We start from the raw sequence: 72,089 nt of genomic DNA on the forward strand, positions 1-72,089 counted from the left end.
ACTTTATATGTATTATCTTAATAACTGATTAGTGATCCATTCTGCAGCTATGCCATGAATTAACAGCACTTTCTTCTGCTTTTGGCCTTTGAAGTTATTCCCAACATTTTGTTGTGTTCCTATACTATAGCCCTTTCCCTAGTAAATCTCTTGTTCAGAGGTTAATAATTTGTAGGTGCTGAGCCATATTGCCAAAATATTTTCCAAAAGGTTTACTGTCTACTTGCAGATCTACAACCAAGAATAAATACTTGTTGGCCTATAATGTAATGATTCATGACTATAGATATTTTTAATTCTTTCTTATGTGATGTTGAAAGTATGTGCATTTTTTTAACTATTGATTTTTTTAAATTAACCAAGCCGAAATAATCCCTATATTAAATCACTTGCTATATTGAGCCTATTAAAAAATCAAGACCAAATATAAAATACAAGTTTTAAAACTAGTATATAGATTTGGCTAAGGAAAAATACAAAATGAAATGAAACAAATTATATTATTTCTCTAGTTTTAGATACTGACATAAAATCTCTGTATTTTATCTAGTCCCATAATGTTAAAAAAAAAAAAATCTAGAGATTTCTGTTAAGGGTTTCATATAGAAAAACTTCTATGCTTCTTGGGAAATTTTCTATTTCTTAAATATGAAGGTCACGTTTAACATGGACTAAAAATTACTCATTTATTTTAAAATGTCAACCCTATTTGACATTTTTGGAAAATATTTCAAATAGTCCCTGATTCCACTGAAAGAAATGAAAGCCAGTAAGAATGAACAGAAGGAAATTGAAAAAAAAATTTAGTAGTAAAAGTTCCCTAACCCTAAAGGCTTTCTCTAGAAAAGGTAAGTAAAACAGACATTTCAGCTACAGACATATTTTACTGGGTTACAATGAGAATCTAGCAGTAGAGTCATTGTCAATGAGAAAGGGAAAAAATAGATAAGCATCTTTATTCTTCTATTTTGAGTAGACCTATCTGTAGCTCTGATGCCTTGTCTTTTATTCTTTGGCTTCAGCCATTATATGGATCCTATCAAGTCTTAGTTTTATCTCTTTCTGAAATTGCTTGATTTCATTTGGATCATATCTTAGGAGATGTATATGGGAGTCATTGGTTGATTAGAATAACAAAGAACATTCTGAGGCAAGGCTGAGTAGAATTAGCTACAGAGTTCTATGTATAAAGGCACAAAAATGTGTAAGAGCCCTGGCAGTAAGTTGATAAGAAAATCTGCTAGAGGGAAAGAAGATTTGATACAGTGGCAATCAGTATGTCCTCATTTTTATTGAGTGCCTTTTTTATAAGAAAGAAAAGAAATCTGTGGAATTTGTCAGGCTGATGTGGGAGAAAGTGAAGGTGGCTAAACATTTAAAGGGTTCATCCCTTTAAAGTCTTTTTGAAACAAAGAGCTTGCACAGACAATTTAGGGAAATCATAATTAATCACCACTTCTGTTTCCTTTTACCATTTTTTTTGGATGTTAATATTATTTTTGGTGTTCAATTGGATCCATTTTTGGTGACATTTTATTCATTTTTAATTGCATAGACATTTTAATGTTTATTCAGAAACATTTCATTTTATTCTTCATATTATTTTTGTAAAGCATAAAAAAAATAATGAATCAGAAACCCTTTCTAAACAGAATGAAAAGCATTTTTCATTTAAAGGCAGATGTACCTGATATTAAAAGGAAGGCTTAATAGACCTAAAAGGTATTTTCTTTGTTGATGCCCATCATCCAATCAGTAAGTTTTTATCTCTGAATCCCGTATTTAACTTCAAGAAAACAAAATTACTTTTGAATAGATTTTCATATATCAAAGACTTCAATAAAATAGAAGCTTCATAAAGATATACCAGTGGATGAAAAGGGAACAGATCATGATTAAAATATCATTTTAAGTTACCTGTAGGAGAGATTAAACCACATTAATGATTATCATCTTAGAAGTTTTCAAAGACAGCAAAAAGGAAAAAGAAAAAAAAAGAGAAAACTCCCAAAGAGAAAGTTAATATTAAATTTTTTTACTTAGATGAAATGGAATCCATAGGAAATAATTAAATGCTTTCATTGAATAGCATGCTTTTTTATAAACCATAGAAGAACACGATGAACAGAAGAGTTATCAGAATACAGTTATTTGCACTGATACCTGCAATAAAGCTGAAATAATTAATTCAAATAAAGTATACTTTAGAGCAAACTCATTACATCTGCTATTTTAACAACTAACATGCATTGCTTATGTTGTGATGTATTGATTATTTTAATTTGTTCTTTTCTTGGCAGGGATATGATATGAAATCCACAGGAAAGAAAGAAACAATAGTATGTCTCAAGGAGGTCCAAAGTGCCACGTGGCTTCAGGGGAGCCCGAAGATCTGCAAATCAGGCCCGAGCAATGAAAAGGACTGTGCTAAAACCCTCAGCCTTTTATCTACAGGAACTAGGTAACAAGAAATGTAGAATAAAAATAAATAGAATCAGGCAACCTAATTTTGTATCTCTAGCTTATCTACACCTAAATAATGTGCAACTGAGTTTTTTTTTGGTTTACTGTATGGCGAGCTCATGTTTCATTATTTTTCCATGTGACTATTCCCTTATTGCGACACCGTTTGTTGAATTTTTGTTTGTTTGCTTTTTGTTTGTTTGTTTTGCTTGTTTTGGGGGCAGTGCATGGACCTGAAATCGAACTCAGGTCTCCGTCATGGCAGGTAAGAATTCTATCACTCTTGCACCCCCAACTATCCTTGCACACCCCTGCCTCAATCACCTTTTAAAGAACAGACTTACTTCTGCTTTACACACGAGCGAGATAAGTTCTTAAGTAAAAGTTCTATAACATAGGTGATAGATATTAAACTGCAAGGTTACAATCTAAAGAGGAAAGCATATGAATACATGGGTAGCAGCTGCAGATCATTATATAAAGGTGTATTTGTTTTCTTTTGTTTGAGAAAGAGCTGGTGATATTTTCTTACAGATATAGTATTATTTCATTGAAATTATTCAATTAAAGAATATTCCATTTCTCAACAATGGATCTGTGTTTTTAAATTGATATATTCTAAGAATAAAGTTGTATGCATAATAGTTCCCATATTTATTGATGTGTCTTTATGTGAAATTAAAATATTTAAGCCTTGGTTTAATTTCTGATTAAATCCTTTGGCATAAATTCTGCCATAAATTTTGCTTTCAGTTTTTCAGGACCCAGATGTTAGCAAAAAAGAACAATAAGCTTTAATCTTTAACTTCTTGCATGTAACTCCTAGGCTCTCAGTTCACAAAATTCCTTTTCAATAAAATCTCTGACAGACCCCAAATTAGCATCTAGGTTCTGTCACAGGTATTTTAGTTCTCCAGTTATATTACAGATCCATATTCAAATTCTTGAGCTTAATTTCAGCTCTAAGTGTTATTCTATTAGTTATTGAGATCTTGGTCAGGATGGACTTTTATCTATTTTTTCTGAGTCCCTAGGATTACAACTACAAGATTTATCCTTATATTTTTTATATGCCTTTGTCTTACGGAACTCAAAATCTACTTTACAGTTCAGAATTTTCAGAAATGCATAAATTTCATCATGGAATATTGAAGCCTAGATTTTCTGTCTCCATCATGCTTTTTCTATGCTGATACTTACACAAATTGACTTTCTCCTATGAAGAATCAATTCGACACTCCTTAGAATATGCCACAGGATTGGCTGGTGTAAACCGTTTTGTAAAATCTTAATCTCTGTCAATTGAATCTCTGTAATTTTATCTCCTGGGCTGGGGCACTCTTGGGACTTACACAAATAGAATTGGATGAGAAGCTATTATATAATAAATAACTTATTCAAAAGGGACTACTAGTCCATCTTGATATTCTTTAATATTCCAGATATCCTTCTTTGGAAAAAGTGAAAGCCACACCAGAACACTTACAATATTCTGTACTCACTGTCTTATTTGGAACTATGAAATGGTCCCAAATTTAATTCAAACTCTGAAATACATTAAATGTCATTGAAAGTCAGTCACAAATGCCTCATTCAAAGCATTTGGTAAATTTGAAAATATGTTACAAATATTAGTCCTTATAATCCTATGCCCATGCCACAGTTTTTTACACATAAGATGGTGTGCTGGTTTAAGTGTTGTTTGCCCCAGAAGAGCCATGTTTCTTTTATTCCTGATTCAATATTATGGGGTAGAAATTTTGATAGGATTATGTGGAGATGTGACACACCCAATCGTGGGTGTGGTCTTTTGATTAGATGGCGGTTTGACTCTACCCATTTAAGGTGGGTTCTGATTAGTTTACTGGAACCCTTTAAAAAGAGAGAAATTTTGGAGAAAGCACAGTTGCATGAGAGCTGACAGAGACACAGGCATTTGGAGATCCTTAGAGCACTGACAAATATAGCTCAAATGTTGAGCAAGGACTCACTGAAATAGCCAGAACCTGAAGAGAAGAAATCTTCAGCCCTAGGAGAAACTAAGCTGAGAGATGAAACCCAGAATTTTGCCCTGGGGTAGCTAAGTTAGGACCACTGGAAAGAAGGACCCAGTAGACGTCAGCCAGGTGATTTCCCATGTGAAAGGGATCAGCTTTCTTTAGTCAAAGTATCATTCCCTGGATGCCTTAGTTTGGACATTTTTAAGGTCTTAGAGCTGTGGACTTATAACTTAACAAACTTCCGTTTTTAAAAGATTTTCCACTTCTGGTATATTGCATTCTGGCAGCATTTAATAAACTAATGCAGATAGTCAGAAAGTCTGATGATGGTTGGTAGGGTAAATATTAAATGGTGTTTGGAAAGGCTTCTGCCGTAACTTTCTGCTTTATATTCAAAGTTCTCAATTGTTTCACTTTTTGTAATACTTACAGCAAGTATTTAACTCCAGGAGGCTTTTTATTTTTGTTCCTAACTAGTAACAATAGTGTAACTACATGTATGAATTTATAATCTGCAAAGCGATTTTGAATATACTGTCTTATTTGGTGAACCCTCCAAATCTGTGAGCTCTAATAAATCATAAAAAGTGGCTGAGACCATGACAAACGCCAGGATCAGTCCTGTAACCACCTGTTGAGTGCTTTGAAGACTATTGGTTTTTATTTCTTTGCTTTGTATATATGTTATACTATATTATTAAAAAAAAAAGTGGCTGAGAGAAGTTAATTTTCATCCCAAACCGTATGACTGATGTATGACATAGGGATTTTTACCGAGCTTTCATAGTATAAGAACTGCTACTATGAGTAATCATGACCTCTCTGGAGTTTTCAGAGTCACAAAGACATAGAGATATTTTTACATTCAAACATTTAGGCTTTATTCCCTAACTGGCCTAGAATGATCCATTGAGCAAGGTACCAGGTCCTTCTTTTCTTATTCATCTCCTCACATGCAACACAAAAGTTCATATTGGCGTAACCAATATTTTGCTCAGTGATGTAACCAATTGGTTCCAGACCTATTTATGTTATCAAATCACCAACGAAAATAACAAGCCATTCTTTACTTCAAGTTCTAATGGCCCCAAACCTTCTATCAGTGGTTAAGAAACTGGTTTTTCCAGGGATCTGCCGTGCAGATTAACGCAGCTTCCCATCACCCGGGCAGACATCTTGACTTTGCTATAAATTCATGGGCCGTATCCGCAGTAATTTAAGGCTTTTCTCCTTTGAACTTTTATATGTTCACTTGCCTTTTTGTTCACTTGTTCTTAACAATTCAACCTGTTTTTCTTCCTTCAACATGGATGAACACTGAAGACATTATGTTGAATGAAACAAGTCAGACACAAAATGACACATATTGCATGCTTTCTCTCATTATGAAATACTTAGAATAAGCAATTCATACAGACAGAATACAAACAGAATGGAGGTTACTGGGGGCTGAGGGAGGGAAGGATAGGGAGTTACTGCTTGATGGTAGAATCTGTTTGGGATGATGAAAATGTTCTAGAAATAGATAATGGTGGGTGAGGTTATACATCATTGTCAATAAGCTTACAGTCACAGAATTGTAAACTTAAAAATGATTTTTATGTTATATATAATCTACCACAATAAAAGGTATATAATTCAAAAATTAGCATTACTTATTATCCCTAAACTTCTATCAGTTAGGCACTTTCCACTTATATGTACTTTATCTTTACGCTGGCTTATATCCTTGAGGTAAAATTCAATATCCTTCTGTATCTTGTTTTATTTCACCAAGCAATCCATAACATATTAAGCTAACTTAAATCTTTTACAAAAAACTATATAATATGAATCAATTAAGAAATGTGTATAGAGTCCCCTGTTTTTCAGACATTGATATATTTTAAAAAACTAAGTTAATCATGCTGATTCTATAACTTTTTCATCATAATTTTATAATTGTTTACCTAATTCTTACTCTATCTCATCTTAAGTAGAGCATTGTTAGCTAGTTATTGGGTAACATAGGGAAAAATGCATCAAAATAAAAAAATTCACAATATTGCTTGATAAGGTATTTGTCTTCTTAAATGACAACATCAATTTTAAAAGGCATAAGTAAAAGGTTTGGTATAATTATCGAAAAACAGTCATACATGCCGGAGACCCAGGTTCGATTCCTGGTGCCTGCCTATGCAAAACAACAACAACAATGACAAAGAAACCCAAAACAGTCATAAATAACCAGTGTCCTATGTGATTATTTGTGTTAAATTTACTACGATTTACATCATAAGGTAGTTTATGGATTTTCCTTTTGCATCCTGTAAAAACAGTTTGCCTGAGATCCTAGTCTACCTATTTTTCACTTCTGTTAAGGAATTTATTTTTAAATGATACAGCAAGATGGAGCAAATACTTTCATATAAGTATAATAAGTGACATTGGTTTCTCTCTACCCCCTGCCACTGGCTCAGATACCCATGAATCCAATTATTTAAGATGCCCTGAGGAAAAGGAAGCTTTTGAATAACTTCGAGTGATTTCTTTGCTTCAGAAAACACACCTTTACTTTTCTAAATACTTAAACCATGCTATTCCTTTAACCTTTAAAACCTTATAAAGCTGAATTATCTCAGGTTCTAAGCCTCTTTGATTTTATAAATTCAAAGGAAAAGATTTATTAGTGCCCAGTAGTAAAGAAAATTTTGTCGTTGATTTAGAAGGTTAGAAAAGTTTTTTACTTAGAGCTTAGAGGCTCTCTGTGTACTGCTTTAACATTTATGGGCATTAAGAAATAAGATATTCAAGTAACTGTTAATGTTTCCATGACATTCTATGTAAAAGGGAAATCAGGGCACAAATTCTAATTTGATTATATTTAATCTATTTTAATTCAAATATACTATCATTTTGTCAATTAAAAAAAATGATTTACTCGGAATCCAGAGATTGGCTTTGTAAACAGACTGAAATTTATTTTACTTGAGATAAAATAATTCTGATCTTTATACAGTTTTAGTAATTCAGTTTCCACCACATAAAATGAAGAGATTGATGGTACTTAACTCATGGTGGTATGAGATTTCAATGTACTATTATAAATGCATGCAGAAAAATGCTCTAAGTAGATTTAATTTCTCAGTTAGGCTATCGGCATCATATCTGCTTTATCACCTTTCCTATTTTTCATTGTCTAATAGGGTTAAAAGAAAGAGTAGGAAAAATAATTAAGAGATAAACTGAAACTCCTGCCTACATATGTGCTTATTCTATTTTTTTTTTCCTCTGAACTCCACTTGTTTCTTAGTTATGTCTGGAGAGGCATCTAATATGTTGGGATTTTAAGAGAAGCCAATTCATCACAGTCCCAGTGAAAGGTTCTCTGGACCCTGTCCTTCACAGATATATTAGGACAGTGACTCTGATGAGATCAATACCTCCTCCCTTTTGATAATCACGAATTCCAGAAAAGTCTCAAGATTCAAGGGACTAAGAATATATGAACTGTCACACATGCTAGCAAGTCCATCTAATTTATAGTGACATTTCCTTGTAGGATTTATCAGTGATAGATTTTTTTCTTATGCTTGATAAGCTTTGTCTCTTCATACCCCCAGTTAGTGTTCGAAACTATGATATATAGTCCTCATCATACATTGGATTGTTAATTTACTCATGTACTTATTTATTCACTTGCCCATTCATTAAATAAACATTATTTAGCACAGGCACTAAGGATGGAATTATATGCAAAATATATAGTACTTGCTCTCATGCTTTACCAAATGTGGAAAAGAAATATTAAAATAAGTATAGGAATAAATTAAAAACTAGGAAATAAGAAATTACTATGAAAAATTGTAAAAAATTTTGAAGTAATCTAATGGAAAGACCTAATTTGGAAATGAGGCCAGGGAGCACTGAAACCACGCTATTGGGACTAGCTAGCCAAACAGATATGGATGGGAGAGTAATCCTTGACTGACTAAGGAATAAAACACGTGGAGGGTTTCCATGTAGAGAAGTGAATTGCTTTTGGTAAATAGAAAACACTGTGGTAAAAAAGAACAAGGGGGAGAATGGTGGATTATAAAATTGGTGCGCTAAGCCCTGGTCCATCCCAAATCTGACAGCAAATGATCCTAATTCTTATTTCATGGATATAATAGTAATTGTCTAGTATGTAATCCTTCAACTCCCTTTCATGCATATGAATTCTTTCCTATTATTATTTTACCTCTGATTTAAAGCATAAAGCACCTCCTTTTCTGTTCAAGCTTTAATCATTCTCTTTGGATACGTCTTTTCTTTCCTTGGGATTGTCTTTAATCAGCCCCTTATCTCAGTTTTCTTTCTTCAACGTTTTCTATTTAATAGGCTTCTTTCCCTATCTTTAAAAAAAGAAGATTGTAAAAGGCACTGACTTATTTACATGTGTGACATCGTGAATGTCAGAATATCTGGCTAAAACTTTTCAGATATTAAGACTCAAAGCAGCACTAAAATTGTTAACCAGAACAACCAGTAGTAAAGTGGAGCTGGCTGTTAATGCCTTGCAAAAACCCACGTATGCTCACAACTTCCCAAAACTCCTTCAGTGATCTCATGCTGATAGCTTGAAATAGAAGGTCTCATGTTGGAAGTAGGTATAGCACAGAAATTAGCAGAAAATACAAATCAAGACTTTTTTCTCTCAGAGTGGTTGTGTTAAATACTCAGTAATATACCACTGAGTACAATATAACATTTTCCCAACATCAAAACAACTCAAAATGTCTAAGGAAACAACACGGGCCATTACCTCATTCAATTAGTTTTTTACTTTAATTATGTCCTTTTATATATATTAGTGACGTGAAGCCTTTTTATCTTCATTTTTTAATATCTCACTTACTTTTGAGGTGCATTGTTGATTCATTCCCCATTGTACAGTCTATGTCATAATCCTCTCATCGCAATATTCTGGAAGATCTTGCTATAACAGTATTCATTGAAATATGTATGTATATAATTATATATTCATGTATAACATATTGATAGAAATTTAGTGGCTCATATTTGAAGGCTTTGCAAAAAAATATGGGGTATAACAAATTAGTTGAGAACTATTGACCTTGGCATTTACCCCTTCTGCTTAACCATACTAATGTTCTTTCCTTTCCAAGTTAAACTTTCTGAACAACTCATCCATACTCATGTTACTATATAGTTACATATTCTTTCTTAATCAACAAGATTAAGCTTTTTCTCACTTCTAGACCTAGCACTGACTCTGAAATTTTTATTTCCAATGTATGTCTCTTACCGCTTACTCCTATTCTTTCAATTACTTATGCATGTGTTTTCACTGTCAACCATTGAGACTTCAAAACCATTTATCTACAATTTTGTAATAATCCATGAGTTTCCTTTGGTTTCACTTAATTCCACTTTTACCTCAGGATCTCCCATTTTTTGCAAAACACACCAGTAGACACTATTGCATATATATATACTATCAGTTCTATTACCAAAAAATCTCCTGGTGTCAGGCATAAAATTATGAGTGTCATTTTTCTCTGAATACACAGGAAAACTGTATTTCTTAGGCATTTACTTACTGGATTCATATAGGACCATAAGTCTGAATTCTGGTCAATAGAATATGGATGGAAGTGATTTTGCCTTTTCCAGGCCTGACTTCTAAGTATCTTAAACAAATTTTATCCTCTGGTAGAATAGAAATACTTCATGTGGCCAGAGCCCCACAATGAAGCATCCTAGAATTTTTAGTTATAGCTTGTCAAAGTCACCCAAGGTCCTCATCTGAACCATAATATTTATTGCAAAATAAGGTAAAAGTAAAGTGAAAAATGAACCTTCACTGTTACGAGACACTCAGGTTGGGGTTCTGTTCATTATGGCAGCTAGTGTTTATTTATGCTGATTAATACAGAAGTTGCTATTTAAAAAGGTACTGCTAAACAAAATTAAATTTTATGATATTGGCTTAGCCACAGGGTGACTGGCAGTGAGGATATTGCAGGTATTTCAGACTGAATATGGGGGTGGTTGGTGTAAAATATTTGATGAAACTACCTCCCTTGTACTGTAGGAGACAGTCCATATACCTACTAAGCCAGCATTTGTGTGGTAGAGATAAGACGATAGAACTTAAAAAGTGTGTTGATGGGTTGGTTCTTATTGGCTCTATCTGAAAAGAAAGAGATGAGCTGAGGGAAGATTGAGACACTTAAAAGCAAAAACATAAGAGGATAGTGAGTGAGTCCAGAAATTCAGAGACTTGCAGGATTGAAAAAGCTGACAGATGATAAGTTCCAAACAACAAGAGTCGTGATTTAAAGGAGATTTTAGTAGCTAGGGCTCAGGAAAACTTTTCAGTAAAATAAACAACTCAGGCTAAAGGGCAGGTTCAGAATGAAATCTTTTCCCCTGTACTTCCATGTGGGCTCAGAATAGTTATCATTAACTTTGAGAGAAAGGCATGGGGGTGAGGAAGCAAAATAAATGAGGCTTGAGAAAAGTGTCTGGGAAAGAACAGTGTGGGTGATTACTAGCACATAGAAATGAATGAAATGAAATAAATCAGATGCCTACTGTATTCCTGAAGAAATTACGTTGACAAGGAAACCACTGTTCTGAACTCAAAAAGCCTTTGGTGATTAAAGGCTAGAAACTACCCTTGCTTTCTACCCCTCTCCCTGGTTCAAGTAGAAATTGAGTTTTGAAAGCTGTGAACTCCTGAGGACAGCATATTTTTCAGTACCCGATTTCAGGTGTGACCCTGTGAAAACGCAGGGCAAATTCAAGGACTCCTCCTGCCTCCACTATGGGAAGGAACGCTTGGGAGAGACCTTGGGGCATGTTCAGAGGAAACCCAAGTAGAAGCAGAAGCCTGAAAATTCACTTGAGACTTTTTCTGAAGACATAGACTTTAGTTGTATGAGCCACGGATATTTGGAAGTCATTTATTAGAGTAGAGCAGTACAATTAGTTGATGATGTGCTGGACTATTGAGATCCCCTCTTCAAGACCAAGGGGAATAGTTCCCTCAATTTCCAGGACTACTGGCTGCTGAGAGCTCATATCTGTATCCCTCTCTATAAATTGATCTCTACCCGAGGGAGCCACATTACCCAAGGCTAAGCCATATCCATCAGACAGACTGTTTTCCCATGCATTGGTAAAATTTTCAATCCCCTTGCTTCAGTTTGGGGCAACTACAAAGTGCCATTCATCTCCTGAGTGCCCCATGAATTTGGCTGAGATATCTGAGCAACTGCGACACAGTTCAACTTCTACTTCTGCCCATTCCTGCTTCCTGACTTCCTTAGAGTTGTTGTTCACAAGTGCAATTCCAAAAACTATTTGAATGCAAAATTTATCCCAGAGTCTCCTTCCAAGCCAGACCTAAGACAATAGCTCATGATTTCTTACTCTAACCTACTTAGTTCCTTGTTTGTTTGATACATATCTCAAATTCACTGGCTCCTTGCCATGTCCATCATGGCCACATTAGTCCACACCACCATCATCTCTTAGAGAACTGCACAAGCCTTTTAACTGGTCTCCTTTTGTCCATTCTTTCCCATTTGGAGGTCACAAAAACAAAGTCTTTACTATTCCTGCTGGTTCAGCAGGAGAGTAGAAAGAGCTCCTTTTCCCAGGAGCAATAATGAATCACCTTATCAACCTTGGACTGCCAACCTCCAGACTTTATATATTCTGACAAAATAAATCTTTACTTCAAGTCACTTAGGTGAAGGTTTCCCATTACTCGTAGTCAAATGAAATCATCACAATCTCTCTTGAGATACAAACTAGTGTATTCAATATTGTACTTGACAACTCAGCTTGGGTAATCATAACATCTGATAACCAAGATATTCCTTATTTATCTCATTTTGTATTTCCTCTATCCCTAAATATCCTATTTCCCTTCTTGACCTGCATTTCTTCACAACTGATGTTGACTCTGGTGCCATACCAGACTGATAAAACTCCCTTGATTCCTATATTCAATTGGTAACTGTATCATCTTGGATAAATCTGTTATTTGTCACCTGCTTTCCGTATACATTCCATTGTCCTCCTTCAGGCTCTCAACATATCTCTCATATGCAATTGAATTTGTCTCTTATGTCCACTATGTATTCATATATGCTTCATTGAAAATCTACCACCCACCTATTAGAAAAAGGAACTTTTTATAAAAACACCAATTTTGAGTGTTACCTCCCAGCATAATATACTTGGTGGTTGCTAATTTCTTTTCAGAGCATGCAAACAGGGGCTTAATGACTTTCACGAACTGTTTTAACAAATTTTCTAAATTTTGCTTTTGTCACTGTGCCCTTTGACCATCCACATAAGCAGTTACTTGTTTCGCCTAAAATCCAACAAGTAATTCCATGCCTCCATGCATGTTCACCACTGCTTTGGGTTCCCTTTATCTTTTTTTTCTGAGTATACTGTTGTTCATTATTAATCTTTCAAGAACTATACAATTTATAACTTCTATGTAACATTTATTGAGCCTTCATACCTTCCCTTCGATAGACACAGTTGCTTCCTCCTGTGTATCAGTATTGTGTCTTTTATAAAAATATGTATCAGCTTCCTACTGTTTGAAGGACTCACCCAAGTTATCTGGGGTACTCTTTCATACATAAAGTCAACTGATTTAGGACTTTAATCACATCTACAGAATACTTTCACAGAGAAACTTAGTTTAGTCATTGATTGAATACCTGGTCACAACAGCGTAGCTGAGTTGACACATAAAAATGACCACACACCTCTTGGGGTAAAAAATCATGACTTTACATCTCAGTGTAATTCCAACTCCTGGCATAGTGCCTAGGATTTGTTTATAAGAGAACATATCTGCTGGGTAGCTACCAGAAATTTGATCAGAATTAATTCAACAATACCCTGCCCCCATGCAGCTCTTTTTTTCTCTTACTTATATAGGTACTGAGGTATGCCCTAGAAAAGATAAAAAGATCAAAGCCTGTCTACCATTGAAGCTCAAGAATATACAACACCACCTGATAGATTGCAGGTCAGGATGTTGGAAAATGCAATGTGTTTCCAAAGTATGACTCAATATAAGGAAAAGGGAATATAGACCACCAACCCAGACTCAAGTTCCAAGTCCTAAGGGTTCAAAAGATCTTGTGATTCAGCATTTATTTAGATGGTTGATAAGAAAACTCATCATGATATGGTCATGCTGCTTGCACAGACAAATCATAGGAAATAGTAGCCTTTGTTGAAGGGATGCCGATTGGCCCACCCATTCTCAGAACTTAAAATAGAAAGAAGTAATTAGGTCCTGCTTCCCTGAAAAGTCATTATTACAAAGGTGATTCAACCATATTGTGTAGTAAGCAGAGAGGCAGTCAAGTGATAAATCTTTTCAGAATGTAAATACAAGGTGCTAAGTGAATATATAGAAAGGGATTTGAAAATTTTCAGGGTAGATAAAATCTCCTAAGTGACATCTGTTGAGCATGGAAAGAAGGAAAGGTAGGCATGGGTGACAGTTAAGGGTGTTGCAAGAAGATGTTCTAGATGGTACCAAGCCCTAGAGTTGAGATCAGGTGTAGAAATTACTAAGAAATTAAACAATGGGTATGAATGGATTTTGAGACCAAACCAGAGAGTGGTGGAAAAGGAGCTAGAGAGATGGTCAACAAGAAAACATGCGTGGATGTGCAGACTGTTAGAATTGATGGACTTTCTTCTAAAGGCAATGGCAAACTGTTATAGGATTTCAGATGAAAGTCTAAGATAATCACATTGTCCTTTACCCAGAACATTCTGGTACATTGTGGACACTGAATTGTATAAAGAAAATGGTTATAATGATGGATAAGGCTAGAGTGAAAACAGAGGGAAAGTGTGAGAGAGATTTAAAAGGCAATATCAACAAGAATGTGGGAGCAAGGAGGAGAGAAGCATATTGAAAATTCCCCTGTTCTGGCTTGGATATTTGTGTGGATGGTGATTCAATTTAAAGATATTAGGTAAACAAGGAATGGAGTATGTTGCATGCCAGTTTTGAAGATGTCGCTCTCAAATATTTGAATCTAAATGCAGCTGTTAATAACTACTGGATATACTAGTCTATAGTCAAGCAGAGAGGTCTGAATTTGAAATACTGATTTAAGTAATCCATATATAGAACATTGTGAAAAAATGGGGAGGTCTCTGTGGGCAAAAAAGGTGAGAGAAAATAGAAGAGAGATAAAAATATGATGAAGAAATGGCATAAGATGGAGCCAAGGAACAATGATATCTAATAATCAAGTGGGTAAATAATGGCAAAGGAGACTAAGAGGAATGAACAGAAAGAGAAATTATTTCTTTTTAGTCAAAAAGTTAGGTAAATTAAGTCAACTATTGGAGTATATAATTGGTAAAATGCCTGCTGTATTTAGTAATATGAAAGACTATAGCTTTAGTGGGAGCAGTTTTCCCACAGATGTGGAATGTTAAATAATGAGCAGGAGATGAGTAAGCCAAACCATACAAGCTAGAATATATGTTCAATAAATTGGCAGCTTGCAAAGGATGTTGGGTGGATTGGAAGAGAAATGGTTGTATTTGTGTGTGTGTGTGTGCTGGTGTATAAATGAGGGAAGAATTTTTGCAGGAATGTTGAGTCCTCGTTATTTAACTGTGGTGAATTTCATAAGAATTTTATCACTCATTGATGTGTTCCTCAGTAACTGAAGTAGTCCACCATGTCCCACCCCAGCTGAGAAAATTCTAGGAAAAATGTTCTCCTTATGTTGCACTATGGAGGGTAGCTGCACAACCAAGGGACAGCAATAGGGAAATAACAAGATCATAATGTAAGCACATCTGGAACTTTATTAAGTATTTGGATAGCAGTAATGTGTAACAGAATGGACATTTTTCAGCTAAGAGCATGAAGATTATGATTTCATTAAAATATAATTTTAATTAAATATATAATTAAATCCCACAAGGAATAAAGACTAGCTTGAAAGACACAAAGTAGGTGTTCAATGAATAATTGTTGAATGGAAGGATTCTTTGATACATTAAGCGATCACTCACTCTACAGCATTTCCTTTCTTCACACAGATAGTATAGAAATCAAATTGAAAAAAAAAATGATCAGAATAAATTAGTTTGAGTTGCTGGAAAGGGCAAACATTTAAAATCCAGAATTACAGGCTTTTTTGGAGCAATGTCATAAGAACAGCTTTTCAATATCAGAAAAGCTGATTTAAAGTAGAACAATGTTGTTTCAGTTTAATTATAAAATTAGAAATGAAGCTGATACCAGAATACATTAGGTAGTCAATGTCATCTTCCAGGCCAATCATTTTTAGGCTTGGACAGTGCCGGTTTTTATTTATATAGTAGATACTTGATTTTATCTATTCAGGTAAATAAGAGTTAAAATAGCAAGAGTGTGGATTTGGCCCCACTAAGATAATTAGTGTAATCTGTTATGTATGAAATCTGGGTTGGCAGGGCTTAGATTTTAATAATGCCTGTGATACCAAATCAACAATTTGTCATTATGGCTGCAAAATGCACAGATGGACAAATACTCATTTTGAAATTTATTTGTTTTTCCAGAAGAATCCATTGGGATTATTTTACTTTTATTTGAATATTCAGAGTCACAATAAAAGCTAATGATGGAATTTTTGCATTTAAACATGGTACATCCTTTTCTTATATCTCATTATAATGAACTTTTTACAAAAATTGTGTCATTATCTATATTTCTGTGATTTTAGTCTTACATTGGGAGGGCATTATAAAAGCACAGATAAAAGGCTGGCACTATATGCAACCATAACATCCTCATAAATATAGACATATATTTAAAATTAATATATGTCTATATTAATACATATACTTCATATATATGAAACACATAACGTATCTGTAGTGCATAGTTTATTGTATATATTATATTTATATAATTTATACCAATAGTAGTATAAATATACAACTTTCCAGATAGATAATAATGCGTGACAGTTATAACTTTACAAATAAATATGAGCTGTTAGTGTTAAGAGGTCCATATTAAATATAGTTGCAAAATTATCTGCCTTTAGAAAAATAACTACATTGTACATGTTATTTTTTGGTATATACTATCTGTAATATATAACCAATCAAGTATATTATCAGGTATATAAATGAAACCAAAACCTTTGTTTCAGAAATCCTTGTGTGGACGTCTCTCACTAGAAGAAGCTAGGAAAGGAGGAGGAGTATATTTCCGGGAAACATAACTATCCACATAATAGGCTATAGCTCACATAACCCATGGCTTTGGCAGTATATACATGACATATTTTTTTACTGCCACACTATGGATAAGGTAAATTAAGGAGTCTTTCTTTCTCTTTCTCTACTCATATGCCTTCATTTATATATATGTAATCTGATGGATGTTTGTATATGAAAATATCGTCGTGAGTATTGTTAAATAAAAAATGCAGCATCCTACAAAGGAAGACAGAAAAAAAAAAGTCCAAAATATGTTGTTTAGGCCACTGTCCTCTCTCTAAGCATGAAGTCATGAATTATTTCAAATAGAAACATATACTTTTAAAACAACTACAAAAGGAAGTCCACACTTTCTCTATATAATAAAGTCCTCTCTACCAGAATGGTATTATAAAATAAGACAGTTTCTGCTTCAGTTGAAGGTAGTGCCCTTTTGATATTTAAATAAGGAAAGATGGAAGGAAGGAATGAAGAGAAAGAAGGACAGAGGAGAGGAGAGGGAGAGGGGACATGAAGAAAGAGAGGAAGGAGAGCAGTAGGAAAGTGGTGGTGGGGAAAGAATGAAATAGAGAAAGAATCTGCCCCCCCCCCCAATACCCTGTGGTTAACTCGTGGGAAAAAAACCCCAAGCCATTGCAGGCCTCATCCTACAGGTTAAAATGAAAACCTTTTGGGTCTCAGGGGCTGTAGCAATATCATTTGTTGAAAATTGAAAATTACAGTCTACTTCTGCATAATAGATAATATAATGTTAGGTAAGGGGCTATTGTTTTAGTTGCAAAAGCTGCCAGAACACAAGATCCCAGTAATGGAACAACTTCTAAAAAGGGAATTTATTGCTTTACAAGTTTACAGTTCTAAGGCCATGAAAATGTACAAATTAGGGCACCAACAAAAGGCTAGCTTTATTCAAGGAAGGCAGAACACCTCTGTCAGCTGGGAAGGCAGATGGCGACATCTGCAAGATTTTTTTCCCAGTTTCTCATTTCATAAGTCTTCCCAAGGGGCATTTTTCTTCTGCAACTCAAAGGTCTTTGGCTGTGTGGACTTTGAAGCTTTTTCTAAAATGGTTCCCTCTTTAAAGTCTTCAGTAAGCAGCCCACCATGGAAGGATGGAGACACATGTTCGTAGAAGCCACCTAATCAAAAGGTCCTACCCACAATTTGGTGGGTCAAATCTCCATGCAAACAACTTAGTTAAAAAGATCCTACCCAATAATATTACATGATAATTAAAGAACCCGGTTTTTCTAGGGTACACAAGAGCTTCAAATCCGTACAGATAACAAATCATTCATTAAAGTGTCATCTGTTATGGATGGGTGGGTGGCAGGAAACTAACAAGACAAGTGTGGAACCCAAATCTAGATGGGGAAAACAGGAAACTTTTCTGAAACATGTCTGACACCTGAAAATACTGTTCAGGTCCCTGACTATCATTTCATATGCCACAATTATATGAAATTGAGAGATACAAACCTGGATTAAGATTTCCTAGCTGAAGTTACTTCAGGGACAATCTCTATCTCAGAATTCTCCAAGGACTAACTTACCTTTCCTGAATACCTACCAATGAGCCCCAAAAAAGTAGTTGGTTTTATCATATAATTCTTAGTTATCTACATACCTCGATACCAGTAAATAAGCAAGAGTCCTAAGAGATCAAGTTCTTTCTGTTCTTTGGTTCATCTTTATTTTGTTCTCTAGCAAAATGTATGACTTGGACAAAGAGGGATAATCATTTAAAATAAATGTCTTCATTTTAGTCATGGAGTTCAAAAACACATTGTGAAGCTAGAAGTTTTGCTGAGTCACCACATTATCAAATCACATGCTAGAGTCAAGGAAAAGGGTTATTATCTTTTGTTCTCCAGAGATTCACTTCTCTGTACATATTTGGAGAGGGTTTCCTCCAATGTTCTCTTGGGCCTCTCTTTGAAGGTTGTGAGATGGTATTAGAAGATAGAGGTTGGTGCTATGCTATGAAGCCCCTACTCCTTCAGCTGGTCTTGGGATGCAAATGGTTCTCATCAATTCCTTCTTCCACAGTCCACCCTAAGTTCCTCTTACCCACAGCTATCAGCTCCGTTGGTCTTGGTTGCTTAGTTATAGTATGCACAAAATTCATTCCTAAGGGTACTTGTTTCTTGGTAATCATGGTCTTCTAAAGCCAGGTTTGTTGTAGATGTCAGTTCTAGTTTGCTAGCTACTGGAATGCAAAATACCAGAAACAGAACAGCTTTTAAAAAGGGGAATTTAATAAGTTGCAAGTTAACAGTTTTTAAGCCGTGGAAATGTCCCAATTTAAACAAGTCTATAGAAATGCCCAATCTAAGGCATCCACGGAAAGATACCTTGGTTCAAGAAGGCCCATGAAGTTCAGGGTTTCTCCCTCAAGTGGAAAGGTACATGGTGAACACAGTCAGGGTTTCTTTCTTGACTGGAAGGGCACATGGCGAACACTGTGTCATCTGCTATCTTTCTCTCTTGGCTCCCTGTTTCATGAAGCTCTCCGGGAGGCATTTTCCTTCTTCATCTTCAAACGTCGTCGGCTGGTGGGCTCTCTGCTTCTCTTGGCTATGTCATTCTGCTCTCTCAGAATCTCCCGTTTTCTCCAAAATGTTTCCTCTTTTATAGGATTCCCATAATCTAATCAAATGAAATCCAGTTTAGCAGCCACTCTTGATTGAGTCACATCTCCAGGAGGTGATCTAATTATAGTCTCAAACATACAGCATGGAATAGGGATTAGAAGAAACAGCTGCCTTTACAAAATGGGATTAGCATGAAAACATGGCTTTTCTAGGTTACATACATCCTTTCAAATCAGCACAATGTCCATTCAGTTACATTTGGTCAAAAATACACCAGAGGACATCCATATGAATCAAAATGGGCTTCAAACATATTTCTCCTTTCCCACATTTTGTAAAGTCACGCCTACTTCCTCCTGCTTATCAGGATCAATTCATGGCCAAGATGGATATTCCTCAGCTCAGTTGCTGATTCCGGGGCAAAAGAATCCCAAATGCTCAAGTGACAGCCATAGTTTATGGTTTAATGAAACTTATGCTGCAAACCCTGGCGCAAGCACACTGCCTCTGATGATCATGGCTTCTAACCCTGTGGAGCTGGAGTCATGGGGAAAAACAGTATAATATCCCCCAGTGGGTATTTGAGTGTGATGGTAAGTGAAGTTACTCCTGTTTCTATTCCTTGATCCATGAAAGATAGAAGTCCACAATGAAGGTGTTAGCCATGGTTTCTCCTAGGGCTGGCAGAGTTCTGGTGATGGCAGTCCTCCATTACACAGTGATCACACTTTCCTCCCTGGAAAAGACAGAAGTCCCTCCTCTGACTTCTGTTTTCTTCTACTTCTGGTTATACCTTCTTCGACATCTGGATCCTTGCTTCTCCTGCCTAGTCATTTGCATCTCTGCATTTCCTCTCCTTAAAAGAACATCTGTCACATGGATTAAGGCCCACTCTGATTCAATTTGATCTCACCTAAATTGGACCTTTGGAGGTCTTATTCACAAATGGGTCCATTGTTAAATAATATGATGTTCAAAGATCCTACTCACCTGAGACGAAACAGTCTCTTCAATAAATGGTGCCTAGAGAACTGGATATCCACATGCAAAAGAATGAAAGAGGACCTATATCTCATACCCTATACAACAATTAACTCAAAATAGATCAAAGATCTAAACATTAGATCTAAGACCACAAAATTTTTAGAAGAAAATATAGGGAAATATCTTATAAATCTTGTAATAGGAGGTGGTTTCCTAGACCTTACACCCAAAGCATGAGCATTGAAGAAAGAAAGAAAGAAATGGGAATGCCTCAAAATTAAACACTATTGTGTATCAAAGAACTTTGTCAAAAAAGTAAAAAGACAGCCTGCACAATGGGAGATAATATTTGGAAATGATATATCAGATAAAGGTCTAGTATCCAGAATATATAAAGACATTGTTCAACTCAAAAACAAAAAGACAGACAACCCAATTACAAAATGAGCAAAACACATGAACAGACACTTCTCAGAAGGGGAAATGCAAAGAAAAAAAATCCTACTTAAGGATGGGTTCGTACTTATAGAAATACAGATTAAGATTTGAGCATGAATTTGTGAGATACAATATTCAATTCCAAAAAGCATAGAATTATCCATTGTGTAAGATGTTGTCCTATAATTCAGAACATCTGATTCCAGCTGTCTCACTGCAGCTTGCCATGAATTCCACACTGCACCAATCCCCATCACTAAAAATTTGAACACCATATGTTCTGTGAGATCATATAGTGCAAAAAGTAGGATGAGTTGCAATGGAGCCCTAACCTTCTATGGAGACACTTTCCACTCTGATACCCTAATAAGTGTGTCAACTTTCCATGACGCTTTTTATATAGGTCAGGGCAGTATTCTTAGATGAGAAATGACTTTGTGTTTTCTCTTTTGTTTCCCACTCATTCATTTTGTTCTCAATGTTTAACAACAACAAGATACTTTATATACTGCCTTTGTTTGGAGACCTTGAGTAGTTTTCTTTTATCATTATAAAACCAAGATAATTTTAAATATTTTTAGGAGGAATATCTTTATGTGAGGATAATTATTCTAAAAAACGATTTCTAGATAGTTTCCACTTTTGTTGTTTAAATAAATTTCTTTCTTGAGGAAACATTGATGGGATGAAAATCTTAAAAAGCAACACACAAGTCAGGTAAAAACGAAGCAGCATTTTCAAGAGACTCAAGGAAAGAAAATATAAGCCAAATAATTTCTAACTAGACAAGCTCTCCTTAAAGTATTCATACTTAAAAAAAAACCTTTTGGAATGTGCAAAAATAACTAAGGAAGTAATGCACACATAGAAATTTCCTGAAGAAATCCGAAGGAAGTGAGCTTCATCTAATCAAAAGACATTTGGGAAAATTTCAGTCAAAGGAATTAAACACATTCAATTGTGAAGACTAAACCAATGGTGAGAACTTGGAAGGAGGAATTGCATGACACATTGTATGTTCTGACAATGTGGAAAACTGTACACCTTAAGAAAAAGGAAAAGCAGGGAAAGAGAATGGGGAAAGTACATTAGGGTCACTGACTGTTAATCATGATAAGTGTGAGTCAAAGTTACCATTTAAAATTGACAAACTGGGTGGGCCATGATGGCTCAGCAGGGAGAGTTCTCACCTGCCATGCCAGAGGACCCAGGTTCGATTCCCAGTGCCTGCCATGTTAGAAAAAAAAAAAAGACAAACTAACTCATCAAATGTTAGGTTAAAAAAAGAATCACTATGAAAGCAGTAAATACAAATATACTTACTAGAAATAAAATAAACATCCAAAGTAATTTTTAAACTATAGACAAATACTTAAAATCTTCACAAATTAAAAAATATGTATATTACACATACACAATAATAGTCCATAATTAAAACACAAAACAATATGACAGAGTTGAAGCCAAAAATATTGGTAAAATCAATAAATTAATAAGTTTAACTCCTATTAAAGAGTTTAGGAAAAGAGGCTTATTAAGCGAAACCAACTCTCAAGTGACACATCTTAAATACAATGATTCAAAAAGACTAACAGGAGGGGAATGGGCAAAGATATACCAGGCAAATTAAATAATAAAAAAGCAGAAGTTGAGATCCTTATATCTGGCAAAGTATGGTTCAGGTCAAAAGTATTAAATTAGGAAAAAAAATATTTCATGCATAATTTTAAAAACACTGTTTAAAATGATTGCATAACAATATGATTTCTGTACTTCCCTTAAGTTTTCTTCCTTCTTTTCTCCCACTGCCATGTCCTCAAGGAGCATCCTTTCTATCTGCTTCTCCCTCAGAAGATGTACGTCACTGGGACTGTTACCTCAGTTCCCTCATTTCAAGCCCCTTCCTTGTAATCAGAATTGTGAACTACCTGTCCCAGACCTGTATTGAATACCTTGATGCTTATTTGTTGAACTCAGGGGGTCTAATTTTCTCTTTGCTTTGCCAGGTCATATGTTTTCTTCTTTTCTTTTCCATGGCATCTCTTAAATCTTCCTTGCCCTGCTCTACACATCAAAAGATTTAAATTAGCAGTGAGAACTCTGTTGGAATTTAGAATTTATTTCTCTATTTACAGATCATTTGAACTTTTGGTGTTTCCTGTCACCTAGTAATCTTAAAGCCATGAATCATACGGTTTCATTTGAATTCTTTGTTGAATTTATGGTGTTTTGGGAGAGTATAAGAAGTTTGGATTCAAGTGGGTACTAGTATCTTCTAGACCTGATGCTGATTATTTTCAAATTGCCTTGCTTGGAATACTTACCTTTGAATGAGTCCTCTTTTCCTATGTTTTTGGCACTATTTTGGCCTTAGAATTTTTCTTATTTATTGAGTTAGACTCTTCCTATATTAAAGGTATTGATCCCTTGTTTGAATGTGCTGTTATAAGTGTATTTTCAGAATTTATTCTTTCCTATTTTAATTGTCTAAACTCTGAATCAGTTCTTAATTATTAAATAACATTTAATAGCAATCTCTGGGAAGCTATTTTTGCAAGAAAACATGGCTATGATTAAAGTATATTTATTATGTCCAAGGATTATTGGGAGATACCTCAAAGACAGAAGATGTGTGTTGCCTATCTGACTATCAACAGTTCCTAACTTTTCTCTCATATATAGGGATTGAGAATGTATTGCAAAATTTATATGGCATTGCAAAATTTTAGAACATTTTTTATGTCACCACAGCTGTGCAGTTATTTCCCTGTTTATTGAAGGTCCTCAAGAATAAAGGAAAAATGAAGAGATGTATTTACCACTTGGCAGGAAACTGATGATCTTGACAATGCATAATATTTAGTTGTAATGAGAGCAAGTTATTTGCTAGGCTGACATTTTCCTTAAGTGACTAATAGAAATTCATTGTGTTAACAATCCTCGCATTGCTTACTGTTTCAGGGTACCACTTTGAGGCTTGGTTAACTTTAAGGAAAATCACTTATATAGAGGCAAAATAAATGTATATATATATTTTGCACCCCCCCAAAATATCTTCCTTTGTAATGATGAATGCACAGCTCTATGATGATGCCGTGAACCACCGATTGCACACTTTGGATGATTGTATCTCAATAAACAAGGAAGCAAAATAAAAAAAAAAAAACAGCTGGGAGAAGGGAGTGACATTTGAAGAGCAGGACACTTCACTTCCTCTCCAATCTCAACTCGTGGGAAGAACCTTTGCCTATGGCTCTTTAGTCCCTCGTGAGCTCTTTCGGTCCTCATGCTCTTCCATTCTCGTGCTTTCTCTCAAATGGGAGCACACACCACATGCATTAGGGATAATAAAACCTATGTTTTTAACCACATTTCAGCAAATCTGATAAGTAATTCCATATGCCTGGATTAAAGCCATATGTTGCAAAAAATTTAAGTCAAAATATTAGATCAAAGGGAAGACAATTCTGTACGGACAACAAAAACCACAGCAACAGTAAATGTAACAATAATGATAATATTTTCCAATATCTATTTCTATTAGTCTTTTTCTTATATTATTTCATTAATAAAATAATAATGATAATAATAGACTCTGCTTTGGTAAATGTTTGGACTACCCTATCAGTGATAGATGAGCAAGCTTAGCTAATGAGCTCCAGACGTCTACTAAAATAGGATGATCTAAGGAATATGGGGTCTTTCTCATATACAGGGAAGCTCTGAAAAGGAAACTGCAGCATACTTTGAAGTTTCCCAAGCACCTTCCCAAGATCTCCTTGGGCACACTCTGCTTCCAGTGGTAACACCAGGCTGGACATGTGCATACAGCAATTTTGCAAGCATGCTGATTTAAGTATCCTATTTTAGCAGGTGCCCATGAAATCTTCAAGTTAATTCTCTTGGCAATCCATTCAACTGATTCCAATAAGGAGTGACGAGAGAGGCCCCCAGTGGCCTCTTTCCAGGAGGGAGGCAGGAGTGAAGTGACAGGTGGTAGAAAGTATTAGTCAAGTATAGGCCAACAGGACCCAAAGTTTATATGTTTGTGTATGTGTATATATAATTTTTAAAAGCGTTATTGAGATATTAATTCATATACCATACAATTCAACATTTACAGCTTCAAGTTCAGTGGCCTTTAGCATATTCACAGAGCTATGCATGTATCATCACAATAAATTTTAGAATATTTTCACTAATTCCAGAAGAAACTCCATTACCTTTAACTGTCACTCCCAATCCCTACCTCCCACTAAACCCTAGACAACTATCGATCTATTTTCTGTTTCTATAAATTTGTCTATTCTTGATGTTTCATATAAATGAAATCATAGAGTATGTGATCCTTTATTACCCGCTTCTTTCACTTAGGATGTTTTCAGAGTTCACCCATGTGGTAGCATGTATCATTATGTAACTTACTTTTATTGCTAACTAATATTCCATTGGATGGATTTATCATGTTCTATATAAACATTCATCAGTTAGTAGATATTTGGTCTGTTTCCATTTTTTGGCTGTTAGGAATAATGCTTCATGAACATTTGTGTACAAGTTTTTGGGTGAGCTTATGTTTTCAGTTCTCTTGGTTATATAGCTAGGAGAATTGTCAGATCATATGCTAACTCTATATTTAACCATTCCTGGAAATGCCTGGTTGTTTCCAAAGCAGTCGCACTATTTTACATTCTCATCAGCAGTGTAGGGGGTTCTAATTCCTCCATATTCTCACCAACATGTAAGATATCTGTCTTTTGATTCTAGCCATTCCAGTGGGTATGCAGTGATATCACAATATGGTTTCGATTTGTATTTCCTTGATGACTAATAAGTGTGTGTACAATTTTATATGACTGCATAGCTGTGTGGATATTATATATGCCTTCCTTTACTGCCATCTTTATTTTTCTTTTTTCCTTTTTCTTATGGCTCCACCATTTCCTTGTCTTTGCCCGCTGTCCATGCTGCCCATCTTGCCTTGAGTAAGGTAATCCAAATTTATCCAAGCATGCATCCTTCCATATATATTATCTGATAGTATAATTATATAAGAAGCATATAAAATACATATTTGTTTCATATTCATATACAAGCATACATGATTTGTCATATCATGCATATTTTTCTTATATCACATTCTTCACTAAATTACTCCTAATATAATAAACCTTTCCAAGTAAGTGGTATCAGTTCATTATTTTAGTCACTTCATGATGTTCTAAAGTTGAAATTTACCATAATTTTCTCAGCCTTTGCTTTACTCCTGAATGTTAGAAAGCTTTTCATTCTTTTCTTTGAACAGTACAATAATCATCATCCTATGAGGCTTTATTCCAATGGGTTGGATGCCAAAAAAATTGCATGATTGAATCCAAGGGTCTAGCTATTTTTAATTATACTAGATATTACCTGTTTTCCAAAAAGCCTACACAGCCTTGCATATTTCCATTAGCAGTACATGAAGGTATCTTTGCCACATATCTCAATAGCAGTAGACGTTGTAACTCTTTATAGTCTCCATAAGCTTTATGGCTGTATTGAGAGATTTCCTGGTAACTTTAATTAGCAATTTCCAGACAACTAATGGATTTGATCCACTCATGATATGTTTTACTATCCTTGAGAATTTTGGTCCTCAGTGATAAACCTATTAAAATCCTCTTATTCTTTTTTCACTGTTGTTTTTGCCAATTTTTCTCATCAATGTGGATTAACTCATTTATATATGTAATAAATGTAACCACTGTTGACATATGTTTTATAATATTTTTCTATGTCTGTCATTGGTCTATTGATTGTTTTAATGTATACTTTTTCAAAAAATATTTTGTTTCATATAATAAAATGTTCAAATCTTTTCATAGTTAAGTTGGATATATAATGTTGTAGATATTATTTCAAAATTGTAAGTTTAAAAAAATTAAGTTCTTAATCTACCGGGAATTATTTTTGAATATGGTAAAAGATAGTGCATTTTTATTTTCTTGCAAATTGAATGCCAATTTTTCCAATACCATTTAAGAACCCATATTAATGGACACAATTTCAGTTCCTATAGGAACTGAATACATACATACATATATATATATATATATATATATATATGTATGTAAATACATGTTCCTGTTTGGTCCATCATGTCTAGTCCTATAAGAATAGCACATCAATTTGAATTTATAATATTAAATTTAATGTATTTGTTTATATAGCATGTTCTAAAATCAAGTAAAGAAAGTTCCCCTATATTGCTCTTTATTCATACATTTCTTAGCTCCTTTTAAGTATTTAGTTTTTAACATAAAGTTTCAGATAATTTTATCCATTAAAAAATCCCTATTGAGATTCTAATTGAAATTGGATTACATTTCTACATTAATTTGAGAGGAACTGACATTTTGATTATTTTAAGACTTTTCATCAAAGAGCACATTAATTCTTTTCCATTTGTTCAGAAATTTTATGACCTTCAATGTTTTATAGTCTTCTTCAAATAGCTCCTTAGCCTTCCTACTAAATTTACCCAGAAGTATTTTATATTTTTGCAACTATTATAATTGAAGAAGTTTTTTTCATATTTCTAAGCTTGTGCATGATATATACCTGCCTATTGCCTGATTGATAGACAGGTAAATGTAGCTATACATCTGTGTTGGTTTAAAACTGTATGTACCCTAAAAAATCCACTCCTGCGGGTTTAAACCTATTGTAAGTAGGGACATTTGATAAGGTTACTTCAGTTAATATCTTCATCCTTTTACTGGCATCCTTCATATATGGGATAAATATGGAGATAAAGACATGTAAGCAAGAAGGTGAAAGGAACTAAACCCAGAAAAGAAGGGAGAGACCAGGGGATGCCACCACGTTTCTTGCCATGTGACAGAATAGTACAGGACCGCTGGTAGCCAGTCTTCAGGAAGAAAGCATTACCTTGATGATGCCTTGATTTAGACATTTTCCCAGTTTCAAAAACATAATTTTCTAAACCAATAAATTCCCACTGTTAAAAGCCAACTTATTTTATGGTATCTGCTTTCAGCAGCCTAGCACACTAAAGCAGATTTGAAATATAGTGCTGCTATTGCAAATATCAAAAAAAAAAAAAGTTAGAAAGGCTTTGTGTACTGGTAATGAGTAGAGATCAGAAGAATTTTGAGCTGTTCAATAGAAAAGGTTTAGATAGCTTTGAAGAGCCTGGTGGAAATATGCATGTGAAAGGTACTTCTAATGAGGCCTTAGATTGAAATTATGAATATATTATCACAAACAGTAAGAATGATGACTCTTGTTTTAAGTGGCAGAGAACTTGGGAAAATTGAATTCTGATATTGGATGGAAGGTGGAATTTGAAAATGATGAGCTTGGGTATTTAGCTTAAGAGATTTCCAAACTAAATGTGGGAAATGCTGCCTGGTTTCTTTTTATAGCATATAGTAAAATTTGAGAAGAAAGGGATAAGCTAAGAATTAAAATCTTGGAATTTTAAGAATTTAAGCTAAGAATTTAAGCTAAGAATTAAAATCTTCTCAAAGAAACCAGAAATTGATGGTTTGGAAAATCCAAACCAAAATTCAGAAATTCCTAAGAATGAGTTCCCAGAAAATAGAACTCCATTTGGAGATTCAACTGAACATGGAACCAGTCAACATTTCAGTGCAAGTCAGGATTGGAAATGCAGTTATCTTGAATGGATTTGTGGAAAGTTCTACCATCTAAGGATTTGGAAGCCCCTATACTACATGCTAAATTAACACGTTCTTTTGCAAGATCTGTATGAATGGACCCATTGTCAGCCTGGACTAAAAGTAACAAAAAAATGGACAGATTAAAGGGAAAGTGGATTCAAAGACAGAATACGGAAACTGAGGTCTAGACTTCATATGTCCAGAGGACCACTCATATGTGTAGAAAAGATGAGTATGCCACAGCACTTGAAAAGGACAGGCCTTCTGCCTGGTATTCAGAAAAAGTGTTCCACCACAGTTTTCTCAAATGCCTGGGGATCAATGGAGAGCTTGGCCAACACACTAATGTTTGACAAAGGTGGAGCTGAGAGCCTGGCTGTCATCCCAATGATGTTGGAGCCTTCATCCCAGTGTTTGGGAAGAGCATGGTTCTTGTGCTGGCCCTTGGAAAGCGTGGATCGACTGCTCCATTGGGCCCAGAAGACAAACCATGGCTCCATCGATGACTCTCCGATTTGAAATCTAATGGATTATACCCTAGAAGTTTTCAGAATTGTTTGAAACCCTTCCAATTTCTCTCTTTGAGAATGGAAATGTTTATCCTATGACTGTCTGTCCTTTGCATATTGGAAGCAGATAATTTCTTCTCTGTTTCATAGGTCCACATCAGGAGGGGAATTGTGCCTTGGTCATACCACACCTATAAGTGATTTTAATGAGATTTTGTACTTAGTATTGCTACTGAAATGACTTAAAACTTTGGGATATTGTGATAGAATGAATGTACTTTGCATATGGAAAGAAAATGCCTTTGTGGGGGTCCAGAGGGTGGAGTGTGGTGGTTTGAAACCCACCCCAGAAAATCATATTCTTAAAACTAATCCATTCCTGTAAGTAGGGCATTAGGAAACTTCAGTAAAGATGCGGCACAGGGTATGTCTTAATCTTCTTGCTGGGGTCCTTTATAAATTGGATGAATATGAAGAAAGAAAGCCACAAAAGTAAAAATATGCAAGCGAGGAAGCCTGGAAGAGAAGGGAGGGACCAGCAGATGCCACCATGTGCAGAGGTCCAGAATTATTGGCAGCCAGTCTTTAAGAAGAGAGCATTACCTTGATTGTTAATTTTATGACCTCAATCTTTAAGTTTGTAGGCTAATAAATTTCCATTGTTAAAAGCCAAACTATTTTATGGTATCTTCTTTTGGCAGCCTAGCAACCTAAAAAATGTTCTTAAGTAATTTACTCAGGGCTTCAAGGTGAGAAAATTACCCTAGGAACATTGCAGAAACTGAAACCAGCTAAGACAACTGTAGATTGAATGATGAATATCAATTAAATAACTATTTTCTTCTTCTTTCTCCCTACATTCAGCAGACAAAGTTTATTTTACATCAGTTATATGGATCTCTGTTATAATGCCACTAAGTTTCATTTATTGTTTGTTAAAACAAACATCATATGATGCGTTGACTTAACAACAGGAATTTTTCTTGTTATTTTGTTTTGTTTTGTTTTTTGGGGAAGGTGCATGGTCTGGGAATCAAATCCAGTTTTCCAGCATAGAAGGCAACCATTCTACCACTGAGCCACCCACGCACCAGATAACAGCAGGATTTTATTGGCTCATGGTTTCAGAGGCTTGAACACTTGCTTCATCATGGGGTAGTATCTTCTGATTGGTGGGCAATCTTTGGGGTTTTTCAACTTTTCCATTACATAACAATGCCCATGGCAGCATCTTCTCTTTTCCCTTCCAGATTCTGTTGATTTCCAGCTTCTGGCTGCTCCCAGTGGATTCTCTTTCTGTGTCTAATTTCCTTTGTTGTAAGGACTTCAGCTATACTGGATTAAGGCATATCATTCAACTCGGGCACATCTTAAGTAATAATGTCTTCTAAATTCCTATTTATAAATGGGTTCATACCCACAAGACCAGAGGTTGGGACCTGAAATGTGTTTTGTGAGGGACATGGTTTAACTCAAACAGTCATTATTTTTAGTTTGTCTGGTTGTTTGCAATATCATTACCTAGCATGAAATGCTAAATCAAACTTGAAAAAGATAAAATTTGGTAAAGAAAAGGAAACAATTAATGGACTTGACTTAGTAGAAATGCACATCTCTTAGTTGCATATAAAGTCTCCAGAAATAATGAATTGATATTAAATTTCGGCAAAGAGAATTTGGAATTGCTTAGTTTTTTTCATGAAGAGAACTCATTATTCAGTCATTTACTGAATCAATCATTTAGGCAACAAATAATTATTGAACACCTATATATATAAGACAAAAGTCCTCGTTTTCTTGGAACACTAATTCTAGCACATTTTTGAGGGGGAACCATGTAATGAGCAAAATAAATAAAGTTTAGTGATGATAAGTGCTAAGGAGAAAAATAAAGCACAGTAGAGGATTGGGATGTAAAGGTAGTAGAGGAAGAAGGTCTCTACTAGAGATGTCTAGGAAAGTCTCACTTAGAAGTTGCCATTTGAGTGGAATATCTGAAAGCCGCAAGAGATTAAACCATTCTGACTATTTGAGGGAGAAAATTCCAAGCAGGGAAAACAGAAAGCTAAAACTATGATACTGTGTTTGAATATATGTTCACACTATTTATTAATTCCATTTGTTTTTCTGTAAAGCGTATTTACCTTTTAAAGGAATAACCTGCGATGATTGCTGACAGATGCTTTGACACTGGCTTCCCTTAAAAGGTTTCACCTTCTCTTCAGAGATTACTTTAGGAAATTTATTGTCAGTTACTTGTTTATTCTAACTATATTAGAATTGGTGTCTGGTGAAGACTAAATCTTAACCTTTATGAAGCTGGCTGACAGATATTTAAATGCTGCTATAGTTTTATGTCCCTAGAGGTGGGGGGGGGGGGAGGTCAATGTGCATTTGGCAGAGTTCTTTTCATTTGGGGAAAATCTCTATTCGGTGCCCCTAAGTTACACAAATATGAAACCAGTAGCCTCATTGACCTTGAGGAAAATCTGAGGTCACCAGTAACCAGAATTCAGTAATTCAAATTGGGATTATTAACAGAACTAAGTCTCTGAAACATTGGAGATTTATTTTCCTCTCATAAATCTGAATTTAAGGTGCACAATGACTAAAATACATTGGTTTTTATTGGCATATGTACATACGTTTTGTTTAGCACTTGATTCCAGGACTTTGGGAGACCAGGCCAAGTCAGCCGGACATATTGGTCTGTGATAGAATGCTCCTCTCATGGTGGAGGATCAAATGGGCCAAGGAAATGGCAGAGCTCAGAGCAAGGCTGCCTCTACAGGACTGACCATTTTGTGATCCATTTTGTTTCAGTTAAGAGATCTTAACTGAGCATGGCTACAGCTCTATCATTCACATTTGACAGCTGCTGGTTGGAAGAATACCAGCTGAGTATTCAGAAGATCATTCAGATCCCTCCTTGCCACAGGCCTACTGTGATCTGAAAACCACAATTCAATTACATGCCCTCTGAGCATTCTCCTGTGGGCCAACCCTTCAGCAATGGACCACGAGGTCCAGTTAGGACATGGGCGATGCCCTATGGCATAGTGAGGATCCGTAATGATGGATGTCCTGGTCCAGTCTGATGGGCATGAGGGGTACCAGAAAGGCTGTGTTTCTTAGCAACAACTGCTCATTGGCATAGCAATATAATATGTTATGGGAACAATGTTCATTTTTCCACTTTTTCATCCTAAGAATTACTTTTCATGAATCATGCCTGTTATTGTCCTTTCTCTCTTCTCATAGGTTTATCCAGGTATTTTCCCCCTGTACTTCAAATCATCTTTCCAAGCTCTGTTATCAGATTGCCAAATTTCCTGAAAGTCTCATCTTCTGTGATATAGAGAGAAATTCTTGTTAATTGCCTATCATTTTATTTTTATAAACCATGGACCAAAAAACCAAATACTGCCTCCAATACTTATCTTCCTGGCCCATGCTCCTAATACTGCCTTTTCTTCTATAGTCTCACAGTTTAAGACAAGAGTTAAAATTTTTTCCTCCCTGACCCCCACACTTCAAAATTTATCTGATTTCGCAACTCATTTCCAAGTGAAACAACCTTCAAATCCTTCTGATCCCACAAAGAACAAATTGTCTTACATGTAGATTTATCTGGAAATGAGCCATTTTAGACTATCTCCAAATCAATATTTGCACTAATTCTGGAAATACGAACATTAAATTTGAAATACAAATAATTTAAATATGAATAAATTTGAAACAAAGATGAAGTACAACTATTAGAAATGTGAAGAATAAACTTGAAATACAGTTTCACTTTAAGTTGGTTCTTAAAATTATTTTCTACTGTTCAAAACTATTCTGACTCTAAAATGAAAGTGGCAATGGAGGTACACTGATTTTTTTCCACTTTTGTCATAACTTCCCCTTATAATGTTTCCCTATTTCCTTTCTGTTTACATTCTTTCGCACTTGGGGAAAAGGATGCATTTCATAAAGAACACCTTTTTGCAAGTCTATGTTCTCTGAATATCTTGGAATGGAAGCTCCTTGGAGGAAGGACCTGAATCTTTTACATGTTAAAAACCTGACACAAGATGAGCCCTAAATAAATGTTAAAACATCATTAAACCAAGCACTTCAGTCATTTTCTGTTTTGAACAAGTGGACAGGGAGGTGGTGACAGCTGGAGGTGTCAATACCGTTGGGTACCTTTGTCAAACTATAGCCCGAGGCCCGTTCTGTTGAAGAGCACTAGAAAATATTACATGTACTGACAGGTGTCTTAAACAAGAAAGGATGGAAAATGAAGGAAAGTACTTATGGGAAAATACATTTGAAAAATAGTTTGTGAGAAAGAGAAGAAAAATACCATACAGTGGAAAATATATTTTTTAAAACTTCTGTGAAAGGTAAACAAAGCAGTTTTAACTTTTGGTACTTTTCTTTCTTTTTCTGAACAAAGAGTACACCACTGGCAAAATGAAGCAGAATGGAATCTGCTGCCTTGAACTACTGACACGAACTGGTCAAGATTATTGGCTATCAGGACAAAAAGAATTCCTAAAATACTGAAAGCATTAATATTGAGAGCCGTTTAGGTATATGAAATGTACATACTTCCTGAGGTATTACAGATGTGAGCAGTATGAGGAAATTCTTGTTTACAAAAATTAAATTAGGGGAGAAAGAAAACATGGCCTCTGTAATTGATTTATCGGTTACAGGGCTAATCTAGCAGAGATTGGTGAGTGGAGAGAGTCAGTAATGGAGCAATTGGTGTTTATGTGTGGGTGGGAGGAAAGCCATAAACATTTTTTGCCGGCATATACATTTCTTTGCCGGCATATACATTTCTTTGCAATATTTCTCTTGGTTATTTTTTCCCACAATATTACAAATTAAATAAACTGGGTTCTCCCATAAAAATCAAATACACAACCAAGACATGAGAATAATTTAGGCCAATAGCTTTAAAATCTAGAGCATAATATATTAACTGACATTGAATGCACCTAAGTATCTAAGTTGAAGCAGGTGCAGCCCTTCTCTAATGCTGCATACTGAGACAGCTCTATCCACCATTAGTAAAATGGATTTTCATTGCTTTGCTCTTGCAAAAGACAATAATTTATTTGTTAATTAAGAGTAAGGCTCAGAACCACTGGCTAAGTGTGTTTTATACATACATACATACATACATACATACATACATACATACATACATACATGTGTATTTGTGTATAACTAAAAACACAACGTTTTTCTAATAATATCCAAAATTGAATTTTAAGAAAACAGGGAATATTTTTGTATTAAGAAGGGGCTTGTTTATTAAGAATCTGATATACCTCTTTACTTAAGACAGTTCTTAATGCTTGTGGCCCTACTGATATTTCTTATTGTTTAAGGCCTCCCTAATGGAAAAGCCAGAAGAGGGTATGCCTTGATAATGTGTTCAGTGAGAATTTTAAAATGTGTACGCACATTTTGAGCTAGAACAAAATCATATCTGATTACAGTCTGCAAATCTTCATATTCTGAATTCAATTTTGCCACCAAATAAGCGTTAGGTCCTTGTGTAAATGCAGATTTTAATGTATGTATTCCCTGTGGAGTAACAACCAATCTGGTATCAACAGGAAAAGGTAATGAGAAGTGTAATTACCTAATATAAATGAGCTCTGTAGTGGCTGTTTTCCATTTGAAAATACCACCTGTTTCTATTAGCAATTGCAGACTTCCACGTTCTGATGCGCTGTCCAGAACTGAGAACATAGAAGGCACCTGACTGTAAACTTTGGAACTATGCTTGTTTCCAACTAGATACAAACACAACAAAGATGATGTGAATTAAAGTTAAAGGGTGAAAATTAATCTTAGCTAGTAACGGGAAACGCATAATTTTATTCAGCACTAGGTATTTTGTTAAATAGAAAGTCAAGTTTATAATGTAACTTAAAAGGAGGGATAAAATATGGTGCTGTGAAGCCATATGGTTAATAAGTACACTTGAGAGTTTTATAAATTTCCTTTCTCAAATTAAACTAGAATGCATATTCTTTGAGTTCTATACATTTTGTGGCAGTTTGATTTTCCTCCTTGCACTTGCAAAAAGGAAAATTCTTTCATCATACCTGGTAACATACAGATAGCAGCTACAATTGACAAGTAAGTTGAAGGTACCTTTGAAATTAAGAAAAAAAGAAAAAAATATATATATATATATATAAATTTTTTGTGACTTTTTTTTCTGTGAATTAGTTGAGCAACAATGATTTGTCATTCCTTGAGAACAGCAAAATTATTGTTTTACAATTTAGGGGTCAGAGTAAATATCTGTAATTCTTTAATATATTTTTATGGAGACAGGAACATAGAACATAGAAAAGTCAAATGTATCACTGAATATACAATTTGATGTGAATAAACTAATTAACATTCATGGAGTTATATACATTTGTAATGTGGGGCATTTCCTGTGGCTATGCTTTGCTAGTCTCCTAACATTAAAATTCAACAAAGTAAATTGAGCACAATAGCAATAGCAAAATTTCACAGTTCAATTAGGTATCCGTTTATACATTTAGCTTGTCTGTGCTCTGAAGAAACAGTTTAGAAAAGGCCATATCACATAGTGTTTTATGTTTTAAATAAATCTGATTAGAATTGGAAAAAATGAGTTAACTTTTTAGTAATAACTTTAGAATAATAACATGCTACCTCTAAAAGTTGACTATGAAAAGGTTATAAAGTTTGCTCTGATGACATATTACTTTGGTGTGGTCCCAATCCAGTTTATGCTCAATAGAAATGTCATCTGCCTCATGGTACCATTTCTCAGATATGCTCATTTACTAGGAAGCTATTGAACGTCTGAAAAAATAATTAATTTTGTTGACCTATCCCCTACCTACACTTTGAATCACATCTCCTTCTCTTTTCACCTCAATCATCAGGACTGTGAAATCAGTCTTCCTCTTAGCCTTTAAGCCATACGACATTTTAACAATAATAAAAGCAATCGAAACAATATTCCTCTTCAGCTATCACCGTATAGTTCTCCCCCATTTTTCGGCAACTGTCTTAGTTTCTCAGCTGTGAAAACAGATAATATACAATGGGTTGGCTTAAACAATAGGGATATATTGGCTCACAATTTTGAGGCTAGGAGAAGTTCCAAAATAGAGGCATTAGCAAACCAATGCTTTCTCCCCAAAGATGTGGCATTCCATGGCTGGCTGCTAGAGATCCCTGGTCCTTGGGTTTTCTGTCACAGGCAATGCCCTCTTCTTTCTCTTTTGGATTTCATTGACAGCCAGCTTCTGCTCCACACAGCTTTCATCTTCATAAAGCCTCCAATAATAGGATTAAGGCCCAACTTCATTTGGATGGGTCACACTTTAGTAAAAAATAACATCTTCAAGAGGTCTTATTATACCTGGGTTCATAACTCCAAGTATGGATTGAGAACATTTTTCTGGGATATGTAACACAATCCACTACACTCATTTTTTCAAAAGAGTTGTCTGTAGTCACTATAAATGCATGCTTATCTACCACTCCCTCTTCACTCCTCAACTCAATCAGTCTTCCCTCCCCTGGGGATTTTCTCCAATAATATTTTTTGTTAAGGTGGACAGTGACTTTGAGACTATGAAATTCAATGAACATTTTTCAATACTTTTACCTGAAGTCTTAAAATCATTAAAATATGTTGACAGCTTCATCTGTTTTGAAGCACTTACTATCACACCTGCTCCTTTTCTTCCTATGTCTTTATGCGTCATCCTTTTCTTTCTCTTTTGCATACTTATCATTTCCTACTGATGATTAAATTTTAGACGTTTTCAGTTCTACATTATTTCTTGCGTTAATCAAAATTATTTCTATAATTAACCTCATATGTATATTGATTTTTATTTCTCATCTTTTATATGTTGACTCTCAACTTTATGTATGAATTCTGGAATTCTCTCATGAGCTCCAGATGTCTATAACATTTTATTTGAATTATGTTTCCATGATACAACTCAAACTGAACTTTTGCTATACTCATATCTTTCTCTCCAAGCCAAGACTACATCCAATATTCTTAATAATGAACAATACCACAACGAGTTACACTGTCCAAGTCAGATACATAAATTATAACTGACACTGCTATCTCTCTCTCTGTCATTGATTGTTTTTAGGTTCTAAATATACCTCTAAAACATTTACTATTTTCTTAGTTTAAGCTATTTTCATCTTCACATGGACAAGAAAAATCCCCTGCTGTCCCTGTATGTATTCTGATTAAAAATGGAAAAAATGAATTAACTTTAGTAACTCTACAACACTTCCAATTCCTTGTACATATTATTACTAGATTGACACTTTCAAAACACATATTTGATAATAACATTCTTCAATGGCCTCCTGTAGTTCATATAATAAAAAACAAAATTCCCATCAAGGTATTCCTGATTCATATTTCCTAACTCTGACACTCCATCCTCCTTTACTCTCAGTTTCTGGTCTCAACTCAAATTAGCTTTCTACCAATTTCTTTTTTTTTTTTTTTTTGTCCCTCTAAAAGATCAAAGAATGGGGGTTTGGGCTTCAATGAAAGAAAAATATAATTTCAAATTCTCTAATTCACTAAAATCTTTAAGTCTTTATCCCTGGCCTCCTTCAAGATCATCAGCCCCTAGTCATTTTGTCGGCTATTAACCCCATTATAATTGATCCTAAGAATGAGACCTAAATACTGCTGCTTCTTTTGTCTAGTGATATTTCTGACTACTCTTTTAACTCGTTAACTGCCCTTTCTGTAAATCTCATAGGCGATATTCTATTAGGAGCTCTTCCCAGAAATCCCACATTATTCACGCAAGGAGAAAAATCAATCTAGACCATTTTATTTTGTAATATATCCTCAATGCATTTACCTCAGTTTGAAGTTTTACATGCATTATTGTGGTAATTTTATTTGTATCTATCTCCCACACTAAGTGGGTAGATATATTGAGAAAAAGACTTATATCAGATTTTGTATCCCTAGAGTCTAGCACAAATCATTGCATGTAGTTGGTGCTTAATAAATATTTGTTTAGTGAATAATTGAATGAATCAATAAACTAATTCATTACTAAGAGCAGGTGTCTGAGACTGATAATTAATCATTTATTTCTCTTCTTTAGATTTTGAACCAGTTGACAAAAATGTGCACAAGGAGAATAATAAGGATCAAATAATCTGTTAAAAAAAGCTAGATTCTGGAATGAGACTTTGTCCTAGAGTTTGAAACATTCATCTACTAATTCTATAGTTGAAATTCCCTCAAATCATGGATACTGCAAATAGATAAACACAAGAGAGTTAAAATATTCAATTCCTCTGTCTTTGCAATTATTTTGTACCACTCAGTTTTTATTGATATGACCATGATATTAAAAATCCTCAGTATATAGATGTCATCTTGGGAGGAAAGACTAACTTAACTGATCAAGTTTACAGTTAACATTTATTTATTCAGAAATGGTTACAATTATTATTATTTTGTTTTTACAGAATAGGCATTCAATATAAAAATAAGTTGTGTCATGTATTTTCTTTTTATATTCAAGTTTTTATCATCCAAGATTGGTGTTACAAATATTGAACTCCATACTAGAGATGATATTGACTTTATAACACAGGGTACTTTCACCTGTGGTCAGCATAGGAAATGATGCAGGCAAACAGGTTAATTTCCTTTCTTCATAGAAACACCCTATCAGGAACATAAGCTTGATAGTGATGGTATAAATAAACCCAACTCTGTTTTTTCCATCATTAATTTGTAGGAATGCATGTGGTCCTTATAGTACTGCATGACACAACACTTAAAAAGTCTTAGGATGAGAGGTAGGGCAAGACGACGTCGTAGGAGAGGCAGAGTAAGATGGCACAGTAGGTAGGTGTAGAGTTGAGTTAGTCCTCTAGAGTACCTAGTACATAGTGAAGGACTGTCTGGAAAAACTGTTTGGGAGACCCCCATGACCAGACACACATTGTACACCAGTCTGGAATGGGGGGAAGGGCCAAGGCCATAGTATGGAACAGTAAACTGAGCCCCTGAACTTGGAGACTGATGCCCCTCCCCTACGGGCACAGCAGGCTGCTGAAGACACTCCTCAGTAGTAAAAAAGAAGCAGACTCTATTAGGAGCAAGGGAAAGTATCTCAACCAAGTTCCAATTGTAGTTTATTTTTGGGGTGGGCGGGTGGGGGGAAGGTGTTTGGTCCAGGCATTATTGAGCCTGGGTTTCCCGCATGGAAGACGAGCATTCTACCACTGAAACACCCGTGCACCCTGCAATTGCATTTTAATTAACTAAGTCAGTCAGCTGAATACCTGGCAAAGAGAGGGGGAAAAAGGGGGAAAAAAAAGGAGGTTTCTGGAATTGGCCAAGCTCAGTATACTGGAAAGGGCTGTGCCCCTTTATGGAGCCAGGTACCAACTTCAGCTTCTGAACTAGCGAAAGCTGGGGACTGTGAACTGGCTCTGAAAGAGATTTTATTTCATTTTCTCTCACTCTCTCTTCTTCTCTTTCCCTTCTATTTCATTAGAGAAAGCCTTAGACATGTTCACTTGTCAGTGCTAACCCAGGAAAGAGTGGAGTTAAAACTGAGAAGTCAAGTAATTCCCTTAAGGATAAATCTTCCTCAAGAAAAGAGAGGCATCGCCCAGCTCAAGTGGTGGCCTTCCTTCAGAGAAGTCAGACCACAGGGGCTGGGAATCTGAAACAGCTTAAGTTTGCCTTCCACATCAGCCTCTGCCTCAGTTATGCTCCTGGTAGGCTGAGAATTAAATAAACCTAACCACTTTATACTGGTGGGCAGATGCAATTTGACAAATGCCACCTGCTGGGCACGATAGGAAAAGCACAGAGTCTAAAAGGCTGCAAGGGAAAACCAAACCACCTCTCTTCCTCAGAGAAGCCAGTAACTGATTGCATCCTCCCCCAGCGACCTGGGCCTGCCTTGTCTGTGAAAATTCGATTGGGGTCTATCCTATCAGGGTAGACCCTCCTCAATAAAGGGTTCCATAAAGGCAGGGCAAGAACCAGAAAACAAGAATTGAAAAATTCTGAACAGTTAATTAGAAGTTATGCTAGATGTCTAGAACAAATTGAACTGAACACTAAAAAACAAAGCCACCCTACAAGAAAACCCGAGGAAAAAGAGTGAAAACAATGACCAGAATAAACTAATGAAAGCAATTAGATGTTGAGACACCCGAATGAATTTACGGGTCATACAAGGTGAGTTGAACAACTTATGAAGTTCAATCAAACATGCTAAATCAAGTTAAATATCAAATCAGTGAGTTGAGGGAAGATATGGCAAAAGGGAAGAAGGATATATAGAAGACGTTGGGTGACCTAAAGAAGAGCTTGAAAAAGCAAATGGCAGAATTTGTGGGAATGAAAGTCACAATAGAACAGATGAAAAACAAAATGGAGAATTACAACCGCAGATTTGAAGAGGCAGAAGAAAGGATCAGTGAACTAGAGGACAGGATATCTGAAATCCTACATAGAAAAGAACAGACAGAGAAAAAGAATGGAAAAATTTATCAGGGTCTCAGGGAATTAAATGACAAGATGAAGCATGTGAATATACATGTTATGGGTGTCCCAGAAGGAGAAGAAAAGGGAAATGGGCAGAAAGAATAGTGCAGGGAATTATCACTGACAGTTTCCCATCTCTTATGAGAGACATAAAATGATAAATTCAAGAGATGCGACATATCCCAAACAGAAAAGATCCACATGGACCCATTCCAAGACGCTTACTAATCAAACTGGAAAATGTTAAAGACAAAGGGAAAATTCTGAAAGCAGCAAGAGGAAAGTGATCACATATAAGGGAAGCTCAATGAGACTATACAAAGATTTCTCAGCAGAAATCACGGAGTCAGAAGCCAAGGGTATGATATATTTAAGATTCTGAGAGAAAAAAAAACTGCCAACCATGAGTTCTACATTTAATGAAACTGTCCTTCAAAAATGAGGGAGAGGGCAGTGCAACAGTGGCTCAGTAGCAGAATTCTTGACTGCCTGCCGTACTGGAGATTTGGGTTCAATTCCCAGTGCCTGCCCATGCAAAAAAAAAAAAATGAGGGAGAGCTTAAAATATTTTCAGATGGTTACTGAGAGTGTTTGTGACTAAGAGACCAGCTCTAAAAGAAATACTAAAGGGAGCACTACAAGTAGATAGGAAAAGACAGAAGAGAGAGGTCTGGAAGAATATAGAAATGAAGACTATCAATAAGGGTAAGGAGAGAAAAAAATGACATAAAATCCAAAAGACAAAATGGTAGAGGAAAATACTGCCTTTACTGTAATAATACTATATGTTAATGTATTAAACTCCCCAAACAAAAGACATAGACTGACAGAATGAATAAACAGGATCCACCTATATGCTGTCTACAAGACACTCAATTTAGACCCAAGGACAAAAATAGACTGCAAGTGAAAGGTTCAAAAAAGATTCTTCACACAAACAACAATTAGAAAAGACCTGGGGTAACTATACTAATGCCAGAAAAAATAGAATTCAAATGTAAAACAATTAAAAGCAAAGCAGGACTCTATGTCTTAATAAAAGTAAAAATTCTTTAAGAAAACATAACAATCATAACTATTTATGCACCAATCCAGAGTTCCCCCAAAAAACATGAGGCACACACTGACAACACTGAAGGGAGAAGTAGACCTCTCTACAATAATAGTGGGAGACTTTAATATACCACTCTCATCAATGGATAGAACATGTAAAGAGAGGATCAATAAGGAAGCAGAGATTTTGAAAATGCCATAAATGAACTAGACTCAACAGACATTTACAGAGTATTACCCCCTCACAACAGCAGGACACACATTTTTCTCAAGTACTCATGGTTCATTCTCTAGCATAGATCACATGTTGGGTCCAAAGCAAGTCTCAATAAATTTTAAAAAGCTGAAATTATACAAACCATTTTCTCACATCGTAATGGAATGAAGTTGGAAATCAATAACAGGCAACAGGCAAGGAAATTCACAAATATACGGAGGCTAAAGAATACACTCTTAAACAACCAGGGGGTCAAGGAAGAAATTGCAAGATAAATCAGTAAATATCTTGGGACAAATCAAAATGAAAACACAACATATCACCACTTACAGGATGCAGCAAAGGCAGTGCTGAGACAGAAATGTATTACCTTAAATATATTAAAAAAGAGGAAATAGCAAAAATGAAGGAGTTAATGGTACACCTGGAGGAACTAGGGCAAGAAGAGCAGACTAACCCCAAAGCAGACAGACAGAAAGAAATAACAAAGATTAGAGCAGAGATAAATGAAATAGAGAACATGAGAAAAATAGAAAGAATTAAAAAAATTAGAAGTTGGTTCTTTCAGAAAGTCAATAAAATGGATTGACCCTTAGCTAGGATGACTAAAAGTGAGAGAGGATGCAAATAAATGAACTCTAAAATGGGAGAGGGGCCATGAGTACTGACCCTGCAGAAATAAAGGAGATAATGAAGGGATATTATGAGCATCTATATGCTAATATACTGGACAATGTAGACAAAATGGATAACTTCCTAGAAAAGCATGAACAACCAACATTGACTTGAGAAAAAGTAGACAACCTTAACAAACCAATCACAGGTAGAGAGTGAATCAGCCAACAAGAAGCTCCCCCACGAAAAAACTCTATGACCAGTTGGTTCCTCATGTGAGTTCTACCAGGCATTCAAGAAAGAATTAGTACCAATCCTGCTGAATCCTGGTAAAACCTTCAACCTTTCCCATTTTGAAGAGCTAGGAAAGCCTCCTAGCTGATTCTATGAAGCCAACATCATCCCAATACTGAAGCCAGACAAAGATGCTACAAGAAAAGAAAAGTAGAGGCCAATCTCTTTAATGAATATAGATGGAAAAATCTCTAACAAATACTGGTAAATCAAATCCAGCAGCACATTAAAAGAATTATACACCATGACCAAGTGGGATTTATTCCAGCTATGCAAGTCTGGTTCAGCACAAGAAAATCAATTAATGTAATATAGCATACCAATAAATCAAAGCAGAAAAAGCAAATAATTATCTCAATTGATGCAGAAAAGTCATTTGACAAAATTCAATGTCCTTTCTTGAGGACAACATTTAAAGGATAGGAATAGAAGGGAACTTTGTGAACATGATAAAGGGGATATATGAAAAACCTACAGCTATCATCATACTCAATGGAAAAAGACTGAATATTTCCCTCTAAGATCAGGAACAAGACAAGGATGCCCACTGTCACCACTGTTATTCAACATAGTGCTGGAAATTCTAGCTGGTGATGGGTCATGGTTTCCTAGATCTTATACCCAAAGCACAAGCAATGAAAATATAAATAGATAAATAGGATCACCTCAAAATTAAACACTGTGCATCAAAAGACTTTGTCAGGAAAGTAAAAAGGTAGGCTTTGCAATGGGAGACAATATTTGGGAACCACATATCAGATAAGGGTTTAACATCCAGAATATATGAAGAGATTCTACAACTCAACAAACAAAAGACAAGCGACCTGATATAAAAATGAGCAAAATACATGGACACCATTTTTCTGAAGAGAAAATACAAACGGTTCAAAAAACATATGAAAACTGGTCAACCTCACTGGCTATAAGGCAAAAGTGAATCAAAACCAAAATGAGACATCTCACACCTACTCCAATGGCCATTGTAAAAAAATCAGAGAGCTACAGGTGCTGGAAAGAATATGGAGAAATAGGCACATTTATTCACTGTTGTTGGGAGTGTAGAATTGTGCAACCATTCTGGAATGCAGTTTGGCAGTTTCTCAGAAAGCTAAGTATAGAATTGCCATATGAGCAGCAATCCCATTACTACATATATATTCAGAGGAACTGAGGGCAAGTACACAAATGGACATTTGTACATCTATGTTTATAGTAGCGTTATTTAAAATTGCCAAGAAATGGAAACAACCAACATGTCCATCAATGGATGAGTGACAAAACAAACTGTGGTATATACTTACAATGAAATATTATGCAGCTGAAAGACAGAATAAAATCATGAAGTATGTATTAACATGGATGACCCTTGAGGACATTATGCTGAGTGAAATTAGCCAGAATCAAAAGTACAGTCTCACTAATATGAACTAGCATTAACGAGCAAACTTAAAGAATTAAAATTGAGAACACAGGTTAAGAGGATATAGAAAGAGGTCAGTGATTGGGCATTTGGTACTGATGGAGTACAGAATGTTCAACAGAACTGATGTAAAGGTCCAGAAATGGATAAAACAATACTATCTGATGGTATCACAACACTGTAAGTGCACTGAAGAAGGCTGAATGTGAGTATGTTTGAGGGAAGAGGGCTGGGGCAGGTATGACACCAGAAGGAAAGAGAGAGGATAAAGACTGATGATATAAATTATGAATACCTAGAGTGAACAATGATGGTGATGACATATACAGATATAAGAATATTTTTGCATGAGGGAGAACAGATAAATATCAATATTGCAAGGTGTTGAAATAGGGAAGGTATACAGAAAAATACAAACAATGCATATTAGGGCCTATAGCTCATGCTATCATTGTAATATGCTTCCATGGAATGTTACAATGACAATATATGAAAGCTAAAAGTCAATAAGTGGGGGATACCGGGCAAGGGTATGGGTTTCTTTGAGGAAAAAATTTGAATGTCCCCATATAGATTTTTTTTAACTTTTTTAATTGTATAGTATAACATATACATGAAGCAAAGAAATAAAAATGCAATAGTTTTCAAAGCACTCTCCAACAAGTAGTTACAGGACAGATCCCGGAGTTTGTCATGGGCTACCATTTGATCTCTTATTTTTCTTTCTAGCTGTTCCAGAATAGAGGAGGCTAGAGGGCTTAAATATTTTTTATCATCACAATCGATATTTTTCCTTGCTTTTTGTCAAAAATAATATATATACAAAAAAGCTATAAATTTCAAAGCACTACAATTAGTTGTAGAACATATTTCAGAGTTTGGCATGGGTTACAATTTCACAATTTTAGGTTTTTACTTCTAGATTCTATAAAATACTGAAGATTAAAAGAGATATCAATTTAATGATTAAGTATTTATATTCGTTTGTTAAATCCTATCCTCTCTAACTCCACCATCACTGATCTTTCCATCCCTCTCTTTACAGGTGTTTGGGCTATGGCAATTCTAAATTTTTCATTTTGGAAGGGTCTGTCACTAATATGGGGTAGGAAGATGGAACTATCTGATGTTCTGGAGAGGCTGGGCCCTCTAGGTTTCAGGACTTATTTAGGTTTTGGGACTCATCTGGAGGTTGTAGGTTTCTGGAAAGTTACTCTAACTCATGGAACCCTTGTGGTATCTTATATATTGCCCCAGGTGTTCTTTAGCATTGACTGGAATGGTCCTGGTTGGGGGTTGGCAGTTTATGATAGGTAGCAACTAACTAACTTAAACTTGCATAAGAGCAACCACCAAAATAGCCTCTCAACTCTATTTGAACTCTCTCTGCCACTGATACCTTATTAATTACACTTCTTCTCCCCCTTTTGGTCAGGAGAGAATTGTTGATCATACAGTGTCAGGTCTGGTTTATCACTGGGAGTCATTTCCCAGGTTGCGAGGGTGACTTTCACCCCTGGATGTCATGTCCCACGTAGGGGGAGGACAATGATTTCACTTGCAGAGTTGGGCTTAGAGAGAATGAGGCCACATCTGATCAACAATGGAGGTCCCCCAGAAGTAATTCTTAGGCATGACTATAGGTAGTATAGCTTCTCTCCTACCTACGTAAGCTTCGCAAGAGTAAGCCTCCTGATTGAGGGCATGGCCTATTGTTTGGGAGTCCCTGAAGTTTGACACAGTATCAGGGGATTCCCTGATGGTAAGGTTTGATTGTTCCATATTTTTCTCCCATACATCAGGGGACTTTGCCAATACTTTTTGGTTATCTGCCTAATATACTCTAGGATATATCCAGGCATTACAATAATCTATGCAGGATTAAAGGACCTCTTTCTTATTCTGTGCTCCCTGTGTTTAAGTTGTTCAAATAAGCTATATGGATAGGTTGAATTTGATTATGCACTGCAGAAAATTTCAGTTCCAGACCAAATAAAACTTTCTTTCATTGGTCTCAAAGAGTATGTGTGGTTCTAAAATATAGACACTGTCTTCCTTACCCTTATGTTCTGAATTACTTTAACCCCAACCTGTTCGGCTTCATTCTTATCTCTAAATATGATGTTATATATTTAAAACAACCTCTCAAAACCCAGAAATAGTAATCACTACTCTGGAATTAATGTGTCTGCTCTAAAAGTTTGCAATCTAGGCCCCTGTTTTCTTATAAGCATTTTCTAAAGGTGACCATACCATTCGTGTTCCTTTGTTTCTGGTTTATTTTGTCTCACCAAACGTCCCACATGTTCATTCACATCAATGCATGCCTCATGACTTTATTCCTTTTTATAGCAGCACAACTTTCATTCATGAGTATAAACCAACAGTTCACCTATCTACTTCTCTCTCAGTGCATCCTTCAGCCATCTGCATTCATTTGGGCACCATGTAGAGGGCCCAACATCTATAGTCCATCAACATTCTCAATTTTAGATAATTTCATTGTTCCCAAGAGAAAGAAAACCAATTAACACATCCATGCCAAATAAGAAATGTAAACCTCCCTTACTTTTTGCCCCCCCCCCCCATTATTTACCTCTGCTATTGCTTGTGGTAGTGCTCATGATTTCCTTTTGAACATAGCTCATAGCAATTTTCTCCTGTACCTTGGACTTAAGCACTCTTTATACAAGAATAATATCTTTGAAGTAATTATTGTGAGAACAAATTCATATTTCTAGTGTTAATCAGTGGGACAAGTAGGTCTATAAAACCCCTTTCAATCTTGTTCAACTTCAATATGGTAATATTACTTAAAGACCCACTAGAGAACCACCTTCACTCCTATCTATTCCCTTACATTGGAGTTCAACTTCATAAGCTAACAGTTCACCCATCTCTAGCTTCTGTGCATCTCTAAATCCCCTATATTCTGTATGATAAACCTCTGATTATACCTTTACACTGGTCATAAAAGTGGAATCATACAGTATCTATTTTGTATATGGCTAACTCCACTCAGTATTTTGTCCTCAAGGATCATCTATCTTGTACTGTGCTTCAGATCATCATTTTGTCTTACTACTGCATAATATTCCATCATATATATATATACCAAATTTTGTTGATCCACTCATCTGTGGATGAGCATTTGGTTTGTTTCCATATTTTGGTGATTGTGTATAATGCTGCTATGAACATCAGTGTGCAAATATCTGTATATGTCATTGTTTTCAGCTCTTCTGGGTATATACCAAGTAGTGCTATTACTGGGTCATAAGGCAGCTCGATATTTAGCTTCCTAAGGAACCACCAAACAGTCTTCCATAGTGACTGCACCATTTTACATTCTCACCAGCAATGCATAAGTGTCCAAGTTTCTCCACATCCTCTCCAAACTTTATAGTTTCCTGTTTGTTTAATAGCAGCTGTTCTTATAGGTATGAGATGGTATCTCATTGTAGTTTCTATCTGTATTTCCCTTATAGCCAACTAAAATGAGCACCTCTTCATGTGCTTTTGAGCCATCTGTATTTGCTCTTCAGAAAAATGTCTATTTATATCTTTAGCCCATTTTGTAATTGGGTTGTTTGCTCTTTTGTTGTTGAGTTGTATGATTTCTTTGTTTATACAGGAAATCAAACCTTTCCAAATATTTTCTCCCATTGAAATGGCTGCCTCTTCAACTTTTTGACGAAGTCTTTTGAAGTGCAGAAGCATTTGATTTTAAGGAGAGCCCATTCATCTATTTCTTCTTTTTGCTTGTGATTTGGGTGTAAAGTTTAGGAACCTACCTCCAATTACTAGGTCTTGAAGCTACCCCCTATTACCAGGTCTTGAAGATGTTTCCCTACATTTTATTCTAGAAGCTCTATGGCGGTAGCTCTTATATTTAGATCTTTGATCCACTTTGAGTTAATTTTTGTGTAGGGTGTAAGATAGGAGTCCTCTTTCATTCTTTTGGCTATTGATATCCAGTTCTTCCATGTCCAATTATTGAAAACACTATATTGTCCCAATTCAGAGGATTTGGGGGCCTTGTCAAATATCAGTTGACCATAGATTTGGTGGTCAATTTCTACACTCTAGATTCAATTCCATTGGTCATGCTTCTATCTTTGTGTCAGTACCATGCTGTTTTGACCACTGTGACCTTATAATAGGTTTTAAAGTCAAGGAGTATTAATCCTCCCATTTTGTTCTTCTTTTTTAGGATGCTTTTAGCTATTCAAGGTCTCTTTCTCTTGCAGATAAATTTGGTAGTTAGCTTTTTCAAATCTTCAAAGTAGGTTGTTGGAATTTTGATTTGCACTGTGTTGAATCTGTAGATCAGTTTGGGGAGAATTGACATCTTAACTATATTTAGTCTTCAAATCCATGAAGAGGGAATGTCTTTCTACGTATTAGATCTCCTTTGATTTCTTTTAGCAATGCTATGTAGTTTTCTGTGTACAAGTTCTTTATGTCCCTACTTAAATTCGTTTATAAGTACTTGATTCTTTTAGTTGCTGTTGTAAATGGATTTTTTCCCCTTAACTGACTCCTCAGCTAGGTTATTGCTTGTGTATAGAAAGTTACTGACCTTTGCACATTAATTTTGTATCCTGCCACTTTGCTAAATTTGTTTATTAGCCCCATATAGGTTTTTTTTTTCTTCCTAATTTTTTATTGTTGGTGCACAAGTAAAAAAATCATACAGAGTATATTCTTGGACCATTCTGGAATCAAATCACTAATCAATAACAGAATGATGACAGAAAAAGCTCCAAGCATTTGGACATTATAACACAGTTGCAAATAATCAATTGGTTAAGTAGGTACTCACAAAGAAAATACAAAATACAAAGAATTGAATGAAAACAAAGTACAACATATCAAAATTTGTGGGATGATATGCTGCACTGAGAAAGAAATTCATAACACTGAGCACATGTATTAAGAAGAGTGAAAGTATCAAATTGATATTCTAAGCTCCCATGTCAGGAATTTAGAAAAAGAAGAACAAAATAAACTCAAGCAAGCAAAGTGAAGAAAATTTTAAAAAGAAGAACAGAAATCAATAAAATTGAAAACAAATACAATAGAGATAATGAAATGAAAATGATAAAGCATTATGAAAGGAAATAAATCCCTGATTAAATATAGAAATACCATATTTAACAATGGGCACAAATTATAGAGAAGTCACTTTAATCCAAAGAATTCAAATTAGTATAATAAATTTGGAATCATAATTTTTAGAAAATGATATTGACTCTCAAGTTCACATCAAAGAGACATTTTAAAAAGGGAAAAAAGAACCACAAGGGGAAATATGGAAAATTGATGTACCAAAACCTTCTCTAAAGGTTTTTGTTGGAAAAAAACAATATTAATTGATCATGGGATAAAAAGACTACAAAATAATTCTTTGCATTTGTGGAAGCATAGCATACCATAAAACTAACATTCAAAGAAATTGTAAAGTGATGATTTAACAAGTGGTTTGTGGAGAATACTTTATCCACTTAAAATTTATTAACTTCTGCATTCAGGAAAAAGTAAAAATATATTATTAAGCTTAAATTAAAAATACAAGAGGTAGGTGGGCCACAGTGGCTCAGTAGGCAGAGTTCTTGTCTGCCAGGTCAGAGATCCCGGGCTTGATTCCTGATATTTTCCCATGCAAAAAAAAAAAAAAAATACAGGAAAGTCAGAAGAAAACATGTGTATAAGATATTTTACCCAAATATGAGTATTTATAGTAACTGGCAAATGATTAGAGAAAATAGGGAATGTACAATGGAGGATGGTCTAAATAGTTCTAAGCTGTGAAATGCATTTTGTGGGTTAGAGACATGGCTGAAAAAATAAAGGACATGCTTATCATATTTAATGATGCAAGAAATGGCTAGATTCATAGCATAATCCTTGAGGATAGCCATTAATCTGAGATAATATTCCTGTTTGTGAGCCTTCTTTGTTGATGGTAGTGAATGCAGGGATTCTTAAAAAGAGAGGTGAGAAAGCCTTGAGAAATGAAGAGGTAAAACAATATTGTTTGTTTTGAAATATCTGTAAAATTAAGATGGTTTATTGTTCAAAAATCTAAAAATGTGGTAGAAATTTATGAGATTAATCCTCAGAATGTCTATTTCCCCTGGAACCTATTTTGCTTCTTAAATAAGAGTCCTTATCAGGTCTTATCAGAGTATTATAACACTTTGGGACATATGCAGCTGGTAATTCAGCACAGGAAGCCAAGTTGGAGAAGATCTCTATGGCCACTATGATCCTTTCCACAGTACTGTGATAGATAAGGAAGAAGGTGAGACAGATACTACTGGACACCATTATGCTGAATGTCAGGACTCTGACTTTGTCAAAGGTATCAGGTAGGTTCCTGGCCAGGTGAGCTAAAGAATAGCTCAACATGGCCAAGGAGCCCAAGTATCCCAGGACACTGGACAAGGCAGTCACCAAAGCCTTATATATCACTCAATAATGAGGTTTCTGGACTTCGAGTGTGCGTCATTGTCAATGAAAGGGGAGAGTTTCCCAGCCAGATTTCTGAGATAATCACTTGGATTAGAAAGGAGATGAGAATGACAGAGTTGAAAATTCCTGGTGCTAGCAACATCCCCATGGTTTTTCTGTGATTCATGGCATTGAACACCACAATCATGGTGATGGTTTTGACCGATAAAGTGGAAATAGCCACAGCAAACCCAACTTCAAAAGTAATTTGACGATCGCATTAGGATAGCTGTGTGAGGATGGCTAATGACGGTTGGGCTGTGATAGGATGACTAATGATGGGTAAAGAGAAGAGGAAGCACAAGAGGAGGGAAATGACCAGGACGTAGCTGAGAGTTACTGGCCTTGACAATGGGTATGTATCTGCACTTCAGAAAGATCCACAGAACCACAGCTATGACAATAGAAAAGTAAAGAGCTGTGCAGGCTAGAGACATACCCAATAAATCCCCAAAGTCCAGGGAAAGTCCACCCTTTAGGGGGCAATGATTTCTCTCACTATTTGGAAACTCTTCAGCTAGATATTAGGCACATTGTTCTGTATCTTTATCACTGGTATTTATTTCTCCATGCTGCTTTGAACCACTATCAAATGTCCTTTCATTTCAGTCTAAACAGCTCCCCTTAGCATTGATTCAAGGGCAGATTTAGTGATGATAAAATCCCTCAACTTTTGTTTATTAGACAATGTCTTAATTTCTCCCTCAATTTTGAAAAAGAATCTCGACAGGTGTAAAATTTTTGGCTGTCAGTTGTTTCCTTTCAGCATTTTTCAATCCACTGCCTTCTTGCTTCCATGGTTTCTGATGAGAAATAAGCATGCAATCTAATTGAGACTCCCTTGTATGTAACACGTTGCTTTTCTCTTGCAGCTTTCAAAACTTTCTCCTTGTCCTTTGTATTCAATATTGTAATCAATGCATGACAGGGTATGTTTTTCTTCCTTTATCCTGTTACATGCTCTCTGAACTTGTTAGATGTGCATAGTCAATCTTTTGCTAAGTTGGAGACATTCTCTCTCATTAGTTCTTTGGCTATTCCTTCTGTCCCTGTCTCTCTTCTGGAACACCCATAATGCATATTCACTGCACATGATGGTGTGCCATAGCTGTCATAGGCTATTTGCCCTTTTAATTCTTTTTTTTATTTTTTATTTTTTAGCATTTTTTTATTAATTAAAGAAAAAAAGAAATTAACACAACATTTAGAAATCATTTCATTCTACATATGCAATCAGTAATTCTTAACATCATCACATAGATGCATGATCATCATATCTTAGTACATTTGCATCGATTTAGGAAAAGAACTAGCAAAACAACAGAAAAAGATATAGAATGTTAATATAGAGAAAAAAATAAAAATAATAATAATAGTAAAAAAAAGACACCAACAAACAAACAAACAGACGATCAAAAACAAACAAAAAAACCTATAGCTCAGATGCAGCTTCATTCAGTGTTTTAACATAATTACATTACAATTAGGTATTATTGTGCTGTCCATTTTTGAGTTTTTGTATCTAGTCCTGTTGCACATCTGTATCCCTTCAGCTCCAATTACCCATTATCTTACCCTGTTTCTAACTCCTGCTGGTCTCTGTTACCAATGACATATTCCAAGTTTATTCTCGAATGTCGGTTCACATCAGTGGGACCATACAGTATTTGTCCTTTAGTTTTTGGCTAGACTCACTCAGTATAATGTTCTCTAGGTCCATCCATGTTATTATATGCTTCATAAGTTTATTCTGTCTTAAAGCTGCATAATATTCCATCGTATGTATATACCACAGTTAGTTTAGCCACTCGTCTGTTGATGGACATTTTGGCTGTTTCCATCTCTTTGCAATTGTAAATAATGCTACTATAAACATTGGTGTGCAAATGTCCGTTTGTGTCTTTACCCTTCAGTCCTTTGAGCAGATACCTAGCAATGGTATTGCTGGGTCCTATGGCAATTCTATATTCAGTTTTTTGAGGAACCGCCAAACTGCCTTCCACAGTGTTTGCACCATTTGACATTCCCACCAAGAGTGGATAAGTGTGCCTCTTTCTCCGCATCCTCTCCAGCACTTGTCATTTTCTGTTTTGTTGATAATGGCCATTCTGGTGGGTGTGAGATGATATCTCATTGTGGTTTTGATTTGCATTTCTCTAATGGCCAGGGACATTGAGCATCTCTTCATGTACCTTTTGGCCATTTGTATTGCCTCTTCTGAGAGGTGTCTGTTCAAGTCTTTTTCCCATTTTGTAATTGGGTTGGCTGTCTTTTTGTTGTTGAGTTGAACAATCTCTTTATAAATTATGGATACTAGACCTTTATCTGATATGTTGTTTCCAAATATTGTCTCCAATTGTGTAGGCTGTCTTTCTACTTTCTTGATGAAGTTCTTTGATGCACAAAAGTGTTTAATTTTGAGGAGCTCCCATTTATTTCTTTCTTTCTTCAGTGCTCTTGCTTTAGGTTTAAGGTCCATAAAACCGCCTCCAATTGTAAGTTTCATAAGATATCTCCCTACATTTTCCTCTAACTGTTTTATGGTCTTAGACCTAATGTTTAGATCTTTGATCCATTTTGAGTTAACTTTTGTATAGGGTGTGAGATACGGGTCTTCTTTCATTCTTTTGCATATGGATATCCAGTTCTCTAGGCACCATTTATTGAAGAGACTGTTCTGTCCCAGGTGAGTTGGCTTGACTACCTTATCAAAGATCAAATGTCCATAGATGAGAGGGTCTATATCTGAGCACTCTATTCAATTCCATTGGTCGATATATCTATCTTTATGCCAATACCATGCTGTTTTGACCACTGTGGCTTCATAATATGTCTTAAAGTCTGGCAGCGTGAGACCTCCAACTTCGTTTTTTTTCCCTCAAGATACTTTTAGCAATTCAGGGCACCCTGCCCTTCCAGATAAATTTGCTTATTGGTTTTTCTATTTCTGAAAAGTAAATTGTTGGGATTTTGATTGGCATTGTGTTGAATCTGTAAATCAATTTAGGTAGGATTGACATCTTAACTATATTTAGTCTTCCAATCCATGAACACGGTATGCCCTTCCATCTATTTAGGTCTTCTGTGATTTCTTTTAACAGTTTTTTGTAGTTTTCTTTGTATAGGTTTTTTTGTCTCTTTAGTTAAATTTATTCCTAGGTATTTTATTCTTTTAGTTGCGATTGTAAATGGGATTCGTTTCTTGATTTCCCCCTCAGCTTGTTCATTGCTAGTGTATAGAAATGCTACAGATTTTTGAATGTTGATCATGTAACCTGCTACTTTGCTGTACTCATTTATTAGCTCTAGTAGTTTTGTTGTGGATTTTTCCGGGTTTTCGACGTATAGTATCATATCGTCTGCAAACAGTGATAGTTTTACTTCTTCCTTTCCAATTTTGATGCCTTGTATTTCTTTTTCTTGTCTAATTGCTCTGGCTAGAACCTCCAACACGATGTTGAATAATAGTGGTGATAATGAACATCGTTGTCTTGTTCCTGATCTTAGGGGGAAAGTTTTCAATTTTTCCCCATTGAGGATGATATTAGCTGTGGGTTTTTCATATATTCCCTCTATCATTTTAAGGAAGTTCCATTGAATTCCTATCTTTTGAAGTGTTTTCAACAGGAAAGGATGTTGAATCTTGTCAAATGCCTTCTCTGCATCAATTGAGATGATCATGTGATTTTTCTGCTTTGATTTGTTGATATGGTGTATTACATTAATTGATTTTCTTATGTCGAACCATCCTTGCATACCTGGGATGAATCCTACTTGGTCATTATGTATGATTCTTTTAATGTGTTGTTGGATTCAAATTGCTAGAATTTTGGTGAGCATTTTTGCATCTATATTCATTAGAGAGATTGGCCTGTAGTTTTCTTTTTTTGCAATATCTTTGCCTGGTTTTGGTATGAGGGTGATGTTGGCTTCATAGAATGAATTAGGTAGCTTTCCCTCCGCTTCAATTTTTTTGAAGAGTTTGAGGAGAGTTGGTACTAATTCTTTCTGGAATGTTTGATAAAATTCACATGTGAAGCCATCTGGTCCTGGACTTTTCTTTTTAGGAAGCTTTGGAATGACTGATTCAATTTCTTTATTTGTGATTGGTTTGTTGAGGTCATCTATTTCTTCTTGAGTCAAAGTTGGTTGTTCATGTCTTTCCAGGAACCCGTCCATTTCTTCAAAATTGTTGTATTTATTAGTGCAATGTTGTTCATAGTATCCTGTTATTACCTCCTTTATTTCTGTGAGGTCAGTGGTTATGTCTCCTCTTCCATTTCTGATCTTATTTATTTGCATGCTCTCTCTTCTTCTTTTTGTCAATCTTGCTAAGGGCCCATCAATCTTGTTGATTTTCTCATAGAACCAACTTCTGGTCTTATTGATTTTCTCTATTGTTTTCATGTTTTCAATTTCATTTATTTCTGCTCTAATCTTTGTTATTTCTTTCCTTTAGCTTGCTTTGGGGTTAGTTTGCTGTTCTTTCTCCAGTTCTTCCAAGTGGACAGTTAATTCCTGAATTTTTGCCTTTTCTTCTTTTCTGATATAGGCATTTAGGGCAATAAATTTCCCTTTTAGCGCTGCCTTTGCTGCGTCCCATAGGTTTTGATATGTTGTGTTTTCCTTTTCATTCGCCTTGAGGTATTTACTAATTTCTCTTGCAATTTCTTCTTTGACCCAGTCGTGTAAGAGTGTGTTGTTGAGCCTCCACATATTTTCTGGCACTCCGTCTATTATTGATTTCCAACTCCATTCCTTTATGATCCGAGAAAGTGTTGTGTATGATTTCAATCTGTTTAAATTTGTTAAGACTTGTTTTGTGACCCAGCATATGGTCTATCTTTGAGAATGATCCATGAGCACTTGAGAAAAAGGTGTATCCTGCTGCTGTGGGATGTAATGTCCTATAAATGTCTGTTAAGTCTAGCTCATTCATAGTAAAATTCAGATTCTCTATTTCTTTATTGATTCTCTGTCTAGATGTTCTGTCCATTGATGAGAGTGGTGAATTGAAGTCTCCAACTATTATGGTATATGTGTCTATTTCCCTTTTCAGTGTTTGCAGTGTATTCCTCACGTATTTTGGGGCATTCTGGTTTGGTGCATAAATATTTATGATTGTTATGTCTTCTTGTTTAATTGTTCCTTTTATTAGTACATAGTGTCCTTCTTTGTCTCTTTTAACTGTTTTACATTTGAAGTCTAATTTGTTGGATATTAGTATAGCTACTCCTGCTCTTTTCTGGTTGTTATTTGCATGAAATATCTTTTCCCAACCTTTCACTTTCAACCTATGTTTATCTTTGGGTCTAAGATGTGTTTCCTGTAGACAGCATATAGAAGGATCCTGTTTTTTAATCCATTCTGCCAGTCTATGTCTTTTGATTGGGGAATTCAGTCCATTAACATTTAGTGTTATTACTGTTTGGATAATATTTTCCTCTACCATTTTGCCTTTTGTATTATATATATCATATCTGATTTTCCTTTTTTCTACACTCTTCTCCATACCTCTCTGTTCTGTCTTTTTGTATCTGATTCTAGTGCTCTCTTTAGTATTTCTTGCAGAGCTGGTCTCTTGGTCACAAATTCTCTCAGTGACTTTTTGTCTGAGAATATTTTAATTTCTCCCTCATTTTTGAAGGATAATTTTGCTGGATATAGGAGTCTTGGTTGGCAGTTTTTCTCTTTTAGTAATTTAAATATATCATCCCACTGTCTTCTAGCTTCCATGGTTTCTGCTGAGAAATCTACACATAGTCTTATTGGGTTTCCCTTGTATGTGATGGATTGTTTTTCTCTTGCTGCTTTCAAGATCCTCTCTTTCTCTTTGACCTCTGACATTCTAACTAGTAAGTGTCTTGGAGAATGCCTATTTGGGTCTATTCTCTTTGGGGTGTGCTGTACTTCTTGGATCTGTAATTTTAAGTCTTTCATAAGAGTTGGGAAATTTTCAGTGAAAATTTCTTCCATTAGTTTTTCTCCTCCTTTTCCCTTCTCTTCTCCTTCTGGGACACCCACAACACGTATATTTGTGCGCTTCATATTGTCATTCAGTTCTCTGATCCCCTGTTCAAATTTTTCCATTCTTTTCCCTATAGTTTCTGTTTCTTTTGGAATTCAGATGTTCCATCCTCCAATTCACTAATTCTAGCTTCTGTCTCTTTAAATCTACCATTGTAGGTATCCATTGTTTTTTCCAGCTTTTCTACTTTGTCCTTCACTCCCGTAAGTTCTGTGATTTGTTTTTTCAGTTTTTCTATTTATTCTTTTTGTTCAGCCCATGTCTTCTTCATGTCCTCCCTCAATTTATTGATTTGGTTTTTGAAGAGGTTTTCCATTTCCATTCGTATATTCAGCATTAGTTGTCTCAGCTCCTGTATCTCATTTGAACTATTGGTTTGTTCCTTTGACTGGGCCATATTTTCAATTTTTTGATCATGATCCGTTATCTTCTGCTGGTGTCTGGGCATTTAATCAGATTTCCCTGGGTTTAAGACCCCGCAGGTTGAAAGATTTTTCTGTGAAATCTCTGGGCTCTGTTTTTCTTATACTGCCCAGTAGGTGGTGCTCGTGGCGCTCATCTGTCTGCGGGTCCCACCAGTAAAAGATGCTGTGGCCCCTTTAACTTTGGAAAACTCTCTCTGTAGGGGGGGGTCGCCAGCCTAAGCGGCTTGGAGGAGTGCCAATCCGAATCTCCCAGCTGGCCCGGGGATCCGCGCGCGGGGAGGGTAGACGGCCTCCGCGGCTTGGGGGAACGTCTGTCCAAATTTCCCAGCCGGCCCGGGGTGCCAAGCGTGGCAGGGAGGTGCAAGCCGCCACGGCTTGGGGAAGTGTCTATCCACCGTTCCCAGCCGGACCGGGAAGCCACGTGTTTGGAAGGGGCCCTGGACGCTGTTCTCCGCGGCTTGGGGATCTCCGATCCAATTCTCCCAGCTGGCCCGGGGGGCCGTGCGTGGGGGGGTCGCCAGCCGCCGCAGCTTGAGGGGACCGCCTGCCCAATTCTCCCAGCTGGCCCGGGAAGGAGGGTGGGAGGGGCTCCGGCCGCCTGCCACCCCGGCCCGGGGAAGCCCACGCCCCTTGGCGATCTCACCGGAGCGGGTTCTCCCAGCCAGTCAGCCATTCCAGAATGGGGTACGCTGTCTTCTTGGTCTCTGTCGTGGCTCCGGGAGCTGTTCTGAATCGTTTCTACTTCTCTAGTAGCCGTTCTGGAGGAGGAACTAAGACCCACGCATCTTACTAAGCCGCCATCTTCTCCGGATGTCCCCTGCCCTTTTAATTTTTATCTTTTCTTTCTGCATCTCAGCTTGACTCATTTCAGCTGTTTTGTCTTCAAGTTTACAGGTGATTTCTTTTGCCAGCTCCATTCTGCTCTCAAAGCCCTTGGACATTTTTCATTCCAGTTATTGTGGTCTTCAACTCTAGGAATACTGTTTGGTTCCTTCTAAATTTTCTATCTCTTTACTTTCATTCTCACATTGTTCATTAATTGTTTTCCTGAAATCTTTTAGTTCTTCCTCTGTACTGTCCTTCATTTCCTTGATCCTTTTTAAGATGATTTTTTAAAGAATTTGTTCAGTATTTGAGCATTCTTGTCTTCGTCATTGGTGTTTTCTGTATATTTATTCTCTTCCTTTGGATGAACCATAATTTCTTTTTTCTTCAACTGTCTTATACTCTTTTGTTTCACAATTTTGGTGTCTTTCAAAGCAGGAGAGGCCTCAGAGGGACATTGAGCTGTCCAGTATTGCAAGGACAACATCATGTACAACTTCAGTAGGTTTGCCTGATAAAACTCCCACAGCCGCTTCTTCTGCAGGTTTGCTGGGTGGTCCAACGGCGAGTCCACATTGGCGGTGACCAGCAGGACAGCGGCGCCCCTACGGCCGCTCGGCCTGCCCCATTTCTTTGGCGCTGCCTGGCCGGTCTCGGAGGCAGCCGCGAGGCATCAGCCGCTCCTGGGGACGGCTCCGCGGCGCATCATGGTGGACGGATGGCTGGGGCCCGAGCAGCCGGTGAGGAGCTGTTAGATTCCTCCCCATATAGGTTTTGTTGGTAAAGGCATGGCTATGTCATTATACCAGGACCCGCTGGTTTTTTTCTTAAATTTTTACTTACTTGGATTGTATGACATGAGAATAAAACTGTTTAAAAATGAACAGAGAGGTATAAGTGCTGGGGGAAGGTGGAGACAGATGTACCTATTCACTGTGGTAGAGAAGTAGAGTGGTGCAAGCTCTTTGAAGGGCAATGTGGTGGTTCCATGGGAGGCCTGGGCTGGGGTCACCATATGACCTGGCAACCCCATAGTAGGTGCATATTTGGAGGAGCTGAGAGTGGGATAGGAATAAACATTTGCACACTGATATTTGTTGTGGCAGTGTTCCAGTTTTGCCATGGATGGAGGTGGTCTAATGGTACGTGGACTGAGGAATGGAAGGGGTAACTGTGATGTTTACATAATGGACTACTGAGCAACTGCAAGAAGGAATGGAGCATGAAACATGCAAGGAGTTGAACGGACCTTGAGGAAAGTTTGTTGAGCAAATAAGGCAGAAATGAAGACAGCTATTATAATGCCTTTCTAATATGAACTAACTATAATAAACTCTGAGAATGAATTTGAGAGCATAGTTTATCAGGTTAAAGCCTATTGTAAAGGTTCCTGGATTGTAAGCTCTTTCAGAAGCTGTAACTAGTCTGGAGTTGTAACTGTTATTTTTAAATTCTGAGATGCTGAGCTCTTTATGTATAACCTGGTTGTTCCCTGCAACTTCGGGTATCTGTGTGACACCTGAAACTCAGAGAGTTCTGCAGGTGTAAAAAGTTAGAGTTACCCCATACAACTATTGTCAAAAATACTGAAAAAGTGATCAGACTTCAATTAGAGATATGAATGAAATGTATCTGGTTAAGACTAAGGTACATCACAATAAATAGTAAAGGATGATATTGACTGTATCTTAAAACTTCAACTTCTGTAGGAGACCAAAAGAAGAGATATTTATTTGATGCAAAATTTACATTTTTGGTAGCACCCTAGTTAATTTAACTTGCATGATCAGCTTCTTCAAACAACATAATCACATGGGACATTGAATACGGAGTGAGATCTTGTTGGTTTGTACAAGTTGTATGATACCCTGGTATATCCCAGAGTAATCTGGACAGAGGATAAAAATGTATCTACAAAGTCCTCTTGAGGAACCTGGGGAAAATGTGGGAATATTAAACTTTCCCACCTGGGGGGGTTCCTGATATTCTCACCAGTTTTGGGGACTGCCACTTTGACTGTCCAGGCCTTCAATCTTGGGGCTTGCACTTATGTAACTTATTCCTACAGAGGAGAAGCCAAGACTACTTATGATTATGCCTAAGAGTCACCCCCAGCGAACCTCTTTTTTTTTTTCTCAGATGTGGCCTCTGTCTCTAAGCCAGCTCTGCAAATAAACTCACTACCTGACCTGACTCTTGGGGTGTAAATCTCTCTGGCAACATGGGACATAATTCCCAGGGATGAGCCTGGCCCTGGCAATGTGGGAGTGAGATAGCCTTCTTGACCAAAAAGGGGAATAAAAATGAAACAAAATAAAGTTTCAGTGGGTGAGAGATTTCAAATAGAGTCAAAAAGTCACTTTGGAAATTATTCTTATGCAGTATATAGATATCCCTTTTCACTTTTTGGTGTATTATAGTAGCTTGAGGGAAATGCCTGAAACTGTTGAATTGTAATCCAATAGCCTTGATTCTTGATGATGACTGAATAACTACTATCGAGCTTTTGATGTGTATCTGCGTGATCTTGAAAACCTTGTGACTGACTTTCTCTTTATCCAGTATATGGAGAGATGAGCAAAAAAAAACACATATATAAAATAAATAAACAATAGGAGGTATTGGATGTTTTGGCTGTTCTTTTTTACTTTTATTTTATTGTTATTTTTATGTTTTTAAGTAATGAAAAATGTTCAAAACTTGATTGTGATGAGGAGTGCACACAGCTATATGATGATATTGTGAACCACTGATTGTTCACTTTGGCTGATTATATGGTTTGTGAATATATATCTCAATAAAAACGTCTTTTGATGAATTGAATATTTAATCAAAGACTATAGAAACTTCTTTCTTATAGTGCAAAATAAGAACTGAAATCAAGAAAGCACTAACCAGCATTTTTAAAATAACTAAATATCGTGTGACCAAGAAACAAACAACACACACAAACACACACACACACTAATCTGTTAAGCATTATACATGTATTATTTGTTTCTTACTGACCTTTTAAGTTAAAGAAAATGATATTGAGAAAATCAATATGAAAGGAAAGTGGCAAGGCCACTAATGTTGATTACATCTAACCTAAGAGGGACTTTTAAGAAGTCATTAGTTAAGGAGTCAGCAAGTCTGCTTTCTTAGTCAGATTTACCTATCTGATATTTTAACATTCTAGTTAGCTAAGCAATTGACTACAAGGACACTGATGGCAAATCAGAAAAGGTTCAATTTACAGAATAAAGATCTTACCAGGGGATATAGTGTAGCCTGGCATCTATGTATATCTTTTCCATCATACACATTCATATATAAATCTATAGCTTTATTTTAGTAAACCACAATTCTATAGAAGTAAGCATATTTCTGGGAATAGCATGAAGTAGTTATTCTCTCCTAGGTAAAATTCGCTTATATATATGAGAGGGATAAAGGAAATTATCTACCCTAAATGCATTACAAAATAATCTAAATTAAATTTGTATTCTGGAAATATTAAAGAACTGAGGCACTTTTACCTATAATTTCCTTTGCAATATATATGTAAATTTTTAATTTTGTCTAAGTGAGAGAATGGTTAGTTAGAAATATGAAATTGTAGACTCAAAATATTTCTCATATTTTGGAAAATGTTATTGAGCTTAGGTAATGGAAGAATCATTTTAGATTCACTATAATCCTCTTGAAGATTTAGTCAATTTGGGAGTCTGCAATTTCCCTTCAAGTAAATGTATTTTAGACATCTACTTCTAGTCTCCTTCATGTTGCTTCTCAGATGCATTTTAAATTACTGAGATATAACCCAGGACTCATGGATATGTTCGGTTTTCTCCAGCTCATGAAAATTGCTAAGACCATGAAACCATATTCTTTTTAATTCATCCTTAACAGGCGATGGAGTTACTATAAGAGCACATCTCCAAGATACCTTGGGTCATAATAATTCCCAAGCACACATTTATCTGAATAGTATTTCAAAATATAGATACTCATCAAAATATTGATCAGTAGAAACCGAGCTTCAAATTTGTGAAACAAAGGATTTTTTCTGGTCCATGGTAATTAAATATTTGTATGCTTTATTTTCAATTGTGGTAAAATGAATGAGACATGTAATTTAGAAATTCTCAGCATTAGCTTCCTGAGTTATTGTGTGTACCACACAGACAGGATTCAACTGGATTTATATATGTGTGTGTGTATATATATATATATAGTTTTATAAAGTTGCTATGAAGACTGAATTAGCAAATACTGAACCACTAATCCCAGAGGAAATACATGATCAAGTTTTTGTGAGCTCCAGTCATAATATTTTGTCAATTGGTCAATACATAACCATGTGCAAGGCATATCACAGCCTTCTTGTGTTTAGGAACATTAGCCAGTCCTTCACCTTTATGCTTGGGGGCCATTTAAAAAAGTGAAATCATCCAAAAAAAAAAAAAAAGAACAAAAATGTGAAAAACATGGCACTAGTGATACAGTGAAAAGAACACTTGCTTATAGTGTGAGTTGAAACAAGAAGGCAGCATGTCACGTTCTTCAAACTCAACTGGGAAATTACACATTGGGGCACTCAGATTTTCACCACTCTGCACGTGTCTACAAATGACCATGTAAGTGCTATGAGTTTTGCTTTAGGAATTAAAAATACATTTTAACAAGCAGCCAAATTTGCAAATACAAAATCTTGAATAATAAGGATCTGCCGTATATGAATTTGTTTCACCAGGATTTATTCTTGGGCAATTATAATAGCTGGTTAAGCAGTCAATACACAGCTGTTGACTTCTCATCTGATACTGGAGATTGAAAGGTAGGCAATAGGGAGAAAAAAATGCAAGATGGGGGAGAGCAAGAACACAAGTTAGCACTCAGGAAAATGGACTGAATCCGCATCAATTCTTTTTGCCATGCACTTTGGTGGCATGAGTGTCCTGGAGAAGCTGGTGAGTTCATCATGGAGGTGCACATGCACAGCTTGCCCAGGAGTCAGGGAAGCAAAGGAGGGTCGGGGAAGATGGAACAGTTTCAGACCCAGCTGCTGCCAGTGAGGTGAGCTCACAGATCAGCAACGTGTATGAACAACAAAATGACTGTTAACTTCCATCCTCCAAATCATCACAAGAATCTCTCATGTGACGCATCCCAACTAGAAGCATACAGGAAAGGGAAATCTGTAAAATGTAAGCTTAGCCAAGTTGATATATTACAATGTCCTCACAGTCTATCCTTTATCACCTTGATACCACATACTTCTCCTTCAACCACACTTAACTTACAGAAAGACAATAACAAACTCATACTTCTGTTGAATATGGAACAGTTATCCTGCATTCAATGAAGAACATGTTCATCCTTCCCAGAAGAGGATGCAAACTGCCATTTTTGTCTTTGGATGATGTTCATTCTTCTTCTAGTTGAATTGCATTCCCCCTTTAATACCCTATAACGTAATGAGATATAATATTAATTACTATCAATAAATCTTATTTTATTTTATTTTATTTTTTTTACATGGGCAGGCACCGGAAATCGAACTCGGGTCCTCGGGCATGGCAGGCAAGCACTCTTACCTGCTGAGCCACCGTGGCCCACCCAATTCTTATTTTAGATGATAAGGAGATAAAGTGGAATAAAGTAAAGTAAAATATTGGGCATATATATATACATATATATACATATATGCATACATATACAAATATATTCATATCAAAATAAGGAAGAATTACTCATAACTATTACAGTCCCCATTTCTGAAACTGATTACAAACTCTTAGCTGAGATGAAGAACCACCTTCTTCCACTACTTATTCCAAGTCACATTGTCATTTCTGGAGGAACCTGGCCACTGGCAATAGAGTATATGGAATACTAAATGGCATTCTAGAGGACCTTCTGCCTGGTAGATGTGCCTTTTCTTACTTTCATTGTGCATTAGAAACCCAATATCCGTGGATATTCAGGATCAGTCACCCCAGCCAGAACAGTAGCCCCTTCATTTCCTGTTGATTCACTTGCATGAAGAGCCCAAAAGGACCAGGTAGCAGCCTCAACTTCTACTTCAATGTAATTGTTTTGCGTCTCCTCCTGGAAGCATTTCCCTCTTTGGACAGAAAAGCTCTAGGACAGAAAAGCCTAAAGTCATGGTGACAATTAGCATAACATTTGCTAATGGATAATTAAGGACAATAGTGAGGTAATTCACTCTCATTTTTATCCTTTGATTCAGAGACAGAAGAACCCTGGCTGTGGTAGAAATATCACCGGGTATTGTATGCTATATATATATAAATATGCTGATTTTGAGCATATATCACATCCTGAAGGACACATACATGATGCTGGAACCAGTCTTCAATGGACCATTCTACTCTTCTATCCAGCCAGCTACTTGAGGATCAGGGAGAATGTTGCAAGATAGGTGAATTTCATTAGCTTTGGCTCATTACCATATTTAATTTTCTGTGAAATGCTGTCTGGAATACCATGATGGTGAACAAAGTATTATATAATCCAGAGTTGGCAGTTTTAGTAGAAACACTGTGGGCAGGTGAGGAGATGTCATATCCGGAATAAGTGCCCACTCCAGTAAGAAATAAACACAGCTATTTCATTAAGAGAAGCAGTCTAATGTAACCAACCTGCCAGGAGGTAGTCGGTTTGTCCCTCTGTGGGACATATTGGGGGCTCAGGATTAGTTCTTACTGTTCGAGAATGGGTACTTAAAAAAAAGCAGTAGCTCTAGCTAGATGCGCCTTGGTGAATGAAAGTCCATGCTGTTGAACCCATACATAGCCTCCGTCTCTGCCTCTATGGCTATTTTCCTTTTTTTCAATTTTCATGTGCAGGTTTCAGAAATTGAACCCAGGTCTTCAGCTCGGAAGGCGAGAACTCTTGCCATGAGCCACCATTGCACTGCCCCCATTATGGCTATTTTCTTCCTACACCCTTTGTACAATGACAGAAGTGGTTGGGGAAAAACGCTGACTGGAATCCATTAAATGAGCTATCCTGTCCACTTAATTATTACAATCTTTCTCTATGGAGGGTGTGCAGAGCACAAATATGTTTTACACACTGTGTCCATTCAGGGATCATAACTCTTCCCTTGACTTCCTTTTTTACCAGTTTTCAATTATACTTTTTCCAATCCCTGACCATATAATCAAAACATTAGCCATGCCTCTTGAATTGTAGATTTATACATCTGTCCATCTCTGCTTTCAGGCCAAATGATCAACCAGGTTCACTGCTCAAAGTTCTGCCTTCTAGGAAGATTTTGCCTAACCTTTGTTTATAAGTGAAATTCTGGAGTGTTTGTTTATAAGTGAAATTCTGGAGTGCTACAGCTGCCTACTTTTGTGTGGTGCCTGCTTATCTTGGAGATGCATCTATAAACCAAGCTTAAGTATTTTTCTTCCTCAATTGACTGATCATATACAACCCTTCATGAGGATAGAATTGTGCTTTGAGAGAGAGAAAGTTGTGTAGCTGTAGCAGAGACCATAGGCACCTTACTATCTTACTCTCTTAACTCTCATATTTGTGTCTTTGGGGCCTGCCAGAATTAGAACTCACACATACCACTTCTATTTGACAACACAGTCCTCCTGTGCATGCCCAAATGTTTACCATGCAGCATTTACTTATTGAAATGCCCAATCCATGATCTCCATATCAAGTCACATGGTAATTTGATGCCCTATGTTCACACATTCAATCCCTATTATGTCCCAGTAAGAAGCCACTTATCTTTCCAATCAGCATATGAGTACTAATCCACAAAGCATGGCATTTCTTTTTTCCCAAACCCTTAGAATTTCCACCATGATTCCTCAAAAACTACAAACAATATCCTTATGCTCCACTGACACTTCTTACAAACAATCTTCTGGGTCATATTGTCCAATAGGTAGAGAAGCCTGCATAGCAGCTTAAACCTGTTCTTGAGTATTCTCTGTTCTGGACCCCACTGAAATCTGAAAACTGGCAGATTTTTGGGTCACTCAGTAAACGGGTCAGTAAAACCTATTTAAATGATGTATATGTTGTCTCCAAATTGCAAAGACACTCCAAATTCCAAAGAGACTCACTTATGATAGCATTGTACCTCTGTCTTAAAAGTAGAAAGGGACAGATGCAGCAGTTTATCTTTTACTTTGGAAGGGATATCTCAACATAACCCAGATTACTGGACCTCTTGAAATTTAACCAATGGTTTTGGCCCCAGTATTTTTCTAGGCTTTATTTCCCATTCTTTAGCATGCAGTTATCTTGCCAATGCATCTAGAGTAATTGCTATTTCTTGCTCAACAGGTCCCATCAGTCTAACACCATCAATTTAATAGACCAGTTTGCCATACTGTGAAATGGAAAGTCAGTCGAGATGCCTCCAGAATAGAATATGACATAGAGCTGGAGAGTTGATATGTCCCCAAGGCAGGATAGTGCAGATGTACTGCTGGAAGCAAACTGCTTCCAATGGTCTTTATTAATAGACATAAAATAAAAACATTCACAGATTATTAGCTGAATGTCAAGTGCCAAAAGACATGTTGATTTGCTCAAACAATAAAACCATATCTGGTACAGTAGCTGCATTTGGAGTAATTACATGATAAAAAACTTTGTAATAATCCACGGTCATTCTCTAAGATCCATCTGCATTCTGCAAAAGCTAAATAGGTAAGTTGAAAGGGGATATGATAGGAATTGCCACCCTGCATTTTTTGAAGTCCTTTGAGGGTGACACCAATCTTTGCAATCCCACCAGGAATGTGGTATGACTTTTGGTTTGCTATTTTCACAGGTAGAAGTAATTCAAGGGGATTTCATTGGCCTTTTCTTCCATAATAGCCCACACTCCATGAGGCCATAGGACCCATGTGGGGATTATGAGTATATCTATTTCAATTATGCATTCCAGAATTAAGGAAATAATCAAAAGTTAAGGAATCACTGGGTTCACTGTGAGATGGATATGAATTCAAACTCCATTTGTTCCCTGACCTTCCTAAGCCTTTGTTCTAATTGGTAAACTACTGTGATGTTTTCCTCCAAGAATTGGTATCGACTCGGAGCCAGCTGCCAGCAAATTTTGTAAATTTTTATACCGTTATTCTTTGCGTTTTGCCCAATGCAGTCATCCTCGTAAATGGCTCCCTTTGGGAAAAGCTGGGAAGAAGATTAACAGTATAAATAGTTGACAGCGTAAGAGTCTTCTTCAAGATGACTCAGGCTCTACTCCATTGAGGGGATTTTGGGTCTGTGAAGTGACTCAAATCTGGGAATTGATTGAAGGGCATTAACTGTCTGTTTGGGTGCTTTGAGTCAAACATCTAATCATGAGACCTGGCATCTTTCAGTTAATACAAATCAAGAAAGATTTTAGTAGACTGTCCATCTCTTTGAATTCTATGAACATTATGCTTAACTAGTCAAGCCAAAGATTCCTGTTAGTCAGATTATTCTCATGGCCCTCTGGAACTCTCCCAATGTACATAAAGAGGTCTTTGATGATAAATCCACTGTAGAATTCCAGTCTCCCTGTGATAGACATAATCCTAAATGCTTTACTACCAGTGGCCCTCAACCTTTTATAATCTACTCCCTTTGCTTGTGAAGTGAAACTGGGAATATGTTTATGACACCACCTGTGATTATAAAATTTTATATGGCAAAAGGATTTTGCAAATGTAATCAAGTTTGCAAATCAGTTAATTTTGAGTTTGTCGAAAGGGAGTTTTTTCTTGGTGGACCTGATATAATCAAATAGGCTCCTTAAACGAAGACTGTGATCTCCTGCTAGACTGAGAAAAGTAAAGCAAAAAACAAAACAAAAGAAAAACAGAACAAAAACAACCGTGTTGTCAAACTGCCTATGGAGAAGGGTGGCCTTCAGGAACTGAGAGAAATTGCCATCTGATGCCTAGCAAAAAAATGGGGACTGCAGTCATACAACCACAAGGAATGGAACAACTCAACTATCTGAATGAGTTCTGAATGAAGAGCAGAACCCTGCCAAGCACTTGACTTTAATCTGGTAAAATCTTGATCCGAGGACTCCGCTAAACAATACCTGGGCTACTGATCTATGGACATTGTCAGAGAAGACATTTGTTCTGTTTTAAATTTCCAAGTTTTTGGTAAATCATTATGGCAGCAATAGAAAATCAATATACTCCCTGACCTTTGAATACATTTTTCAACAGTGTACCAACGGAGTGAATAAGACGAGTCCATGCTCAAGGGGAAAAGATTGCACCAGGTTGTGGACAGAAGGAGGCAGGGATTACAAGGAGATATTCTCAGAGATTGCCTATCATATTGTACACAAATACATAAATTAATTTATAACAAGAAATTTGAAGAGGTAAATTTTATCATCTCATTGCATAAGGAAAAAAAAACGGTTGCCTGTGCCATTTTTAAAGTTTCTCAAAAAATGAAGTCCTAAATTTAATTCACTTGAAAACTTACACTGCAGATTATTTTTAATAACATTTATTTCTGTGTAAAACATGATTCTTTTAAGCAATCTTGACTCCTGTAGGTTTTTTAAAAGAGATAATCAACGGATAAAATTCAACTTATACAACATGACTTGAAGACAAATATTTAAGTTCAGGAAACATGGCTACCCATATATTCACAAATTTCTTAAAATGGAACTAGTGTTTTCTGGAAAGATGTTTTTCATGAAGAAATCTTAGTATAGTTCTAGAAGTTTTAGCTCAGCTTCTATCTGAGCCAAAGTCTTTGTCATATACGCTTATCGTGTCAATTAAAAGAGTATTTTTAGTAGTTATTTGTTCTGCTAGGAACCCACTGAGATTTAGGTTTGCTCGTTTGAGGGTATTTTAAAAATCAACTGTAAAAACATAAAATGTAGTTTTGGCTTTATTAATATCACAGCTCCAAAATTTAATTTTGTTTTGTAAACTCATAGTATTAGCTACTGAATTATCATAACTTGCTCCTCCATCTCTGACAAAATAAAGAATTTAAGAAATAGCTACATCCTCTGGTTAGTAAAATGGAAAAACAAATTAATTTAAAGCAAGTTGCAATTTTATAAAATCAAAATTGGTTAGATGATAATACATCTCCTATTTGAAAGGAGAAAAGGTAGTGATAGAACTCTTCATTTAATTATGTGGCTTATTTGCAAGACTTCTTATGGTAATTCTGAAATTGGTCCAAAACATGCTTTTCAGGTTACATTATCAAACATTGATTGACAATAAAACCAAATATATCCATGACTCCAATAATGATCAGCAACTTCTAATTTAGAACTTCATTTTCTTCCATAGAATCTTTATTTCTTTGGCTTTGGCAATAACTTTCTTCCCTTTTTCTTATTTCTTCCCCTACCTCTCTGTTGTATCTTTGTTTAAAAATCTTCCGGGGTCTCCATTACAGAGAAATTCTCCATCAATCCCTTGAGGGGCCAATCTATACTTTAAAGAAAGCCCCAATGTGGTTCTGATGCTGCTTTTTAAAAACATTGATAAAATAAATATGCTTTGAAGTAATGTAGCCCTGTCATTATGTGTCATCTATATGCCTCATCTCCTCTCATTATCCCCTCCCCATTCTCTACTGTCCATCCTGGGAGACTGTCCATGAGGAGGTTTCTTCCCCTTTTCTTTTGAACTCTTTGTGATATGTAAGTGACAAGGAAATTATTTGCTCCTTCTGCACTCTTTATTCTGGCAATAAAGGGGCCATTTGTTGAAACTTTCTGTTGTACACAGAATCTGTATCCCTCAATGCTCTGTTGTAGAAACTCGCTCTACAGTGAACTCCCAGTTAGCTGACATATTTTAAACTCCATGAGAGTGAAGATTGTTTTAGCTTTTGCTCATCATTTTATTTCCAAGGCTAAGTACAGAGCCAGGTATGCAGTAAGTGCTCAGTAAATGACTGTAGATTGAATCAAAGTATTAACATGGAGTATATAAGAAAAACCTTCATCAGAACTAATGTTTGCAGTACTTATATTTCTATAAGCAGAGAATTTTCATGAACTCTCATAAATATACAGAAATTCCTTAATATTTCTGTAATTCTCCTGATACATTGCATTTTAAATAATTCCAGAACCCAAAAATGATTAGCAACTATATAGTATGACAATTTCTTGCATTTTTTCTGTGTAGTTAAGAATGTTTCCACATACCAGTTAAATCTTTGAATACAGCATAAAAGACACTGTAGAAGTTTGTTTGTTAATATAATATTAAACAACAAGATCTCCAGAATGTTACCTTGCTAAGTTAATTTATTGTGGTATGAACATTAAAATAGTTCCTTAGAGGATAATTTAAGGAAAAGCCTGATGTACATAAATGCCAATTTCAAGAAATAACGCTATCATTTTAAACTGCAGGATGTTCTACTTTGTCTTTGAGAGCCAATTGGCTTAAGATCTTCCAACATCTAAGAAAAATAGCATCCTCACCTATTTGAATTAAGTGAAATTTGACTGTATATCCTGTCCTGTCTTCTATTTTCAAAGATGGTGATCTTGAGAGTGATTGTGTCTTTGAGCATAATTAAAATATCTGATAGATACTCAGACATTTTTTTCTATGTTCTTTTGCTAAGATATGTACCATAAGGCTGTGGCTTGCATCTGCCATACCTCGGCACCCATGCTGTCATGTGCTGTCCTTGTGCTTCTCTTTCTTTATATGTCCCATTGTTTGCAGGCACTCACCTCTGTCTTTGTCTGTTTTTCTTTATCCACATTTGGGACATTTACTTCTTTTCTCCCTTTGCTTGCTAACTTACACTTCCCTCATGCCACCTTCCCTGTTTTATCTGGACTACCTTAGATACCACTGCAGAATGCTCCCAGAGTCACTTTCCACATTATATATTTGCTTTCAGGACCAATATTTTTTTTCATAAAGTGCATGTCTTTCAAATGTACATATAGACCCTTATTGTATTATCAACATTTATATATGAAAATGAAAAAATCATTGGTCATAGCTAAATTTCTTATAACAAAATCTTCATAAGTTGAGCTCTCTGACATGGGGCTTAGAGGATGGTGAGAAATGTAGGCAAGGAGTTCCTGTTTTTGAACATATGATGATTTCCACGTTGGGTCATGTTCTCTGTTACATTCTTTATATGCAGTATCTTCGAGCAATCTCGTGAAAGAAATTATGATTCTCTATATTAGCAAATATTTACAAACTGTAAGGCACTGTATAAATGTGAGAACCACTAGAATATAAAATTTTGACTGTGAGAACTGTTTCTTTTTCAATAAAGTGTAATCAATGCACAACACAATCTTAAAACACAGTAGATAATAAACATTTAATAAAAAAAGAAGAAGAAAGGAATGATTTTTAATGGGTGATTTTTCATTATGTGAATGAACTTAAGTCCTTGCTCAAAAAACTTCAATAAACCTTCTCTAGATATTGATTTATGAACTGAAGCACTTGGCCTGAATACTTGTATAATATACATCTATATATATTAAAATCCAGCATGGAGAAAATGTGTTCTTTGAATATAAGAATAATCAATGAAATTATTTTAATAAAACATTAATGATATTAACATATTTAACTATTTAAGTAACCTTATAATTATTAATTTTAACAGTTAGAGCATACAGGTTAGTCTATTCAAACACCATAATTACATTGAATCTTGAATGGGGAGTTACATCTTGTTGGTTCCCACAAGTTAGTATGATGCTCCAAAACATTCCAGCATAATCTGGGCAGAAAACAATAATAAAACAAAGTGTTCGCAAAATCCCCTTGAAAGATTGGGGAAATATTAAACTTCCCCACCTGGGGAAGACCTGATATTCTCACAAGCATCAGGAGCGGACAATTTCGTGGGCCAGGCCCTCAATCTTGGGGTTTGCCTGTATGAAATTCATGCTTATAAAGGAGAAGCTAAGCCTATTTAGGATTATGCCTAAGAAGAACCCCCAGAGAACCTCTTTTGTTGCTCAGATGTGGTCTTTTTCTCCAAGCCAACTCTGTAGATGAACTCACTGCCCTCCTCCCTATGTGGGGCATGACTCCCAGAGGTGTATATCTCCCTGTCAATGTAGGACATGACTCCAGGGGCCAAGCTTGACACTGGCATTATAGAATTGAGAAAGACTTATTGACC

This window comes from Tamandua tetradactyla, chromosome 26 (genome assembly GCF_023851605.1).
Source record: "Tamandua tetradactyla isolate mTamTet1 chromosome 26, mTamTet1.pri, whole genome shotgun sequence".
Lineage (NCBI taxonomy): Eukaryota > Metazoa > Chordata > Mammalia > Pilosa > Myrmecophagidae > Tamandua > Tamandua tetradactyla.